The 71,555-nt window shown below is 46.5% G+C and overlaps 4 protein-coding genes across 9 annotated transcripts in view; 2 read left to right on the top strand and 2 right to left on the bottom strand.

The window, feature by feature from the left end:
* Positions 1 to 428, top strand: part of LOC129714568 (uncharacterized) — a 4,546-nt gene extending 4,118 nt beyond the window's left edge. Inside the window, exon 3 of the mRNA XM_055664275.1 lies at positions 1 to 428. This exon is cut by the window's left edge and continues 1,417 nt beyond it. The gene's annotated coding sequence lies outside the window, so the exon portion shown is untranslated.
* Positions 429 to 14,463: 14,035 nt separating this feature from the next.
* Positions 14,464 to 21,421, top strand: LOC129714570 (transmembrane emp24 domain-containing protein 1-like). The gene is given in 5 exon segments (XM_055664277.1): positions 14,464 to 14,511; positions 14,513 to 14,677; positions 18,970 to 19,067; positions 19,550 to 19,718; positions 20,917 to 21,421. Coding segments are annotated over 5 exon segments (684 nt in total). The 5' UTR covers positions 14,464 to 14,478; the 3' UTR covers positions 21,136 to 21,421.
* A 1,080-nt stretch (positions 21,422 to 22,501) lies between these two features.
* dnm2a (dynamin 2a) lies at positions 22,502 to 59,108 on the bottom strand. Of its 6 annotated transcripts, none has more exons than XM_055664280.1 (21): positions 58,856 to 59,108; positions 52,350 to 52,423; positions 50,709 to 50,858; positions 49,103 to 49,306; positions 48,260 to 48,358; positions 45,747 to 45,907; positions 45,130 to 45,272; positions 43,357 to 43,492; positions 43,164 to 43,231; positions 41,073 to 41,211; positions 37,157 to 37,243; positions 36,929 to 36,999; positions 36,007 to 36,058; positions 34,650 to 34,661; positions 32,496 to 32,609; positions 30,348 to 30,457; positions 29,122 to 29,233; positions 28,823 to 28,990; positions 27,546 to 27,781; positions 26,128 to 26,352; positions 22,502 to 24,744 (listed from the first exon to the last, which is right to left on the bottom strand). In XM_055664280.1, the coding sequence occupies exons 1-21, from the start codon at positions 59,011 to 59,013 to the stop codon at positions 24,675 to 24,677; spliced, it is 2,589 nt and encodes an 862-aa protein (XP_055520255.1). In that variant the 5' UTR covers positions 59,014 to 59,108; the 3' UTR covers positions 22,502 to 24,674. The 6 variants fall into 6 exon arrangements, with proteins under 6 accessions (XP_055520255.1, XP_055520258.1, XP_055520256.1 ...); XM_055664283.1 differs by having other exon boundaries at positions 22,502 to 24,741; XM_055664281.1 differs by lacking the exon at positions 41,073 to 41,211 and adding an exon at positions 38,603 to 38,741.
* A 5,784-nt stretch (positions 59,109 to 64,892) lies between these two features.
* The window catches only part of LOC129714569 (uridine-cytidine kinase 2-like), a 9,020-nt gene continuing 2,357 nt past the window's right edge, over positions 64,893 to 71,555 (bottom strand). Inside the window, exons 3-7 of the mRNA XM_055664276.1 lie at positions 70,428 to 70,524; positions 69,276 to 69,418; positions 68,441 to 68,538; positions 68,229 to 68,277; positions 64,893 to 65,346 (exon numbers count right to left, since the gene is read on the bottom strand). Coding sequence (XP_055520251.1) covers positions 65,213 to 65,346; positions 68,229 to 68,277; positions 68,441 to 68,538; positions 69,276 to 69,418; positions 70,428 to 70,524 — 521 coding nt within the window. The 3' untranslated portion in view covers positions 64,893 to 65,212. The remainder of the gene's footprint in view (positions 65,347 to 68,228; positions 68,278 to 68,440; positions 68,539 to 69,275; positions 69,419 to 70,427; positions 70,525 to 71,555) is intronic.

Genomic DNA, 71,555 nt, shown 5'->3' with positions numbered 1-71,555 from the left:
TCTGCTGTTCCTTCCTACATACTTCAAAGGAGCATCTTTGGTCCTCTGGAATAATCTGGGTTGCCATGGATACTCTTGTCATGATGGTGTCATTCATCTCTCTGTGCATGTGTAGGAGTCTGCGATACTCCAGCATTTTGTGTGTCTCTCCTCTCCCTGTGAAGAGGGTTTCAACTTTGTAACTCTCCTGATTTGCAGAAATTAAAAGAATTAAAAAGAGAGCTGGCGACTGGAGCACTATGCAGTCCTCACGTACTTATGAAACATTGTGAGGATCACTGTCTAAATCACTGTGTGGTCCTGGAGTTGTTACCTATTTCCATTGGAATGATGCTATCACTTCACATTTACAGAAAAGTTAATGGAATATTTTCATTTGAATGTAATTTATTTGCACTAATGTTTTGCTTGTGATTATGAGATAAATATAATTTTATTTACAAAATACTCATCTTTTTGGAATATTTATGATATTTATAAAAAACATTTGCTAAATTCGATTTTGTGCTATTATATTTTCCTATATTGGGGTCACAGCGCCAGGGACCCGGGTTCGATCCCGATTATGGTGCTTGTCTGCGCAGAGTTTGTACCTTGTCTCCGTGACCACGTGGGTTTCTCCGAGATCTTCGGATTCCCCACACGCCAAAGACATTCAGGTTTGCAGGTTAATTGGCTTGTAAATTGTACCATGTGAATTGTCCAACCTCATTGAAACATATAAGTTTGTTAAGGGTTTGGACACACTGGATGGAGGCAGGAAACATGTTCCCGATGTTGGGGGAGTCCAGAACCAGGGGCCACACACAGTTTAAAAATAAGGGGTAAGCCATTTAGAACAGAGATGAGGAAACACTTTTTCTCGTGGTGAGTGGTGAGTCTGTGGAATTCTCTGCCTCAGAGGGTGGTGGAGGCAGGTTCTCTGGATGCTTTCAAGAGAGAGCTAGATAGGGCTCTTAAAAATAGCGGAGTCAGGGGATATGGGGAGAAGGCAGGAACGGGGTACTGATTGTGGATGATCAGCCATGATCACATTGAATGGCGGTGCTGGCTCGTAGGGCCAAATGGCCTCTACTCCTGCATCTATTGTCTATAGTGTGTGGGGATCGCTGGTTGGTGTGGACTCAGTGGCCAAAGGGCCTATTTCCACGCTGTATCTAAACTAAACTAAAATACACAATTCTGTGCAAATTATAATGGTATAATATTTCTACTTTTACTGTTCTTATGCTAATTTTAGAATATCTCTCGCCTATTCTTTCCACTTCTCTCTCTCATGTCCTGAATGGTCTGACACATTGGATCCATAGTTTCCCCCATAACCCTTGTGAAACAAGCCTCTTTAAACTTAATTCCAGAAAGAGTATATCAGATTTAGAAGATAGACAAAAAAGCTACACAAACTCAGCGGGTGAGGCAGCATCTATGGAGCGAAGGAATAGGCGACGTTTCGGGTCGAGACCCTTCTTCAGACTTAGATTCAGATTTAGATGAGATCAGTTCTAAGCTCATTCCTTCTGCAGGAGAACCATTCTGGCCTTGTGACATTTTAAAGAAGGTTTAAAACACTGACTGGTTTTCGTTCTAATGCAGTTATGCTGCCTTTTGTCACTGGAAGGACTGAACCTGCAACCTCACAGATTTATAATATGTGTGACTCATTACCAGGCCATGGTTTCAGTTTAGTTTAGTTCATTGTCACGTGTACCGAGGTACAGTGAAAAGCTTTTGTTGCGCGCTAACCAGTCAGCAGAAAGACAATACATGATTACAATCGAGTCATTCGCAGTACAGATACATGATAAGGGAATAACATTTAGTGCAAGGTAAAGCCAGCAAAGTCCAATCAAAGAAGGTCTGGAGATCTTCAACGAGGTAGATAGTAGTTCAGCTTTACTATAGACAATAGACAATAGACAATAGGTGCAGGAGTAGGCCATTCGGCCCTTCGAGCCAGCACCGCCATTCAATGTAATCATGTTTGATCATCCCCAATCAGTACCCATTACATTAACTAAAGCAATAACTCTACTTATCTCTTTCCTGAGATGTTGCCTCACCTGTCAAATAATGCTACAGATATTTGCATCATTCTAATGGGGCCATTATTCATTCACTAACATTTTATTAAACCATCCTCAGTTTGCAAGTCAGCATTTGCTTGTATTCTGTGTCCATGGTACTACCCAATCCATCCTTACATTTACTTTAGCTTGCAATCAATAAAAACGTGGGCAATTTTATGAAGTTTAAAAAAATATATACTCATAGATACATAGACAATAGGTGTAGGAGTAGGCCATTCAGCCCTTCAAGCCAGCGCCGCCATTCAATGTAATCATGGCTGATCACCCACAATCAGTACCCCGTTCCTGCCTTTGCCCCAATACCCCTTGATTCCGCTAGTCCTAAGGGCTCTAACTCTCTTTTGAATGCATCCAGCGAATCGTCCTCCACTGCCTTCTGAGGCCGAGAATTCCACAAATTCACAACTCTCTTTGCGAAAAGGTTTTCCTCATCTCAGTTCTAAATGGCCTGCCCCTTATTCTTAAACTGTGGCCCCTGGTTCTGGACTCCCCCAACATCGGGAACACGTTTCCTGCCTCTAGCGTGACCAATCCCTTAATTATTTTATATGTTTCTATAAGATTCCCTCTCATCCAAAATTCCAGTGAAAATTCTTATTTCAAAATTACAATGCTTTGATCACCCAGTGATTTCCATGCATTTTGATTTAATCTAATCTCTATTTACTCATCCTAAATGTCAATTGAAATCCATGAAAATTCAAATTTAAACAAAGCAATATTCATGGAATACCCAAAGCTGCTATTTCTTTTAAAAAACCCATGTCCTATGAGGACTTTGCCAGGACCTGAGGGTATAGGTTGGGATGGCTAGGATGTCTGCGATCTCCTTTGCCTTCAGACAGGCAACTTTGTTTAGTTTATTGCCACGTTTTTATTTCTGATTTTGAACTTTTGCACTATTTACTTACGAATAATTCAATTGCAGCTTCTAAAATGCAATGTGATCCAGTTTACATCAGTACCAAACTTGTGAGAAACTTTTAAAAATTAATAATTTGGCAAAGAAGTGATGGATTTTGATGATACCATCCTATTGTTCTGTAACCTATACAGCATCAATTAATAGCTGAATAATTCTTGGCCCACCAATTGATGTTTCAGCAGAGGAGACCCAAGAGACCACAGATACTGTAATTTGGAGTGAAAATCTATGGCAGGGACTCAACAAGTCAGGCACAAAATGCTGGAGTAACTGAGTGGGACAGGCAGCATCTCTGGATAGTAGGAATGGGTGATGTTTCGGGTCGAGACCCTTCTTCAAACTGAGAGTCAGGGGAGTGGGAGATACAGAGATATGGAAGGGTAAGGTGTGAAAAGAAGATATCAAAGGGGTTAAAGCCCAAGGAAAATGTAGAATAGATCTTTGTTGGCCAGGGGAAGGTGACAACGAGGCATATAAAGATAAAATATAATCAGGAGGACAGTCAGTGGTCAGAGAACTAGGATGAGGAGGGATGGTGAGAGAGGGAAAGCAAAGGGTTACTTGAAGTTAGAGAAATCAAAATTCAAAATCGATAAACCAGCACCTGCAGTTCCTTCCTCGATGAGTTCCTCCAGCAGTTAGCTTTTTGCTAACAGCAGAAGGGTTGGGAGGAAGAATAGAAAATAGTCTGGCCAAAAAAACTAATGAGTGGTTGAATATTTTCAACTTGCCTGCAAACGGTTAACAGGAAAAATGATCGTTGACCACAAACGCTTGTTTTTATTTGGTGTTAAAGTTGTAAGTAGGTCATTTGCGTTGGGGAGGACAAATTGGCAAAAAGCCTCTGAAAACTAAGATCCGATCTGTTCCATTTTCCATGAAATGGTTATCAGATGTCAGCATCCAATCTCATTCATTAACTTCTTCAAAAGGGGGGAAAATACAAGTAATATAATCTCTCTGTTTCCCTTATTTCCATCAGCATTAGTTGCAATTTGTTTGTTCAAATCGAGTGGACAAATGCTGTTTAGCTAAACGAATCGAAGACAATGAATAACAACATCAAAGCTAATGAGTGCAACATGAGAGAGATGGTGAACAGAAGTGATCATTCCTGCCCTTGTGGTTTTGTACAAGTTGTGTCAACTGTTATTTTTTCGGTAATTTCCACCTACATTATTTTCTTTGTCTTAGTCACACTAATGATGTTGCTGTATGCAACACACATATAACACCTTATGCTTAGTTATATGTTCCATTAAAACATAATAGCTTAGTGGCACAACAGTCTGAAGAAGGGTGCCGGCCCAAAACGTCACCCATTCCTTCTCTCCACAGATACCGTCTGAGTTACTCTGGCTTTTCGTGTCTATCTTCAATTTAAACCACCATCTACAGCTCCTTCCAGCACAGAATAACTTCGACAACCTGAAAGAACGATATTACCTGAATAGATTGCATCTTATTATACCAGTGGATCCTAATGCATCTCACTTAGAAACATAGAAACATAGAAACATAGAAATTAGGTGCAGGAGTAGGCCATTCGGCCCTTCGAGCCTGCACCGCCATTCAATATGATCATGGCTGATCATCCAACTCAGTATCCCGTACCTGCCTTCTCTCCATACCCCCTGATCCCCTTAGCCACAAGGGCCACATCTAACTCCCTCTTAAATATAGCCAATGAACTGGCCTCAACTACCCTCTGTGGCAGAGAGTTCCAGAGATTCACCACTCTCTGTGTGAAAAAAGTTCTTCTCATCTCGGTTTTAAAGGATTTCCCCTTTATCCTTAAGCTGTGACCCCTTGTCCTGGACTTCCCCAACATCGGGAACAATCTTCTTGCATCTAGCCTGTCCAACCCCTTAAGAATTTTGTAAGTTTCTATAAGAGAATTCTACAAGAATTCTCACTTGCTGAGAATTAGTTTTGTAATGTAACTGGTGTTCATATCAATTGGATTTTATTTGCAATGTTCCATTGATTTTTTTAATTCAAGTAATGATTTTAACGAGCTCAGGTTAAGGCACTTATAACTCATTTGCCTCAACTATAAATAAACACTGTGGGAAACTTGAATGTAACCAGCAGGAAACTAAAACAATTAAACTGCTTCTTTCACATATTCTCAATTTTCCTTTCCATTGACTTTAATCAGTGTTTAACAAGCACCAATGATCTGATAACAAGATGTGGACTCTGATACATCAGTGAGATCAAACGTAGACTGGGCGATCATTTCACGGAACACCTTCGCTCCGCCCGCCTGAATCTACCTGACCTCACGGTTGCTGGACACTTTAATTCTCCTTCCCATTCCTACACAGATCTTTCTGTCCTGGGTCTCCTCCATTGTCAGAGTGAGGCCAAACGCAAATTGGAGGAACAGCATCTCATATTTCGCTTGGGCAGTGGTATGAACATTGACTTCTCTAACTTCAAATAACCCCGGCATTCACTCTCTCTCTATCCCTCCCCCAACCAAGTTGCACCAGCTTCTCATTCTCACCCAACAAACAGCTAACAATGGCCCGTTTCCTTTATACTCATTACCTTTTTGACTATCTTTCATTCATTGTTCTTTATCTCTGTACATCATCGTCTATATCTCTCATTTCCCTTATCCCTAACCAGTCTGAAGACGGGTCCCAACCCGAAATGTCACCCATTCCTTCTCCCCAGAGATGCTGCCTGTCCCGCTGAGTTCCTCCAGCATTTTTGTGTCTATCTTCGGTTTAAACCAGCATCTGCAGTTCCTTCTTACAGATCTGATCGTATCAGTTCATGAGATTCATTTGTTTAAAATTAACCTTAGGGTATTTTTACTCCAGTGACTTATGATCCATTTCCCTCTGATTCGGTAATTACTGAAGTTAACAAACCCATCTAGATAGGCACAAAATAAATGGGTGACGTTTCAGGACAAGACCCTTCTGCAGACACCCATTCCTTCCAGAACAAGGGCTCACAGTTTAAGGATACGGGGGAAATCTTTTAGGACTGAGATGAGAAAAACATTTTTCATACAGAGAGTGGTGAATCTGTGGAATTCTCTGCCACAGAAGGTAGTTGAGGCCACACAGTTCATTGGCTATATTTAAGAGGGAGTTAGATGTGGCCCTTGTGGCTAAAGGGATCAGGGGGTATGGAGAGAAGGCAGGGATGGGATACTGAGTTGGATGATCAGCCATGATCATATTGAATGGCGGTGCAGGCTCGAAGGGCCGAATGGCCTCTACTCCTGCACCTATTGTCTATGTTTCTATGTTTCTACCAGCTCCACTTGTGTCTATCTTCAAAATGCTGAACCAGGTTAACAACTACAGGAAATGATATGCGGTCATTTACCAAGGTTGTCAGTCTTTGTCACAAGAGATGGCTTTATTGATGATTGATGAAGTGAATGTGGGCGCTGCATGAAGTTCAATGTGTATTTACCATGGGGTCTCGCCACAAACCCTTTGTGCGGTTACATTCAGTTTTTGATCAAAACTGTACAAGTGTTGTAAAGCTGCAGAATGCCACACGGTGATCCAAACTGTGGTTTGTAAAACTGAGATACTATTGTATGTTTCATTCTGCACCTGTATCATAAGAGAGATGATGCCTAATAAATGGAAAACAAATTGCTGTGTTTTAGTTTGACACAGTCAACTTTCTTTGATACATTTGGGCAGGAAATCTGAATTGCACTATGTTTCTCCATGTTCATTGCACAGTTTAGGTAGACCCAGGAAACATATTTTAAGGTTCTTTGTGGGCCAAATAGGGACTTCCTACAAACAAATGCTTACCTGCAAAGGCATTGCAGAAACAGCAGTAAAATATTGATTTCTCTAACTTCGAATATCCCCGACATCCCCTTCCCCCCACCAGCTTTTTGTTCTCACCCAACAAACAGCTAACAATGGCCTGTTTCCTTTATCATTGTTACTTTTTTGCATATCTTTCGTTCATTTGTTCTATATCTCCCCTACATCATCGTCTATATCTCTCGTTTCCCTTTTCCGTGACTGTCAGTCTGAAGAAACGTCACCCATTCTTTCTCACCAGAGATGCTGCCTGACCCGCTGAGTTACTCCAGCATTTTGTGTCTATCTTCAGTCAATACTCTATACAGATTAAATAGATGAGTCAGTTAAATGTATGACACCAGACTGCTTTAGAAGAAGTAGTTAATAAACAGGAAATATATACATAGTGTTTGTGTTTGCGTGTGTGCATGCGATGATAAGTTCCAGTTACAGCATTTTATTATATGTATATTATAAGTAAATATGTTCATGTGTCTTTATGAAAAGTGAGGTGATGTACATATATTATTTGCTGTTAAAATACATTCATGGCTGGTATGTCATATAAGGTGAGATTTGGCAGATGTGTTGTATACTGTCCTGTGTAGAAAAACATAAGAGTTAATCCTATTGATTGTACAAGGACCAGAGGACATAGAATTAAAGGGCGCTCTTTTAGAAAGGAGGTGAGGAGGAACTTCTTTAGTCAGAGGGTAGTTAATCTGTGGAACTCTGCCACAGAGGGCAATGGAGGACGTCAGTGGATATTTTTAAGGCATAGGTAGACAAATTCTTGATTAGAACGAGTGTCAAGGGTTATGGGGAGAAGGCAGGAAAATGGGATTAGGAGGCAGAGATCAGCCATGATTGAATGGCGGAGTGGACTCGATGGACCGAATGGCCTAATTCTACTCCTATAACTTGTGTAAATTCCTTGCAGGACAGATTTGAGGTGAATGTTTCCCTTAACGAGGTGTCTGTTATCTGGGACACAAGCTCAGGACTGGCTGCCTTACAGCGCCAGAGACCCGGGTTCGATCCTGATTAAGGGCGCTGTCTGTACGGAGTTTGCACGCTCTCCCCATGACCTGCGGGGGTTTTCTCCGAGATCTTCGGTTTCCTCCCACACTCCAAAGACGTGCAGGTGTGTAGGTTAATTCTTGGTTCTTGGTTTCTTGGTCCTCCAAAATATTCCAACTGGAATTTAAACTGGAGGTGGTGAAGGGAGGGCTTAAGCCAGGAAGGGTTATTGGGAAGAAAGAGCTACTTTAAATGTAGTTGCATCTGGTTGGGTAACTATAGTAGGGTGGAGATTATTCCATGCTTTAATTGTGTGTGCGGGGGAAGAACGAATTGCTGTACACATCTGTCTTTGTAGCTGGGATCACAAATTGGATCGAATGCCCTCGTCTGCTCCTAATTGGTTTGGGTTTGGTGTAGGTCTTGTAGTCTATGTCGAGCTGACCATTTAACATTTTGTAAAAACAGGTCAAACGGTGAGTTTCACTGTCTGTCTTGGAGAGAGTTCCTTCCACCCCGACCAGAGAATTCAGAAGTTTGGTGACACTCGCTTCTCTCTCATAGGTGTTAGTAACAAATCGAGCTGCCTGTCTTTGGACACGTTCGATGGAAGAAATGTTTTTATTTGTGTATAGGTCCCATGCTGCAACTGCAATTGGCTTGGTAAATGTAAAATTTGTACCTAGTAAAAATGTAAAAATTGTCCCTAGTGGGTGTAGGATAGTGTTAGTGTGCGGGGATCGCTGGTTGGCACAGACTCGGTGGGCCGAAGGGCCTGTTTCCATGCTGTGTCTCTAAACTAAACTAAACTAAACTGAACTAAACTAAACTAAACTAAACTAAACTAAACTAAACTAAACTAAACTAAACTAAATTAACCTAATCTAAATACAATATAATAAATCTTCCTGTGATATTATTTACAGGAAAAACCATTTCTAACCCGATATACTGGGCATTGGCCATTGAAAAGCTATTTTCTGTTTTAGTAAATGGCACAAAAACCTTTGGTAAACCAGCATCTGCAGTTCCTTGTTTCTATATTTTAGTTTCAATATCCTTTGATGTCACAGAAGTGCCATGTAGATGCTTGCTATCACACCCCCCATGGGTCTTTCCTACCCAGAACAGATTAAAAACTGCTAAGTGTGCTTTTTAAACAAAAAGATATCACCTGCTCATAAAGTCATAGCACTCTTCATTTGCGTGCTCATGATGTCACGAGCCCCGTTGGCTTACTGTGGAAACACTTGCCGTCTTCCTGCATAGACAATGCAAAGTATATTCATAAACCTTGAGAATGGAAACCTCACCACACAGAATGTACCTCCGGTACTCTCGATGGGATTCCACTTGTGGAGTTGGCAGCTGTAAGTGCGATCAACAGTGTTTACCATGGAATAAAATTACAATCTTGAAAGCCTTGCATTTCTATAGTATCTCCCCCCGCCCAGTATATTTCAAAGCACTTAAACCAAATGAAGATTTTGAAACTTCTGAAGAAGGGACTCTGAGGAAGGACATTATTGCCATAGAGGGAGTGCAGAGACGGTTCACCAGACTGATTCCTGGGATGTCTGGACTGTCTTATGAAGAAAGACTGGATAGACTTGGTTTATACTCTCTAGAATTTAGAATTTAAGTTATCTTTAATATTTTACCTTGTATGTATCGTTAGCTTTTAGAAATGTTTGAATGCTGCACTGACTGGCTGACATTTTAAATTTCGTTGTACATGGTTCATGTTACAATGACAATAAAGAAACTATTCTATTCTATTCTATTCTAAGATTGAGAGGGGATCTTATAGAAACTTACAAAATTCTTAAGGGGTTGGACAGGCTAGATGCAGGAAGATTGTTCCCGATGTTAGGGAAGTCCAGGACAAGGGGTCACAGCTTAAGGATAAAGGGGAAATCCTTTAAAACCGAGATGAGAAGAACTTTTTTCACACAGAGAGTGGTGAATCTCTGGAACTCTCTGCCACAGAGGGTAGTTGAGGCCAGTTCATTGGCTATATTTAAGAGGGAGTTAGATGTGGCCCTTGTGGCTAAGGGGATCAGGGGGTATGGAGAGAAGGCAGGTACGGGATACTGAGTTGGATGATCAGCCATGATCATATTGAATGGCGGTGCAGGCTCGAAGGGCCGAATGGCCTACTCCTGCACCTAATTTCTATGTTTCTATGTTTCTAAGGGACTCGACCCGAAATGTTACCTATTCCTTCGCTCCATAGATGCTGCCTCACCCGCTGAGTTTCTCCAGCATTTTTGTCCACCTTCGATTTTTCCAGCATCTGCAGTTCTTTCTTAAACATTTTCAAACTATATTTACTTGTAATACAGGATTTGCTTTAACCAATTAATGCTTTGACCAGCGATCCCCGCACACTAACACTATCCTACACACACTAGGGACAATTTACAATTATACCAAGCCAATTAACCTACAAACCTGTGCATCTTTGGCCAACAATGTTCTTGTTTGGTTATATGGACATGAGGCTGCAAAGTGGACAAAATACAAAAAAATATCGAATGGCAGAACATATACCATTCCGCTGCTTCAACTTTTTAACTTTCGATGTGAAAAGTGAATTTTACAAAGATATTTCTGAAATTGGCCAATTGCCATATTATCTTTTCTGATATCTAGTGACAGGATGCCTAATGTACGCTGAGAAAGGTCTGAAGAAGGGTCTCGACCTGAAACCTCACCTTTTCCTGTTCTCCAGAGATGCTGTTTGGCCCGCTGAGTTACTCCAGCTTGTTTTGTCTATCTTCGGTTTAAACCAGCATCTGCAGTTCCTTCCTGCATGGCATGTGAAATCTAAGGGGGACACGACACTCACACACTAAGAAGAATTACAATAACGAGTACAATAATGGTCCAATTATTACAAGGGAACATCATAGTGTACTGAGGACACCTGGTGGATACAGCATGTGTAGGAAAGAACTGCAGATGCTGGTTTAAACAACCAGCTAACAATGGCCTACATAGCAGAAGTGTCCACGTCGCTGAGCTGGGAACTGGAAGTATCTTGAGCTAATTCTGCTACCACCATCATCTATTGCAACAAGTGATAGCTCCCACTGATTGTCGCTAGAAGCTTGTGTCCTATTCAGGACGGACGATGACAGAGAGGTCAACATTTGTGACATGGAAGATGGACTTTTATCCATACCGTTCATTCATTTGTTCCACCTCTCTCTAAATCACCGTCTATATCTCTTGTCTGCCTTTCCCCTAAATCTCAGTCTGAAGAAGGGTCTCGACCCGAAATATCACCCATTCCTTCTCTCCAGAGATGCTGCCTGTCCCGCTGAGTTACTCCAGCATTTTTGTGTCTATACCTGATGGATATGCAGTTTCCTCAAGACTGAATATGCAAAGTCTGTTACTATCAGATAGCATCAGATTAATCATTAGAGAAGTTATTCAGCACAATAATAAAACAGGCAATCATTTCTCCAGTTAGCTTTTAACACTGGTATAATTAACTGACAATTTATGTTGTAACATGATTACCAAATGCAATTTTAAAATGCTTGATAAAAATATTTAAAATCTAAGGCAGACTTTCAGAAAGTTTTCAAAAGTTTTTCAAATTATTTGAATTGGTATTGTTCAAATAATGTTTTTGAAGTAATATAAAATAATGTCATAAAATAACTGCATCATTTTGCATCCCAGTGGGAGGCTAGTTGTCCAACTGGTTATCTCTATATGTGAGCATGTAGCGAAACATTGTGTCTAAATAATAATTGCAATGATCATTATTTTATTTATTTCCCTTGATATGACAATGTGGAATATGGAATATGGCCTCCACAACCCAGACTTCTATACCCCCATTCCCCACCTCATGCAAGAGAAAGATATTGTCAAGCTTAAAAAGGTTCAGAGAAGATTTACGAAGATGTTGCCAGGACTATAAGATCTGAGCTATGTACAGGGAGAAGTTGAGTAGGCTGGGTCTCTGATCCTTGGAGCGCAGGAGGATGAGGGGTGATCTTATAGAGGTGTATAAAATCATGACAGGAATAGATCGGGTAGATGCATAGAGTCTCTTGCCCAGAGTAAGGGAATCGAGGACCAGAGGACATAGGTTCAAGGTGAAGGGTAAAAGGTTTAATAGGAATCTGAGGGGTAACTTTTTCACACAGTTACAGTGGGTGTATGGAACAAGCTGCCAGAGGAGATAGTTGAGGCTGGGATTATCCCAACGTTTAAGAAACAGTTAGACAAGTATATGGATAGGGCAGGTTTAGAGGGATATGGGCCAAGCGCAGGCAGGTGGGACTAGTGTAGCTGGGACATGTTGGCCGGTGTGGGCAAGTTGGTCCGAAGGGCCTGTTTCCACACTGTATCACTCTATGACTATGTGGTGAGCACCTTTATTAGTGGGAAGTTTGCTACAGGGCTGTTGTTTAATGAAGTACACTCCTCCCTTGCATCAGAAGGGGCTTGATTTGAGCTGTGATCACTCATTCAAACCACAAGCTGCAATCAGGGGAAACTGTAAATGCGAAAATGTGTTTTAGTCAGAGGTGGAACTACCCTAGAGAGGAGCAAACTGGAAAGAATGGAGGGTGAAACTAAAAACAAGTGTCAATGGGAATCTGTACTCAGCAGACCAGGCAACATGTCTCGAGTGAGAAATACAGCTGGGTTTTCAGCCCAATTATTTCAGATTTGCAATATTTTGCTATCATGTTCGGAACAGTGATCGAAACAGAATTAAGCCATTTGGCCCATCAAGTCTATTCTGCCATTCAATCATGGCTGATCTATCTCTCCCTCCTAACCCCATTCTCCTGCCTTCTCCCCATAACCCCTGACGCCCGTACTAATCAAGAATCTGTCAATCTCCGCCTTAAAAATATTCATGACTTGGCCTCCACAACCTTCTGTGGCAAAGAATTCCACAGATTCGCCCCCCTTGCTCCTTGCAAAGGAGGTGTAGAGGTCAGGCAGTAATGAGGTCAAGGCAGAAGATCAGTCATGATATTATTGAGCAGTTTATGTGCAGAATATTTAAATGGATGTATAACTTTCGTGCGTTGAATTAAAATGTCAGAGGGGTGGGGAGGTCACGACATTCAGTGCCACCAGCAGGTGGAACCAGTGAAGGGAAGGTTTGCTTGAGAATAGTATCTGTCAAATTCAAATGAGAACATTGGAGTTCCCTTCTCCAGTAGTGGATGATGTGGGAAAAGAGGTACTGGCAGCAGAAGGCTCTAAAAGCCCAGGCCAGCTAATGAAAGAGAGGATAAAGGAGAGGTGGGAAAAGAGAGGGAAAATATAAATGAAAGGCACTTTGTCCTTGCCCAGGTTCTCATAGAAACATAGACAATAGGTGCAGGAAGAGGCCATTCGGCCCTTCAAGCCAGCACCGCCATTCATTGTGATCATGGCTGATCGTCCCCTATCAATAGCCCGTGCCTGCCTTCTCCCCATATCCCTTGATTCCACTAGCCCCTAGAGCTCTATCCAACTCTCTCTTAAATCCATCCAATGACTTGGCTTCCACTGCCCTCTGTGGCAGGGAATTCCACAAATTCACAACTCTCTGGGTGAAAAACTTTATTCTAAGACTGTGGCCCCTGGTTCTGGACTCACCCGACATTGGGAACATTTTTTCCTGCATCTAGCCTGTCCAGTCCTTTTATAATTTTATATGTTTCTATAAGATCTCCCGCTCATCCTTCTAAACTCCAGTGAATACAAGCCTAGTCTTTGTCTCCTGAGATGCTACCTGACCCACTGAGTTACTCCATCACTTTGTACCTGTCCACATTCTCCACAGAGATGCTGCCTAACCCACTGAGTTACTCCAGAACTTTGTATATGTGTGTTATGATTGTGTTTATAATTTGTTTGGTTGTTTTGTTGTTTGTCTTTTGCACAAAAGTCCGCGAGCATTGCCACTTTCATTTCACTGCACATCTCGTATGTGTATGTGACAAATAAACTTGACTTGACTTGACGTCCAAGTTCTCCAGAGATGTTAGCTGACCCACTGAGTTACTCCAGCACTTTGTACCTGTGCAAGTTCTCCAGAGATGCTGCCTGACCCACTGAGTTACTCCAGAACTTTGTACCTGCCCAAGTTCTCCAGAGATGTTAGCTGACCCACTGAGTAACTCCAGCATTTTGTACCTGCCCAAGTTCTCCAGAGAGATGCTGCCTGACCCACTGAGTTACTCCAGAACTTTGTACCTATCCACATTCTCCACAGAGATGCTGCCTGACATTTTTCCTGCATCTTGCTTGTCCAGTCCTTTTATAATTGTATATGTTTCTATAAGATCACCCGCTCATAATTCTAAACTCCAGTGAATACAAGCCTAGTCTTTGTCTCCTGAGATGTTAGCTGACCCACTGAGTTACTCCAGAACTTTGTACCTGTCCACATTCTCCACAGAGATGCTGCCTGACCACTGAGTAATTCCAGCATTTGGTGTCTATCTTCTGTGTAAACCAGTTCTGAGCATGAATGACAGTTGAGGGAGGAGTGCGGCTGTCGATACACTGCCTGCTTGTCCATTGGTGTGTGTGTGTGTGTGTGTGGGAACCAATGAAGTTTGTGCGGAAGCGAGAAGTTTTGCTGAAGTAGCGGCCGGGGACGGGACGGGGACGGGACATGGAGGTCGGGGCTGGACGGGCAGCAGCAGGTTTGCTGGAGCCGACTACTCCTCGCCCTGCTCGCCTTCACCTCTGCCACCTCCGCCACCTTCAGCCAACCCTCCGACTCGGAGTTCACCTTCGTCTTGCCGCCGGGCAGGGAAGAATGTTTCTACCAGAGCGCGGACCACAACAACAGCATGGAGTTGGAGTATCAGGTAGGGCTGGGGCTGTGGCTGTGGCTGTAAGGGAGCACCACCCTTTAGCACAGGAACATCGACCTCTGCTTTAAATTAACTCCCCGACCCACTAACACTAACCCTCCCCGGGCCCCCACAGTGGCAGGAATTTGTCTCAATGAATTCCATAGGAGCGAAATTTGTCTCAATTCCAAATGTGTCACTTCAGCTGAACCCAAGATCTCTGCTTCTCACTTCTACAGATAAAGTAGAGTCTCCACCAGGAATGCCACCCATTCCTTCTCTCCAGAGATGCTGCCCTGTCCCACTGAGTGACTCCAGCATTTTGTGCCTGTCCTGGTTCTGGTGGAGTGGAGGCGGGGGCGAGCAGGCGAGTGCATCCGGTATACCCAGGCCAGCATGTCGCCGGGCGAGGCCTGCACTTATTTAGCTCTCCAGACAAGACCGGTTCCTGTTCTCTCTTCTGAAGGCCCACGAATACTCAACTCAGTCCTAACTTTGCCAACCTCTGCTCACAGGGAAAACTGCCACCCCTGAGACCAGATTTATGAATCTGAGTTACACTGCAACCATATCCTTTTAAAAATGGAGTCAGAAACTGTGTACAATACTCCAATGCTCTAAGTAATTTTAGCTTGACATGTTTACCCCTGATTTTAATCCTTTTGTAATAAATGTTAATGCATCGTTTGCTTTGCTTTTCACTTTACACAGATACTTTTGCCTGCATAACATTTCCTCAATCAGTCACTATGGCTGATCATCCCCAATCAATAACCCGTGCCTGCCTTCTCCCCATATCTGTTTACTGTTTCATGTTCCAGTTTCTGGGACATGAAACAGTAAACAGATATGGGGAGAAGGCAGGCACGGGTTACTGATTGGGGATGATCAGCCATGATCACAATGAATGGCGGTGCTGGCTCGAAGGGGCCGAACGACCTCCTGCTGCACCTATTTTCTATGTTTCTGTAACTTCACATTCCTTGTGTTCTATTCCAGCTGTCATGCTCTTGTTCATTTACTTAACCTATCCCCTTGAGGCTTCTTTACAATCTCCCTTTTTACAATCCATTCTAGATTGGTATCGGCATGAAATTATGAAATTGCATCCCATCAATCAAGTTATTAACATGGGTTGTGGATACCTGCGGTGTCAGCACTGTGACCTGCCAAATCCTGAGAGGGCAGACACAAAAATGCTGGAGTAACTCAGCGGGACAGGCAGCATCTCTGGAGAGAAGGAATGGGTGACGTTTCGGGTCGAGACCCTTCTTCAGACTGAGAGTCAGGGGAGTGGGGAACGAGAGATTTAGACGGTGATGTTGAGAGATACAGAACAAATGAATGAAAAGTAACAATGATAAAGGAGATAGGGCTTTGTTAGCTGTGATCTGGTTGAGAACGAGTTACAGATAATGGTTCTCCACAGTCTGAAGAAGGGTCTCGACCCGAAACGTCACCTATTCATTCGCTCCATAGATGCTGCCTCACCCGCTGAGTTTCTCCAGCATTTTTGTCTATCATGGATCTCAACAAGATGAGTTTTGAAGCTAATACAACAACTTGGGTGGGGGGAGGGATGGAGAGAGAGGGGAAGCAAGGGTTACTTGAAGTTAGAGAAATCAATATTCATAGCACTGGGCTGATAGCTGTCCAAGCGAAATATGAGGTGCTTTTCCTCTGAGAAGCCATGTTCAGTTGCACTCTTTGTGTTATCTCACATTATATTGCCTCCAATTCTGTGTGTTGCAACTTCATTAACCAGCCTCCCAGCTGTAGCCATATCAGAATCCTTCTGAAAATATCAATACACGACATCCAGTGTTCTCCCCATCTCGCTTGTATTTGCCACATCCTCAAAGGGGTCTCTATCTAAAAGTGGTAGGTCGCCTGTTGAAAGGTGAAGTGACTCTTGCCCAGAGAGCTGTGATCAGTTGCTATTCTCTTCCTCAGACTTCAGTGAAAACAGGATGTGTGCATGCTTTTAAGGTAGAGGTGGATTCAGACTTGGTAAGCAGTAAGGGGGGGTGCTAGGTTGGACGAATGTGTGGAGGGGTGACTGCAGATAGTCAGGCATGGAGAATGAAGATAGCTTTGAATCAATAGACAATAGGTGCTGGAGTAGGCCATTTGGCCCTTCGAGCCAACACCGCCATGCAATGTGATCATGGCTGATCATCCACAATCATGCATCTTATAAAATGATGGAGCAGCTCGAGATCTAGTATAGACACAAAATGCTGGAGTAACTCAGTGGGACAGGCAGCATCTCTGGAGAGAAGGAATGGGTGATGTTTCAGTCGAGACCCTTCTTCAGAGAGCTGCAGATGATCAATCATTGTATATATCAATATTTGACTGCATAGGCGTGGACACTGAGTAATGTTTGTTTTAGTTCTGAGCCAAGATCTGTGTGCTTTGGTTGAGGAAGGACTGCTCCTTTTCCACTGCTTTTCAGAATGAAACATGGATGAACTACAGACCCTTAGTTTGAACTGAAACATGATAACCAGATTCTGAAGTAGGCTTTATGCCCCATGTACCTGCATCGCCTTTCAATAAGATCATGGCTGGAGAAACTCAGCGGGTATAGCAGCATCTATGGTAGACTGAAGTCTGAAGAAGGGTTTCGGCCCGAAACGTCGCCTATTTCCTTCGCTCTATAGATGCTGCTGCACCCGCTGAGTTTCTCCAGCACCTTTGTCTACCTTCGATTTTCCAGCATCTGTAGTTCCATCTTAAACAATAAGATCATGGCTGATCTGTTATGTTGGAATTATTTCCTTGCACTAATATTTCGTCATTATCTAAAAGCGTTCGATCTTCTTTCAAAAATACTCAATGACTGAGCCTTCACATCCCCCTTGAGCAGAGAATTCCAAAGATTCATCAAGTCAAGAGAATTTATTGTCATGTGTCCCAGATAGGACAATGACATTCTTGCTTGCTGCAGCACAACAGAATATTGTAGGCATAAATACAGAACAGATCAGTGTGTCCATATAGCATAGAATATATATATACACCCATAAATAAACAGATAAAGTGCAATAGGCTGTTATAGTTCAGAGTTTTTTTGAAGTAGTGTTTAATAGTCTGATGGCTGTGGGGAGGAATCTTCACTACCCTCTGTGGGGAAGTATTTCTTTCTCCCCACATTCTATCCTGAGTGGTCAACCCCTTATTTTGCGATTGTAAGCTCGATTCTAACCACCTCAATCCTGAGGCACTGCTTCACGCTTATCCTGCCCATGTCTTGTAAGAACTTTGAATATTTCATTGATGGTGCAAGTCTCATTATTGTAAAATAGATTACTGCATCAATCTCCTTTACCTGATGTATATCCTCCTTTGTATCGTAGAGACAGATGCGTAGGCAATATTCCAGCTATGGTTTCACCACCGCCCTATATAATTAGAGAACTGCTTTAGGCAAATCGATTTGCAATAAAGACCAATATACCAATTAGCTTCTAAATGACGCTGTAAGTGTATTAACTTCCAGTAATTCATGCACATCTGTCACAGCCCCATTGAAAACCAACACCGTTCATCCCTTCAATCTTTAAAAACAAACCTCCGCCTTCCTGTTTGTCTACCAAAGTGATAGAAAGATGAACAGACCAGAGCCTTAGAAACGTTCCCAGATGAGTAGCAAACACAGCAGGCAGTGGTGTGGAAACTATGCAGCATCGTCCTAAGAGCAGAGATTGTCCACTCTCATCGCCTGGCAGAAGCAATGGCCTTGGTGCATCCATCCCACCTGGCACTGAGCAAAGACCATGTAACTCTGGAGTACAATATCAGTTTGAGCTGTAGATAGACACAAAATGCTGGAGTAACTCAGCGGGACAGGCAACATCCCTGGAGAGAAGGAATAGGTGACTTTTCGGGACGAGACCCTTCTTCTTCAAAGACACAAAATGCTGGAGTAACTCAGCGGGTCAGGCAGCCCCTTCTTTGAAGAAGGGTCGCGGCCTGAAACGTCACCCATTCCATCTCTCCAGAGATGCTGCCTGTCCCGCTGAGTTACTCCAGGGTTTTGTGTCTATCTTTGGCTTAAACCAGCATCTGCAGTTCCTTCCTGCACATAATCAGTTTGAGCTGTGGTTTGAGAATGTCATTTCATTCGGTGTAACTTCTTGAGTCCTTGTTTCATCTTTTAATTCCTGTTCACCTTTGGTGTTTGCTTTAAGGATACTGAAACGGTCATTGGAATATAGTCTTGGTTTGCTGCCAAGCTATTCGGATGAGGATGAAGCATTGGCGTTGGGTATCTCTGAAACTGGGCTGTGGTTTTGTTGCAGGTGATTGGAGGTGCAGGCATGGACGTCAATTTCAATGTGTTTGGACCAAATGGTGGAAACCTGATCTCAGAATCCAGAAGGTCCGATGGTGTCCATACGTGAGTTTAAGGAGAGTTGAAGAAGGGTCTCGACCCGAAACGTCGCCTATTTAACTTCGCTCCATAGATGCTGCCTCACTCGCTGAGTTTCTCCAGCATTTTTGTCTATCAATGGTGTCTTCAGCTGTTAATTGAAATTCCTTCCCTTAACTTTGTTTGAACTTCTCCAAATAACTTCTCATGCCTATGTGGAATGTTTGTTCTGGTGTTGCCCGTGAAAAACACTTTCAAAAATGTTAGAAGCCGTGTATCAGTGCTTTAGTTTAAGAAGTAACGGCAGATGCTGGAAAATTGAAGGTAGACAAAAATGCTGGAGAAACTCAGTGGGTGAGGCAACATCTACGGAGTGACGGAAATAGGCAACGTTTCGGGCGGATGCGTGGATCTCCACAGTTTTTCCAGCATTTTTATCAATGTTTTCGATATGTTTCAACAGACCAGCCCTTGGATCTTTTACTCAGGATATTTCTATTGTTCCACAGAATTGAGCCTACAATGAATGGGGATTACAAAATCTGCTTTGATAATTCCTTCAGCACCATTTCTGAGAAGCTCATCTTCTTTGAGGTGATTTTTGATGATGCTCAGGAGGACTGGTCAGAGATTGTGCAACCCGAGGAGCTGCTGGATATTAAGATTGATGATATCAAGGTGAGTTGGAGTCAGTGTCACACCCTACCTAACAAGGTAAGCTTTAGAATCTCTGCACATCGTTGAAGATCATAAATGATAGGAGCAGATGGGAGTGATCGGAGTCATTCGGCACATCATGTCTACTCCACCATTCAATCATGGCTGATCTATCTCTCCCTCCCAACCCCATTCTCCTGCCATCTCCCCATAACCCCCGACTCCTGTACTAATCAAGAATCTACCTATCTCTGCCTTAAATATAACCATTGACTGCCTCCACAGCCTTCCGTGCAAAGAATTCCACAGATTCACCACCCTCTGTCTAAAGAAATTCCTCCTCATCTCCTTCCTAAAAGAACGTCCTTTAATTCTGAGATTGTGACCTCTGTTCTGAAACTAATCTAATGCTGTTTTTGTACAAGAGTCAGAAAACTCTTCGGACCATCACGTCCATGCTGTCTGAAGAAGGGTTTCGGCCCGAAACGTTGCCTATTTCCTTTGCTCCATAGATGCTGCTGCACCCGCTGAGTTTCTCCAGCATTTTTGTTTACCTTCGATTTTCCAGCATCTGCAGTTCCTTCTTAAACACATCCATGCTGTCTTCTGGTTCAGTAATCCAATCAGTTAAATGCTCTTGTTTTCCCCCTAATGTTTTCCCCCAAATTATTCCACATGCCTTTCCAAATCCCATTGGGAAAACCCAGCCTTGCAAGCAGCGAGATTCAGATCACATCTACTCTTATTAACAAGAAAATATTTTCCTTGCACGTCTCTTGAATGTTATAGTTGCTGCTCCTTGTACAATTTGATAACGGAAACACTGTCCCTCTATTTACTGTATCTAAACCTGCCACAAATGTATACTCTTAACAAATTTTCACCCAAGATAGACACAAAATGCTGGAGTAACTCAGCAGGACAGACAGCATCGCTGAAGAGAAGGAATGGGTGACGTTTCGCCTCGACCCGAAACGTCACCCATTCCTTCTCTTCAGCGATGCTGCCTGTCCTGCTGAGTTACTCCAGCATTTTGTGTCTATCTTCGGTTTAGTTCCTCCTACACAACAATCCGTTAATCCTAGGATCCCATGTATGTAGTTCTCCTCAGAGTTTTCCAAATGGGAAGAAGTAAAATGGAATAGACTGATTGCTGCCTGTGTTTTTTCCCCTCTCCCAATCTCGTATTCACCCTGCCTGTCCATCCATCATTTCTCAGGAGGCGATCGGGAACATGAACCACAAGCTGAGCAAGAGCGTGCAGATCCAGGCTATTCTCCGAGCCTATGAGGCCCGGGACCGCAATCTACTGGAGGGAAATTTGGGGCGAGTGAATTTTTGGTCTGCATTCAATCTTGCCGTGATGTTGGTGGTGTCATTTGTCCAGGTCTATATGTTGAAAAGTCTCTTTGATGATCGGAGGAAAGTTCAAACTTAACTTAAGAAAATGTAAAAAGTAGAGGTGTCTGGAAACTGGCAGTGGCCGACTGGTCACAGGCTATTCCTGGGTTTGGGGTAGGCATGCTGGATTTTTGGGGTTAGTTGGGATTTTGGAGGAGGTTGAGATTGAAGTGAATTGTATCGAAAGTGCTGCACAATGATACTTTAACAGAATACTCCCATGAAAGTATATTGATATCTGCATGTTTGTTATTGTTAAATAACTGGAAGTTCGTCCCATTTGAAATGCGGAGTGGCATTAAATAAAGAGTCAATTTATGGAATGGATTGAATGACGTTTTTAATTATCGAGGTGGAGGACCTGTCTGGGCCAGGAGGGGGAGTAAAGCAAGGCTGCAGTTCAGTGGAAGGAGTTGATCTGATGGGGAATGCAAAGAAATATTTAAAAGTTAATGTTTAGTTTAGAGATACAGCACGGAAACAGGCCCTCCTGCCCATCGAGTCCGCACCGACCAGCGATCCCCGCACACTAACACTATCCTACACACACTAAGGACAATTTACAATTTTACTAAAGCCCATTAACCTGCAGACCTGCACGTCTTTGGAGTGTGGGAGGAAACTGAAGATCTTGGAGGAATGACGAACGGCAGCGCAAAGACAATACATGATTACAATTGAGCTTGCAATCAATGTTATAGAAATAATGCTGTAGTAGATATTTGAGAGTGTGGAGCGATTGTAATATGTGATTGTAGACCTGCTTTGTAGCCAGCACACGGCAAATAGTCTCTTGGGTTGGGCAGCATCTTGGAAGCTATGCAAAAGTCCCAAGATCACAAGCTAGTAACAAGATCAAACCCCATTTTCGATCCTCTCAGTATATCTCTCTCTATCAGTTTCTCGTCACGTAAATATCCCAACTCAGACCCAAGCACTCCACAAAAGCAGAAAACCCTTAAAAACAAAACAAACGCTGGCTCCTAGCCGCAGATGTTAACTTTTGCCTCCGGCAAATGCTGCATGTACCTGCTGATTGTTTCGGTTTTCATTTTTATTTCACATTTCTATCATATAAGGTCATGTCATAAGTCATAGAAGCAGAATTTGGCCATTCGGCCCATCAAGTCTACCCCGCCAATCAATCATGGCTGATCTATCTCTCCCTCCTAACCCCATTCTCCCGACACACGTACTAATCGAGAATCTATCTATCTCTGCCTTAAAAATATCCATCAACTTGGCCTCCAACGCCTTCTGTGGCAAAGAATTCACCATCGGTATTATTTTAATTCACCAGCCCCTCCACCATTGCCAGGTTGATGCAAGATTACTCCCCCCTCCCCCTCAAGAAACCAAAGCCAGGCAAAAAAAGAAAACAGAACAGAGAGACACGAGGAAAGCTCCTTCTACTGTCGATCCCTTTATTTCAATTAATTACCGTACAGAATGCAGGCACTTCATTTCAAATCAGTTAACAGTCAATAGAATCACACAGCAGCAGAAGAGGAAACATTCTTGGGTTTCTGTGAAATGAAACAAAACCCCGATCCGAACATTTGATGAAATAATCACCGGAAAAGATCTGTCACTATTTTGTAAAACAGTTAATTAATTCAGTTATTTTTTTCTTCTAGAAATTAGAATAGAAAGGTCGCTGATCAGATTTTGCCATTTATATTACAAAAACCATCAGGAGTTTGGTGCTAAAACTCCCGGAAACGTTGTGGAACCCCTTGCTCCACACTCCAGTGGCATTCTCTTTATTGCAAAAGTGATAAAGTTTCAAGGATTAGACCCAGCAAATTCTCCCTCTAAAAGTGAGAGAAATTAGTTTTGATTCAATAACTAATATATATATTTTATATAAAACTGCTCCCACCAAGTCAGGACTGCAGGACATCTGAAAAAACAATTTCTAGGGTAGGATTAGGTGAACCTTGCTTTGAACCCACTCCCATCGAATGCACAGAGGACTCTCAAATGCTATTCCATTCTGCTTTGGATAACCTTACCATGGACTTTGAGTTTGAGGGTGTTCGGGTGGTGAGTGGGGAGGATAAGGAGAGAGAGAAAATCCGATTACAGTCTCGAGGAAGCTCTAATCTTACACGGTTCCTGATTTTTGTTTGTGGCCTATTTCGATGACTTGTACTTTGTAACGACCAGAGTAAACTTCCTTTGCACAGAGAATGTCGTAGGTTAGAAGTTAATGCCCAGTTTGTAATAGGGGAATAGGTTTTGTGTAGCAGTAGCTGATGGGACAGACAACCGACAACACTGCCCCCTTAGCTGAATATTGTCACAATCAATGAACGGGTTATTTACAACAAGAATTTATACGTGAAAATACTCAGCAAAATGGATTCCAACTGGGACAAAGCTCAGATATAGAGCAGGTTAATTAGTATTAAGGGTCTAACCAGTCCCACCTAGAGTGTGGACATCTTATTCCAGCATGATATTCAGCTCAAGTAAAGCTGACATGAACTCTACTTGAAACAGCTAAAAGGAGCGTTACGGGATGGGTTTAACATGAGGCATCAGGGCCATCCGTCAAGCCCTTTCTCAGCTAGTAGTTAACTAGAAATAAATGAGGCACAAAGGTAGATCCCGGAGGAAGTAGGAGGACAACTCCACACTCATCCACATGACCTTGGGTCCATGAACCTTGGCTCCTTCAAACCCTGGAATCTGAGATTAAATTGGAAGTTAGATGGCACTGACTGATTCTCTGCCAAGAGAACACAGCAACCAGCCACTGGTGGACCTCTGCTTGCAGCAGTCTGTGCACGGACTCTCAGCATTGCTGCCGGCACAACCCCCTCTAGCATCATCCTCAGTCAGAGATCTCACTCATTGATACATTACCTGCACCGCTTCACACACCGTCCCTTCAACCCACCTCCCACCCCCCTCCCGTGTCCAAGGGGTAGGTTACTGCTGTATCCCCTCAATTCATCTTGCACAATTCCCACTTGCTGACTGCTCAAATGTCATGGCATTCACGATCCCAAATCCGTTTTTGCGGGATCATTAAACGCCACAAATCTCAAGTCAGGATGCTGGAACAGTGGAAGCTCCCATTACTCCAGGCAGCAGTGGAATGGAGCAAGGTTCCTGGGCTACTGGCTTGAAGTTTGGGAGGCAGTAGCAACACAAAAGATGCCCAGACACCAGACGTTGTGTGGTTACAACCCATTCACATACAGTGGCACCGTCAACCAGGAAGCGGGAAAAGGCATAAAACAATTTAGCTGCTTATTTGGCAAGTGCAAAGTTTCTCAACAGGGCAGATCAGTGGAGCAACGAGCAAGAGATATCGTGTCCGAGAGTCTGGTGTTCAGGGAAACAAAACCAAGAGGTAAATCTTTGTTTAAATAAAGTTCAGTTAAGATCTTCTTAGTGCTTCCAGCTTGAGTGAAAAGGCAAGATGTCGGGATTACACTTGGGAAAACGCAGCCCTGTGGTTCCTGTGCTTCACACCGCTAATGCCCCTCAGCGGTCAAATAGGCAAAGGTAGGGCTAATCAACTATAGCCTACAAGAAAATGCTTCACAGGATAAATCCCACTGTTTAATCCAGTAGGGATTGCTCAGATGCCCGGATAATAGTGGGCCGGTTCGGAGCAGCTGGCGGTCTTCTGCTGAAGGAAACAAAACAAAACAGGGGTCAATATAATGGGGTCAAGTAACGGGAGCAAATCAGGATTCATTTCAACAGCCACTGTAAAGTCAGAAGCAGGGTCATGACCCGAAACGTCACCCTTTCCTTCTCTCCCAAGATGCTGCTTGTCCCGCTGAGTTACTCCAGCATTTTGTGCACATCTTTGATTTAAACCAGCATCTGCAGTTCCTTTCAACGCCGATTCATTACAACGGCACTTGGGCACAGCCAGAGCACAGAGTGCTTTTCTCAGTCACACACACCGTTCCAGAATTTACATCCAGGGATAAGCAATGAGGAGCAGATGGGAGGATTAACATTGAGACAAGTGGGAGTGAGGCAGAGTTACTCCAGGAGTTATGATGGGTGCGAATGAATGAATGAATGAATGAAAGGAAGGAAGTGGTACTGGTGGGGAAAGTTGCACGTGGTTGAGAAAGAGAGTATCATTTAGCTGGGCGTTAGTGTAGGTCTGTGAGCACAGGCTTGGGTGGGGGGTATACATGGTGCGAGTCAGAACAAGGATAGCCTTATTATTTTGGGGGTGGGGGTGGATAGAAGCCAGGGAACCTGGCTAGGGTGTCGGACACAATAGCATGCATCAACACAAGTTGAGCTGAGTAGGGCCCAAAATCAGATTTTAGTTGAGTTTAATTTAGAGATACAGCGCGGAAACAGACCCTTCGGCCCTTGTTGATGTGGCCCTTGTGGCTAAAGGGATCAGGGGGTATGGAGAGAAGGCAGGAATGGGATACGGAGTTGGATGATCAGCCATGATCATATTGAATGGCGGTGCAGGCTTGAAGGGCCGAATGGCCTCTACTCTTGCACCTGTTTTCTATGTTTCTATCCCTGGGACACAGGCAGATGGACATCATGGGGGGAAGTTCTGAGACACAGACAGATAGATGCCCCAGACCAGACCGGTAGATGTGTGGAGGTGCCCCTCTCAGCCCTGAGACGGGTATCTTCCCTGATACATGGATAGGAACCCAGCCGAGACACAGGCGGATGGGCATCATGGGGAGATCTCCATGAGACTAGCAGTTGGAGGCCTGAGACCATGCAGGTAGCAAAGTGAATGAGCCTCCATCAGCCCTGAGACGGGCATCTTCCCCCATAAACTGGAAGACAGATAGGAACCCGTCCCAGACACAGGCAGACAATAGACAATAGGTGCAGGAGTAGGCCATTTGGCCCTTCGAGCCAGCACCGCCATTCAATGTGATCATGGCTGATCATCCCCATTGAGTACCCCTCTCCTTCGCAGCTGCTAAAAGAGATAAACACCTCTCCTTCGCAGCTGCAGCTTCTCCGGGTGCATCCACACAAAGCTGGATCGGAGGGAAGGGTTTCCACTTACCTGGGCAGCCCCGGTGGTCCGGGTGGAATCCGTGCTGGCCGGGAGGGGATCTGGGGAGGGGCCCCAAAGGCATCGTTGGTGGGCATAGGTCTTGACGGGATGGGAGGAGCTCCAAACGGCTGCGCTGGGACGGCAATCAATGGGGGTCCCGGAGTTGGTCCTCGTACCCCTGGAGGTCGGCTGGGCGGTCCCATCGCAGAGTGCGGCCGGCGTTGGGGTCTCGGGCTGAGGGAGGAACGAAAAGCACAGGTACAATCCCAATCCCAGCACTACAAGCTGCATCAACCCCACACACCCTTCTCCCCCAAGGTGGACTTTGCCCCAAGCCCTACCTGCACCTCATCTACCAGCCTGGAGCATAGCCGTGCCAACACCCTCCCATCCCTGCATGGATACCTCCATCATATAGAAACATAGAAAACAGGTGCAGGAGTAGAGGCCATTCGGCCCTTCGAGCCTGCACCATTCGCCATTCAATACGATCATGGCTGATCATCCAACTCAGTATCCTGTACCTGCCTTCTCTCCATACCCCCTGATCCCTTTAGCCACAAGGGCCACATCTAACTCCCTCTTAAATATAGCCAATGAACTGTGGCCTCAACTACCCTCTGTGGCAGAGAGTTCCACAGATTCACCACTCTCTGTGTGAAAAAACATTTTCTCATCTCAGTCCTAAAAGACTTCCCCCTTATCCTCAAACTGTGACCCCTTGTTCTGGACTTCCCCAACATCGTGAACAATCTTCCTGCATCTAGCCTGTCCAACCCCTTAAGAATTTTGTAAGTTTCTATAAGATCCCCCCTCAATCTCCTCACCTCTCACATCAACGTGGCACCCAACTTCTCGTTGCCAGCTCAATGACCCTCTCCCATTATGGGTGCCAACATCACCCTGCCAACCCACGATGCCAACACCCCTCCCCATAGGTATAGCGTATAACCACCCAACACACGGTGGGTGAAAGTTGCACTCAGCTGCCCCCCAGTGGAACGAAGGAATTTGCTCCTAGCCACCAAATGTCAGGTCGTACTCCCCTCCCGTCATCAGCTCATGAGTGATAAGAGCAGAATAAGGCCATTCAGCCCATCCAGTCTACTCTGCCATTCAATCATGTCTGATCCATCTCTCCCTCCTAAACCCATTCTCCTGCCGTCTTTCCCATAAACCCAGACACCCGCACCAAACAAGAATCTATTTCTGCTTTAAAGAATACCCACTGACTTGACCTGCACAGCCTTCCGTGACTATGAATCGCACAGATTCACCGCCCTCTGACTAAAGAAATTCCTTCTCATCTCCTTCCTAAAGGAAGGTCCTTTTATTCTGAGGCTGTGACCTCTCGTCGTGGACTCTTCCGCTAGTGGAGACATCCTCCCCAACATCCAAGCCGCGGATACACCTGTGGGCTGGCCTACCTGTGTCCCCCAGACTGAGTGGCCAGCCAGGAATCGTCCACGGGCGGGGGCAAGGGGGCACTGATGGTGCTGGTGCTGATGTCCCCGATGATGTGCAGGGCCTCTTTGATGGCGTGATACATTCGCAGCATCTCGTCCCGTCGCTGAGCCTGCTCCGCCGATTCCTCCATTAAGCTGTTTTGGTCCGTAGACGAGTACAGGTAAGCCAGCAGCTCCGCCAGGATAAAGTCCTTGGTCTGAAACAAGAAAGGACACGCTCTCACATGGTGCCCAAAGACTCGCCCACCCGAACCGTCACCCACCCAGTGGTGAGTCTGTGGAATTCTCTGCCTCAGAGGGCGGTGGAAGCAGGCTCTCTGGATGCTTTCTTGGTTCTTGGTTCTCCAAAATATTCCAAATGGAATTTAAACTGGAGGTGGTGAAGGGAGGGCTTAAGCCAGAAAGGGTTATTGAGAAGAAGGAGCTACTTTAAATTTAGTTGCATTTCAAGAGAGAGCTAGATATAGGGCTCTTAAAAATAGGGGAGTCAGGGGATATGGGGAGAAGGCAGGAACGGGGTACTGATTGGGGATGATCAGCCATGATCACATTGAATGGTGGTGCTGGCTCGAAGGGCCAAATGGCCTACTCCTGCACCTATTGTCTATTGTCCATCCACCAGTGATACCCAAAATATTTTTACTCCCGAGGATTCTTACCGGATCAATGCTATAAATGTAAAAAGATTGTCCCCTACTTGTGTAGGGTAGTGTGGACTCAGTGGGCCAAAGAGACTGTTTCTGTACTGTATCTCTAAACTAAACCACCATCACGATCCTCCCTTCTCCCCTCCACCCCGCCTTTCGTAGGTACTCGGGGCTCCCATGGACATTTTTCACACTGTTGAAAAATCTTCACGAGCTTACCGCGTTTCCCGAGTACCTGCCGTTAGCGTTACGAGCTGCTAAGAGACGTCCCGAGCTCCGACGTACATTCTACATAGTTTTTTTTAAAACTCGGGAGAGCTCTTGGGCTCGTATAGTGGGACAGGCCCTTAATTGGGGTGGTATAAATGTAAAATTTGTCCCATGTGTGCGTAGGGCAATGTTAAAGTGCAGTGATCGTGTTGGTGTGGACTCGGAGGGCCGAAAGGACTATTTCTGCATTCTACCTAAGCTAAGCACACGTTGTCTATCCCTGCAGATATATCAATGCCCCTCTGCCACATACTCAACCACTCCCCACACTGGCTTCCCCCTCACTCCACATACACACACACACACTCCCGGTCAAATTACATTGTTGATCATGAGGTGCATGATGGTCTTTGGCATCAGGTCCCGGACCGACTTATTGACAATGCCCATGTAGGAATCCACCAGGTTGCGAATCGTCTCCACCTGTCGCTCCAGCTGCGGGTCCATCGAAAACGAATCTGAGGTGCTTCCAGTCTCCTCGCTCTCTGCCTGTGGACCATTACCAGCAGTTAGTTACAGTTCAGGTTAGTTTATTGTCACGTGTACCGAGGGACAGTGAAAAACTTTAGCTGCGTGCTAACCAGTCAGCAGAAAGACACATACACCAAGCTGAACCTTACATTCTCCCTCTCTGGGTAGACACCAGCCCTCAGGAAAGAAGCTTTCCAACTGTCCACATCCTCCTGGGACTCGCAGGCCAGCTCGATCTGCCGGTAGTCTTTATAAACATTCCTAAAGAGAAGAGAAAAGACCTTTAATCTTCAGCACTTGTCACCAAGTACCCGTGCTGCACCCAACAAATGGTCTGTTACACTGGGCCAACAAGAAGCAGAGCATTAGTCCACACGGCACAGTGGCAGAGTTGCTGCCTTACAGCACCAGTTTCCATCCCAACTACGGGTACTGTCTGTACGGAGTTTGTACGTTCTCCCCGTGACCACATGTGTTTTCTCCTAGATCTTCAGTTCCATCCCAACTATAGACATACAGATTTATAGGTTAATTGGCTTGGATTTGTATACATGGTCTAAGCATAAGTTGTCCATAGTATGTGTAGGCTTGTGTTAATGTGCGGGGATCGCTGGTCGGTGCCGGGACTTGGTGGGCTGAAGTCAAGTCAAGTATATTCGTCACATACACATACGAGATGTGCAGTGCAATGAAAAGTGGCAATGCTCGCGAATTTGCAAAAAAAACAAACTACAAACAGAATGGAACAGAATCACACATTCACGAACAGAATCACACATCTCCGACCTCTCTGTCCTGGGTCTCCTCCATGGCCACAGCGAGCAGCACCGGAAATTGGAGGAACAGCACCTCATATTCCGTTTGGGGAGTCTGCATCCCGGGGGCATGAACATCGAATTCTCCCAATTTTGTTAGTCCTTGCTGCCTCCTCCCCTTCCTCAGCCCCCCTGCTGTCTCCTCCCATCCCCCAGCCTTCGGGCTCCTCCTCCTTTTCCCTTTCTTGTCCCCGCCCCCGATCAATCTGAAGAAGGGTTTCGGCCTGAAACGTTGCCTATTTCCTTCGCTCCATAGATGCTGCTGCACCCGCTGAGTTTCTCCAGCTTTTTTGTGTAACCTTCGATTCTTCAGCATCTGCAGTTCCCTCTTAAACACACATTCACGTATTTGTGGGAGGGAAGAGAAAGGACAAAAACAGCAATTTTAAAAAGACACCACACACCAGTAAAATGGTACAGTGAAGGGCCCGTTTCCGCTCTGTATCGCTAAACTATAGAGCACGGGTCTCAGGTCACATTTTGTTGGTGTTGGGCCAAAACCCGCTGTGCTAATATTCCACTGCCCACACAGGGTAACAGCGGGGACTGCAGACACTGACCTGTGCTCTGTGTTGAAGAGTGCAAAGATGTGCTTGGTGGACATGAACCCCTTCTCCACATCCTTCAGCTTCAGGTTGTCGAGCGGCAACATGTACTTCTTCTCTTTCTCCTGTAACAATCACACCATCATTAGCAAACTGGCACCACCCTAGTCTCGGAGCATGACTAAGGGCTGCGTGAATGGCTCTTTTCAGGAGATGGCCAACCAGCAGTCCAAGTATGAGCAGTCAGAGGGGGGGCCAGTGACTGACAGCAGGACAGACGGGACCTTCAGGCAGCCAGTGCAGAAATCCCAAGTGCATCCTGCTCTCAAATTGCTATTTGGTGGTGCCTACATGAGGGCAACAATGCTGGCTATACTCACCAGAGGAATCAGGTCCATTACACCATGGATGGGTCGGCTGCATAGGGTGAAGATGAGGAATATCAGGAAAGACAGCACAGTACAGGTAGGTGGGATATTGATTAAATAAACAGGATGTGAACAAGTAGGGAACTAAAGAATATTCACAGCATCATGCACAAGTGTGACAGACACAAAAAGATTATACAGACAACTGGTTAAAGAGATGGGGGTGGCAGAGTGGTGCAGCGGTAGAGTTGCTGCCTTACAGCACTAGAGACCCGGGTTCCATCCTGACTGCTGGTGATGTCTGTATGGAGTTTGTATGCTCTCCCCGACACGCGAGTGGGTTTGCTCCACATTCCAAAGACGTTTGTCGGGTCATTGACTTTGGTAAAATTGTTACATTTCCATTGTGTGTAGGATTGTGTTAGCGCACGGTGTGATCACTGATCATGGCAGACTCTGTGGGCCAAAGAGCCGCTTTCTGCGCTATAACTTGGGTGCTGGTGGAAACGCTCTTCCTGGGACCGAAAACACATTCTGAAAGGTGTTATCCAAACCAGCATTTCACCAGAACACCATCAAAATTCTGGCAGCCAGTCTGGTCATTTAATAAATTATCCAAAACAAAAAGAAAGCTGGAGTTTTAAATAAAACTAGGCAAAGTCAATAGGCAATAGGTGCAGGAGTAGGCCATTCGGCCCTTCGAGCCAGCACCTCCATTCAATGTGATCATGCTGATCATCCGCAATCAGTACCCCGTTCCTGCCTTCTCCCCATATCCCCTGACTCCGCTATTTTTAAGAGCCCTATCTAGCTCTCTCTTGACAGACAACAGGCAAATTCTAAAAGAGATAAACACCTCTCCTTCGCAGCTGCAGCTTCTCCGGGTGCATCCACACAAAGCTGGATCGGAGGGAAGGGTTTCCACCTACCTGGGCAGCCCCGGTGGTCCGGGTGGAATCCGTGCCGGCCGGGAGGGGATCTGGGGAGGGGCCCCAAAGGCATCGTTGGTGGGCATAGGTCTTGACGGGATGGGAGGAGCTCCAAACGGCTGCGCTGGGACGGCAATCAATGGGGGTCCCGGAGTTGGTCCTCGTACCCCTGGAGGTCGGCTCATTCAATCATGGCTGATCTATCTCTCCCTCCTAACACACTCTTTCCTGCCTTCTCCCCATAACCTCTGCCATCTGTACTAATCAAGAATCTATCTGTCTCTGCCATGTTTGACAAATCTGTTGGAATATTTGTAACTAGCATAACATGCACGGAGAAAAAGGAAATCAGCTGATGTGGTCTATGTGGGATCTAAGTCACCACACCACCAAGATGCCACACAAGAGATTATTAATATAGAATAATAATCAGATAGAAACTAATATTAGAGCATGCAGTATGAGGAATATTACACTGATAAACAGTGAAGATTGGTTAACAAGAAGACAAGAGAAATAAAGAATTCACTTTTAGGTGGGAGACAGAGAGACCAGTGGGTGTTGCAGGAAACAGCGACGAGGGTCAGGTACTCGGTGCTCACAAAGATGAAGGAGGCAATAATGCTCAACACACTGGATAAACAGTTGCGGCCTTTGTCAACATTATAATGGACAACGTTTCCACAATTGGCAGAGACATGATGGGCTAAATGGCCTTCAGGTGAAGATTTGTGACCAAAATAAAGAGTGAATCTGAGGTCTTCTCATTACGAAAGGACGTCTTGCCCGGGATCACCCCTGCATCGAAAAGCAACAGTGACCCATCATCAAACTGAAAACGACGAAAACTGACGCAAACAGCTCACCTCATCGTCCTTGTACCAGGAGAGTGACTCTGCGGTCAGAACAAACCAGTACTCTTTCGAGCCGCCCTTCATGAGGCTGATGTTGCTGATGGTGATCCAGCCCCTGCGGATAACCTGGAAACAATCAGGGGGATGATCAACGCCTGCCATGCCTCGCACAGCGGCCCAGCCCTCCCCACTTCAAACACAGTCCTCCACCTCACCCCCAGAACTATTTCCACCTTCATAATCATCTCCCAATCTAATGGGCCTGACCCCATTGTGAATACATACACCCCCCCCCCCTGCATCAATCCCAAAGTAGATCCCAAACCAGCCTGCCCACCATTGCCACAGCTCCAGCCACCACCCTCCACACTACCCTAGAATCAACATGCATCTTAGAGCCTGATATTGAGTTATAGGAAGAATGGAAACTGCTTTTCGTCCACAAAGACCACGCTGGTCGTGAAGCACCAATGTGTACGCAAGTCAATAGACAATAGGTCCAGGAGTAGGCCATTCGGCCCTTCGAGCCAGCACCGCCATTCAATGTGAACATGGCTGATCATTCCCCAATCAGTACCCCGTTCCTGTCTTCTCCCCATATCTCCTGACACCGCTATCTTTAAGAGCCCCATCTAGCTCTCTCTTGAAAGCATCCAGGGAACCGGCCTCCACCGTCCTCTGAGGCAGAGAATTCCACTCAAACCCATGCTATTCCCCCACCTGGCCATCAATGAGCTCTGCTCCCAGTCTACCACTGATCTACACATTAGGGGCAACTGATAGCGGCCAATCTACCCTCAACCCCCTGACGCACGAGCACAAACCATGACACAGGAAATACCTCCACCCACTTGGCTTAACGCGAGGGTGGGGAGGTGGGGAGGTAGGTAGAGGAGATCTGAACGGTAAACCCGGCTTCAACCCGGAACAACATCTCAGCAACTTCACAGTGGTTAGAAAGCATCAAAACAACACCGTTAATCAGACTTGGACTAAACGGTGCAAATAGCCGCATGGTCACAATGGCAACCAGCCCGGGTCCAGCCAGATGATCATTGCCCGTCAATTTTACGGAGACATGTTATACAAAACAGATGTGTTAATCCAACGCACATTAGGTTAGTCCGCTACCTTGGTACAATCAGAGGAGGGCCAGGGCCAAAGACATTACCAGTACCAGAGCTATTTGCCAACTTGGACTCTGACCTGACATCCAATCTCTCAGGGTCTTGCTTGCGTCTCACACAGCCCCATCCCGCTATCTACAGAACTTCAGAACCACCGCTTTCCTCTCTCAGATTACGCCCACTCTTATCAACCTTTCCCTCCCCAATTGGTAGAATTTCTTTCTCACCTCTTCACCCAAAAAACACAGATGGGAGGGGAGGTGGTGGGCGACAGTGAACCACTGGGAAAGAAAGACTATCGATTGGGGGGGGGGGGGGGGGGGGGGGGGGGGGGGAGAGATGATGGAGAAATCGGAGATAGGGTATCATCGAGAACAAACGTGTGGTTCTGAAAAGCTGACTGAGGAAGGGAGTGAGGTCGGGAGAAGCAGAGGGACAGTTCCTGAGTGCGTGGATGTCAGGTCAAGGGGCAAAGTGATCCAAAGAAGATTCCAAATATAGTGGAGGAGGGTAAACAGGATTAGTGGATGGGATAAAGTGTGAAGCATTGCCACTCTCTGTACTGTTGTTGGGTTTGCTCACAGTTACGCCATTTTCAGGAGTAAATTAATTTATCTGGACCAAAGCCTTGCAGGGGCAACAGGTCCTGGAGCAGTGTCTGTATCACCTACAAAGTCAGAGAGTGGAACAAGCTGGTAGCATTCCAACTCCACCAAGGAACTAGACGTCAGATGGACTGGGAAGTAGCGGGAGCAGATTCCACAATCCAGTGGCTGCTGTTGATGGAGTCTCGGCTTGCTATCCCACCATCAGTTGCCAATTTAGCAAAGTTACAGCCTTGCATTTAACCGGAGAACGAATTTGAGAGCTTGGATTATTGGATGATCTGATGTCAAGAGCAGCAAAAGAAACCCAAACCTAGAAGGCAATCAGCTGATGATGGTCAGTGGGACAGCACGGAATCTAAACGTCCTCTCACCACGAGACAGGCTGGATTAACATCTAAGCTACAGCAACACACAACACAAACGGTACTCACCAAGATCTCACCCTTTAGCAGTGTTACAGTTTAAAAGAGTTGGAATATCAGAGGAAAGTGCGTGAGTTGGGAGGGGGCAAGAGTGAAAAGGGGGGCAAAGAGAGAAGTGAAGAGTTGCAGCAGCAGTCAGTAAGGAGAGAAAACAAAAGGACATGCTGTTATTATACCATCCAGGCCCCAAACATGTGAAATATCCCAGCCATGATAACCAGTGGTCACACCAGGCACATTCTCCCAACAACCTCTGCAATAGCATGGCGACTGACAGGGTGGGGGATGGGGGGAAGCAAGTGATGCAATAGTCTGGGAGGAAAGGTGTGGGCAAGGGGAGAAGTGGCTGGGAAGGGAGGGGGTGCACAGTTTGAGAAGGGAGGGGGTGCGCGAGGCAAAGGTATGCTCAGAGGCAGAGGAGACAGAGGTGGGCGATTGTCGGGAAGTGCGAGGCTGAGCTCTACAGTTCCAGGACATGGGCAGTGTTGTTTAACAAGGAGTGGGCATAGTTGGGGGTCAAGAGTATAATGCAAGAGTGACGAGGGAAGAGAGAGGGCAATATTTTCACGGGGTCCAAGGATCAAGGGCCTGCTGTGAGTGTGCAGGGCTGGAGGAGGTGGTGATGCGACACCATCAATCTGGCAGTGGATTGGGGAGGAGGTGGAGAGGGCGATAACCTGCCCTCGTTTCCACATCCACAGGTGCTCCAGCGAGGCTGACAGGAAGTGTTGCTTCCCCATGGCTTTTCCAAGCAGCGCCTCACACTCTCAAACTGGAGCAGGCCCGGAGAGCCCGGGGCAGGAGGGGAAACGGGAGATATGTGCGAGTGGCAGTGGCCTGCTGTACCCAATCTCACACGTCCCACAGTAACTGAATGCAGCCACCTATAAAGCTCAGTTTAAATGATTCACACACGTTCCTCCACGGTGGTGTTGGGACCTCATGGCGGCGGCGAAGCCTCGCAGGTCAACCCACGGCTGGCGGTCGATGAGAGCGCGGGTGATTGATTGATGAGGGGGGGGGGGGTGAGGTGATTGCCATGGGGGGGGGGGGGGGGGGGGGGGAGAGAGCAATGGAGACGCAGCATTGGGGGGGGGGGGGGGGGGGGAAAACAAAGGAGGAGCCGGTGTACTTTGTAATGCACTGTAGGTGGCCTCTATTTGCACACCTTGGGTACACAAGCAAAGAATTTCACTGTGCCTTGTCACATGTGACAATAAAGCATTCCAGTCCACCAGTGAAGCACAGGCATTCAATCCAGATGTTACGCATTTACTCACTCATCAGAGCATTCCCAAATCAGCTATAACATGCAATGGTCCTGGTGACCTGTGTGTGGCCTGACGCTAGGACTCCTTAATCTTACCTGATTGGGAACGGCCCGTTTCTTTGTTAACTGACTGCTCCTTTGTTGTGCACTGGAGAAAGAAACAAACCAAATCTGTAAACACATTCTACACAAATTCACTCCACACTGTTATTTAGACATCTGGGCTTCTCACCCTGGGGGGGGGGGGGGGGAAGGAAAAAAGGAGGAGGAGGAGGCCGAGGGCTGAGGGAGAACTGAGAAGGAGACAGCAAGGGCTATCAGAAATTGGTGAATTCAATGTTTGTGCCACTAGGGTGCAGACTTCAGCCATGATCATTAAACAGCAGACAAGGCGAGTAGGATGGAACTCCAGATGCTGGTCTACACCAAAGATAGACACAGAATGCTGGAGCGACTCAGCGGGACAAGCAGCAGGAGAGCAGGAATGGGTGGCGATTCAAATCGAGACTTTTCTTCAGACTGAGAGTCAGTGGAGAGGGAAACAAGAGATATGAAAACTAGAGATCAAAGGGGCCACAGTTCAAGGAAAATTTAAAATGGATCATTGTTAACTCGGGGAAGGTGACAACGAGGCATGCAATGTAAAATTTAATCAGGAAGACAGCCGGACTGGTTGTAGAACTAGGATGGGGGAAGGATAGAGAGAGGGAAAGCAAGGGTTACTTGAAGTTATATGAAGTTCAGTCTGAAGGGTCTCGACCCAAAACATCGCCTATTCCTTTACTCCGTAAATGCTGCCGCATCCGCTGAGTTTCTCCAGCTTTTTTTATCTACCTTTGAAGTTCATACTGCTGAGTTGTCAGCTGCCCAAGTGAAATCTGAGGTGCAGTTCCTCCAATTTGCCCTGGGCCTAACCCTGACAATGGAGGCCCAGGATAGAAAGGTCAGTATGGGAATGGGAGGGGACGTTGAAGCGTTTAGCAGCCGTAGTGGCCTACTGCATTCTTTGGGCACTTACTTGGCAAATCCGATAAAGTCCTCATGGTTTGTGTTGATGTAGGACAGTTCGATGTCAATCAACAGAAGTATCTGGGAAAGAACAGGGCTATTACTTTGTGTTCATACTCACAATCAACAAAATCTAAATCAGTTAGCAGCTCTTAACTGTTTGCAGTAATAACACAGGCAATGTGTTCAAGTCATGCCTCCCCAATCCACAGCCCCGACCACAGAAACACTCACTCACCTGCTCCTTGGTTTTCCCATCCCGGTCTCGGACATGAGTGGTTACAATTCTTTCCGTCTCTTCTCGCAACCTGGGAAAGGAGTTGAGCTGCAAGGAGAGGAGAGCAGACAGCACTGCAGTTTGCCGGGGTCTAACTCAAACCAACAGTCACAAACAGTGCACCACAAACAGATCAGTTATAGTGAGCAGAAGGAATCTGGTCTGGGCTGGTGCAGATCAGATCCAGTGTGAAACACAGCAAGCTCATGGCCAGCACACATCAGCTAACAAGAATTAGCAGGTCCAGGAGAAAGCTTTGATTGAAATACACGCCACCTTATAAATCAATCTGGGACAATTGAGAGCAAATTTTACATTTAAAATGTCTGCTATAGGTGATCGTGCAGCTTTATTCAAAGCTTCATCGTAAGCCAAGGAATCAAACAACAGCCAAGACAAGACAGGGTGATGCAGAGAGATGAATGAGTACCAAGGACAGTATGTGTGGACTGACCAGGGACACCCTGCAGGGCAAAGACTATGGTGCAAAGGAGCAGTAGCAACCTTCACAATCTTTGTTAGCACTAAGGTATAAGTGTGGCCAAAATGGGAACAGCAGGTAAGAAATGGGAGTAGAAAGATGCAGCCACATTCATGGATGCGTTACTGGCAGCACCAAGTACTCCAGCCACTGAAGAGAATGAGGGTACTGTTTGATGCCCACTGTATCAGACTGGTCAATTGGAAAGGCCAATAATGGATATGAATCTACCTAGAATTAAAAATAACACAGTGGGATGGTTCGCTCTTCAGTGAGGGTTCCTCAATACCTGAACGAGCAGATTTGGTAATGCAGGACAATATAGACTGTAAACTTGGGGGACCCTCTATGGCTTTACTGTGCCAAACTGCTCCCAACCCAAACCCCGAGGTCCATCACATCTCCACTAACATCTCAAGATCAACGTTTGGGGAAAAGCAACATGGGGATAGTGGATATTTAAAAATAGGGGGTTTTACAAATCTCATAGTTGAGATAACTGTCTGTGGCAGAGAGAAGGACATGGAACTGCAAGCTCACTGTATCGAACCCTCATCTCACCAGGGACAAAGACAGCACAGACAAACTGGCCGATGGGCCTCGTCTCCTGCACATTCTAGGATATCTGACTGTGGCTCCAGACACATTCTGTGTTACTGTATACATTCTGTGTTGGTGCTCTCTGCTGCCTTTGGGGGGGAGTCAGCTGCTGTGTTATAGCTGCTCTGTTCCGGGGATGCAGGGACATGGGAGAGAACACCACCAGGCATTGCTCTAGCTGCCTGTTGGCCTCAGTAATCTCGTGACCTCCTGAACCACTGCAGGTGGTTGGAGGCTGAAGAAATGAAATGAATCCCCGAGGACATCCTCACTTAAACCACTGGGTAATTCACGAACAGTCCCACGTAAGTTTGTGATTTCTTTACCTTGTCACTACACTTCCTGATGACAGTAGCTAGTTCGGAGACCACCATATCAATGCACTTCAGGCACGGCTCCTTCAACTTGTGCACCTGCTTTTTCACTATGGCTTCGAACGCCATGTCTGGGGTGAACAGCCCTGTCCTACACATAGCAAGCACAGAGCAGAGAGAACAGGGGGCAGGGGCAACGTGGAAACAGCAAGACCAAGAGAGCCAGCAAGAGAGGCATAGAAGGGAGAAAGAAAACAAAATAGACAGAATGCAAGAGAGTTAGCATGTCCATCATCAAGATCAGCAAACTGAGCTGGCGGGGCGCAGTGATGAGCGTTATGGGGTTTGTGAGGAGTCACTGCCCAGGCTCAGGAACACAGATCAGTCCTGGAGTTAAACACCAGGCTTAATTCCCACAGTAAACATCTGTCTAGTGCTCGTATACCCGATGGAAGGTGCACAACCGCCACAAACTGTGCCCCTGGAGTGCAGGAGGCAAAACAATCAGGGAGAGGTATAGTCTTTATAACCTAACATCTAAGAGTGGCCACCTACTGCTGCCTTCTTCCCAAACATTGGAGCGATGAGAGAGAATGGGCCGTTGTGACAGTCTTGGTTATTCCACTGACATTATAGGTGATTGCATCAAACACTCTGGATAATGGAGCACTCCCAGTGATCCACAGCACTCACACAGCAGCCTACCTGCTCAGTTTGCCTCTCCCTGCTAAGTAATGCATGCACCATCATTTATGACAACCCACTGCACCCATTGTGTGTTCCTTCAGCTGTTTTGGAAGGGCAGCGGTGAGCTCTCTTTAGAAACAGTTCCAGGAATCATCGGCAGCTCAGCCCACACAACTACAAATGTTCTCCCAATGGCAATCCTCCCAAGAATGCAAAAAGACAAGACTGGGCCACATCCTTTCAATGGAGGAAGTAGAAGAGATGAGTTGCACAACTCTGCAGGGTTTGGTCACGCCCAGAAGCCACGATGCATCATTGCACTGGACACATTCCGCAGGAAGAGAACCTTCACCCAAAGCAGGAAGCAGTACCCACACTTAACGTGTAGTTCCCTAGCCTTTCACTCCGCACTCACACCGAGACACTGGGAACAAATTAATGAATCCAGACACATCATCAAAATAAAGAAACCTTTTCCTAAGCTGGGATACAGAGAATGAACTGGTTACAGCAGCCAGAGTAATTGCGTGCAGCAAATATAGCCAAGGCAACAGAAAATTAAACAGATGAGACACAAAAAGCTGGAGTAACTCAGCAGGTCAGACAATATCTCTGTAGAAAAATAATTGGTGATGCTTCAGGTCGAGGCCCTTCTTCAGTCGGAGTCTAAAGAAGGATCTCGACCCAAAATGTCACGCATTCATTCCTTCTCTACAGAGATGCTGTCTGTCCCGCTGTGTTACCCCAGCTTTTTCTGTCTATCTTTGGTTTAAACCAGCATCTGCAGTTCCTTCCCACACACCAGAACATGGCACGGGTTTGTTTTGAACAGGTTTAAACAGTAAATAACGAATCATAAAATGATCGCAGTTAGACATGGCTGAGGAGGGACACGTGCCTTTGAATCGCAGGAGAATGGGGGAGCGATGACAAAGGTGAACGGCCATCTGCTATCTCATCCATGTTGTCTCCCCAAATATAATGCTTGCCAATTGAATCCATTCACTTCAACATTATTTAAACAGTGTCTCAGTCTTCACCCATTCCTGCAGAGGGGAAGGATCCCATGGGGCATAGAACATGGTACAGCACAGGAACAGGCCCTTCGGTCCACACTGTTTGTGCCGTACATGACGCAAGGTTAAAAAGGAACCCTAGATCCCCAGGACAGATGAAGGAACACAGCAGCAAGTCTAATGCATTACTGTTTGTGCGACAATTCGGATACCTACACCAGGGCATAAATTACTTGGGAGGGGCAGAGCAGTAAATGTATCAAATCAGCGGCACCTCCACACACAGAAACACAGTGGCCATCACCAGTCAGGAAGTTTACCCCTCTCTCCCCCCCCCCCCCCATATTCTCCATCAACACTAAATCATACTTCAATTATTTTAGGTCTCCAGATACATAAAGCACAGGGTTCCAGGAAACTGATGAGAGCCATCTGCATTGCCCCAATCATTCATTTAAGGCAAGTAAAGCAGGCATGAAAATGCATAAGAGCAATGTACGTTGAGAGTGGCCACATCTCCCTGCACTTTAGTTGCTATCACACAGTAAGGCACCAGTATCATGCTGCAAGCATTGCTCTTTGATGTATGCAATCAGCAGGAGGTTGCTTCCACCCAAATAAAGTGCAGTAAAAAGTGTTTTTGCAGAGGTCGGGAGTCTCTGCAGCCACAGTCTGCGGCCCCTTGCTGCTCATGCACAGCCCTGTTCACGTTAGTTCATGCACACAACTACATAGGGCAAGGTGCTGGTGTACGTGGGAGCCACCAGGGCGGGAGATACCTTCAGCGTGCACTGTCTGACTGTGTTAACCAACTCTTGGATAACCATGTCCACACACTTCAAACACGGAGATTTCAGCTTCACCACCTGCTTTTTCACAATGGCTTCAAACGCCAAGTCCGGGGTGAAGAGCCCCGTTCTACAGCCGGAGAGGGGAAAAGGAGAGAAAACAGAACAAAAAAAAAAAGAATAATCAAAGACAATGCCGAACATTGGGAATCCAGCTCAGTGACAGAGCAGGATTGATGATGAGGCGACGTGGTCCCAAAGCCACACAGAGCAGTTTCCACCAGGGGTGGGAGCTCCTTGTCCCAGCACCTGTCTCTTCAGGAGACCGTCTAGCCAACAAGCTGTTTGTGGAAGGGTCTTGACCCGAAACATCAGCCATTCCTTCTCTCCAGAGATGCTGCTTGACCCGCTGAGTTACTCCAGCATCTTGTGTCTACCTTCGATTTAAACCAGCAACTGCAGTTCCTTCCTACACAAGCTGTTCTAAGATATAGGAGCACAGCAATCCTACAATATGCCACTGCAATGGGCCTCTGCACACAAGCAGACTCCCAGTTCTGTGCCACCAATGTACCCTAGCTGTAGCTCATCCAGTATTGGTCTACAGACCTAGCAACTACCTATGCTCATGCCCATTGGGGCAACATTCAATCCGACACAACTGTAGAGCCACTGCCTCACAGCGCCTGAGACCCGGGTACGATCCTGACCTCGAGTGCCGTCTGCGTGGAGTTTTTACGTTCTCCCTGTGACTACGTGGGTTTCCTCCGGGTGCTTTGGATAACTCCCACATCCCAAAGACGTGCGCGTTTGTAGATGAATTGGCCTCTGTAAATTGCCCCCTAGTGTGTCGGGAGTGGATGGGAAAGTGGGATAACACAGAACTGGTGTGGACTCAGTAGGCCGAAGGGTCTATTTCCATGGTGTGTCTCCAAACTAAAAACTTAAGTCCATGTTTCGGCAACCTTCATCATTGCTGATGACAGCCACTGACTTAAACCATGACGACTTTATCTTGCACTAAATGTTATTCCTTTTATCATGTAGCTGTACACTGTGGATGGCTGGATTGTAATCATGTATTGCCTTTCCACTGACTGGTTAGCACGCAACAAAAGCTATTCACTGCACCTTGACGCACGTGACAATAAACTAAACTCATCATCTTTGGCTTTTTCGTTGGCTTACTTGCTGAATGTTTCCAGTATTTTCTGATTTTATTCCAGAGTTCCAGTACCTACAACTTTGCTTTTTAAAGGTTCATTTCCCACCGCTTGTTGAGTTTATGGAAGATCTATCTGCCAAGTACAAGACCCACTTACATGGGTTCAGTGGAGTGGTGCACTATCACGTTTATTAATGAAGATTTGATCTGAAGGATTCAGTAGGGTTTGCCAATAACAAACACGTGACTCGTTTCACCACAGGCATTTCCTCCCCCACCCCGAATCTGATGCTTGAAAGGGCATGTTGGGTTTAAACAGCGACACTCGCACAATAGACGAGCAGCCAGGGCACAGTAGCGCTGACTGGGCAAAGAGCACATTATCCGGAATGCAATACTACTTACTGTGAAAATATAATCCATAACACAGCACCGTTTACTGAGCAAACAGTGCATGGTCAAGGACACAGTACCGTTCACTGTGCAAACATTACACAATCCAAGATACTGTGCACTCACACCATAAATACATTGTGATCCTATACTGCACATTGCCCAAACAGTACACATACCTAGATGTGGCACCACCCTCTGACTAAGGAGAATATGTTCCAAGATAATGCAATACTAACTGTGCATACAGTGTACAAAACAACCTACTGCATAGACACTACACAATCCAAAAACACTGCATCACTCACAACATATAATCCAAACCACAGTAGTCACTCACTGTGCAAACCATGTCCGATGAAGGACATTATGAATGAATGAATGACAACAGCGCAGTGTCTGGCTGGTTTGGGTTTCAGTATAGCGTCTAGTTCTTTCACTCTCTCTCCCAATGCCACAATGAAGCCCTTGGTTTCGTCAGAGCTCCTCTCTCGGTTGGAGGTCACGTGGCCAACTATACTTGCCTAACACCATGGATGTTTTTGATTGCATAGCTAATCTCTCTTCTCAGCTCCTTCTCATCGAACTCCATCTGCACAGAGAACACAGATTGCGTTTACAAGCGTTGAGCAACTTTAACGAGCGCGGCTTCACAGTCAGACCAATGTCGGCGGAGGATGCATGAAGGAATAATCACTCCCCAACGGCACCTCTTACCTTCACGAGCTCGAATGGGAACCGCTCATGGAAAATGCGATTAATCCTCGCACCACCAGACAGCTCGACTGTGTCCACCTGGTCCCCAGAGCCCTCAATTCTCTTCTCAAAATCTACCCCAAACTGTTGCACCATCCTGAAAGGAGAAAAGTAGCAGTGAGAGAGGCCCAGGTTCCCATTAGTGCCATTTTACATTTGGAAGTGCAGTCATTTATTTGCATAAACAAAGCAGTCATGTTGCAACAGCACAAACCTAGAACCAGCTCAAAAACCCGTTTCACCACCTTGGTACCGAGAGAGGAATGTTGGCCAAGACACACACTGGCTTTCCCATCGCTTAATCTTTACCTTCAACCCAAAAAAGGGAGAAGTGGCTTCAGTTCTAGATACAATTTAATTTAATTTGTTAGCTTAGTTTAGAGATACAGCGCGGAAACAGGCCCTTCAGCCCCCCGATTCCGCATAGACCAGCGATATCCGCACATTATCACGTAGGGACAATTTTACATTTATACCAAGCCAATTAACCTACAAACCTGTACATCTTTGGAGTGTGGAAGGAAACCAATCTCGGAGAAAGCCCACGCAGGTCACGGGGAGAACGTACAAACTCTGTACAGACAGCGACCGTAGTCAGGATCGAACCTGGGTCTCGGGCGCTGCAAGGCAGTAGCTCTACCGCTGCGCCACCGTGCTGCATTGATCAGTGCTTACAGGAGGGGATGAATAGCGGCATTAACCAGCACATTGAGAATTGTTTGATTTATAAAAGAACACTACATGGAAACAGTAGAAGTGATATGATGACAATCAACTGCAGTATAATGTGGATAAATGTGAGGTTATCCATTTTGGTGGCAAAAACGGGAAAGCAGACTATTATCTAAATGGTGGCCGATTGGGAAAGGGGGAGATGCAACGAGACCTGGGTGTCATGGTACACCAGTCATTGAAGGTAGGCATGCAGGTGCAGCAAGCAGTAAAGAAAGCGAATGGTATGTTAGCTTTCATTGCAAAAGGATTTGAGTATAGGAGCAGGGAGGTTCTACTGCAGTTGTACAGGGTCTTGGTGAGACCACACCTGGAGTATTGCGTACAGTTTTGGTCTCCAAATCTGAGGAAGGACATTATTGCCATAGAGGGAGTGCAGAGACGGTTCACCAGACTGATTCCTGGGATGTCAGGACTGTCTTATGAAGAAAGACTGGATAGACTTGGTTTATACTCTCTAGAATTTAGAAGATTGAGAGGGGATCTTATAGGAACTTACAAAATTCTTAAGGGGTTGGACAGGCTAGATGCAGGAAGATTGTTCCCGATGTTGGGGAAGTCCAGGACAAGGGGTCACAGCTTAAGGATAAGGGGGAAATCCTTTAAAACCTTAGATGAGAAGAACTTTTTTCACACAGAGAGTGGTGAATCTCTGGAACTCTCTGCCACAGAGGGCAGTTGAGGCCACAGTTCATTGGCTATATTTAAGAGGGAGTTAGATGTGGCCCTTGTGGCTAAGGGGATCAGGGGGTATGGAGAGAAGGCAGGTACGGGATACCGAGTTGGATGATCAGCCATGATCATATTGAATGGCGGTGCAGGCTCGAAGGGCCGAATGGCCTCTACTCCTGCACCTAATTTCTATGTTTCTATCAAAGTGAGATCTGCATCATTCTGCTCTGGGCTGAATGCATCCTAGGCAGAAGTCTCAACACTTGCAATGGGCTATGGCACATAAGCCTCGGGACCAACAGACCCACAGAGCCCAATGATCCCACTTACTGGAGGAGTGCTTTGGTTTTCCTTGTGGGATCATCTGGCCGGAAGTTTTTGTACTCTTCTACCTCCTTCTCCAGGGACAGCATCTGGCTCTGCAGCTTGTTCCGTAAGGCGGGCAAGGTTTCACGGATGTGGTTTGTCAGTTGCTGTGAGAGAGAGAGAGAGAGAGAGAGTATAAACAGACGGAATCAAACAGAAAACTACAGGTAGCAGGACCATTAGCCCCACTAGACAACCCAGTCCCATCTGAATCTCACATCTCAGCCAGACTCCCATCTCCTCTTTGCCCAGTAAACACTGAGATGAGGGCTTACCCAAGACTTATCCCCCACAATGTTGCTCCCCAATTCATTAAGCCACATCTTTCCTTTACGGTTCTGATTGTAGCCTTCAGCCCAAAACCACCCATTGCCATCTTGGCTTTCAGAAAAACCTGTTGCCTTTTGTTGCAATTCCAAGTCCAGACATCAATATCCGTCTGCAATTTGGCAATTCAAATAATTAGGCCACAAACTAAAATTATGAAGACAACACAATCTTATTTCAGAAATAATTGGCCATCAAGCGGCTACTACTCATATCAAAATGTGATGGGGAGAAATGTGCTGTGGGCTGGTCACCTGGTTCAATATCTTCTGCAAATGCGGAGTTCCCATGCGATCAGCCATATGCCTGTATGAGGGGTGTGATAGGAAAAACTTCCTCTCAGCTGCAAGGGCTGCACGAATATCTTTCTTCCCATCAATGTCTTTCTGGCTTCTGTTTACCACACCAATGTAACCTGTAGATAATGGAACCAGGAATATAGTTAGGAGACAGAAACAGATGTATTGTGTCACTTTGGATAAAACACCTTCATCCACCAGAGTTGCTGCCTTCCAGCGCCAGAGACCCAGGTTTGAATCGGTTTATGATTGCTTGTCTGTACAGTTTGTACGTTCTCCCCGTGACTTGCACGGGTTTTCTCCGGGTGCTCCGGTTTCCTCCCACACTCCAAAGACACACAGGTTTGTAGGTTAATTGGCTTGGTATAAATGCAAGTTGTCCCTAGTGTGTGTAGGATACTATTAGTGTGCTGGGATCGCTGGTCGGCGCGGACTTGGTGGGCTGAAGGGCCTATTTCCGCGCTGTATCTCTAAACCTTTCAGTCTTTGATTTTAGTAATCATTGTTTGCCAGCTCTTGGTCCTGAGGCTTGAAACACTTCCTATTTCTACCAACCCTATGTCACCAACAAATGTTTCCCAGGAAACTATACAAGAGGCCAGGGTTTGCAAACCAAAGGGAGAAGTGAATGGACAAATTATTTCAAGTGTGCCTCATTTCAAAGCACAAGTCCCAAACATTGGAGAACTCCTGCTGTTATTGTACTGTGCATGTTTTGATGCAGGGCTCTTCATATAGCATATGGGAAGCATCAACGTTCTGTTGTCCTCCAGCAGAAATTAGAGGGAAATCAAGGTTGGATGGCGAGTTTCAGGTAACTTAACAGTTCAAAACAAGAATAAATAGTTGACTTATATTTTTGTGTTATCTGGTGATATCCTAAGCCGTTTATTAAACGTTACTTTAAAAAAAACGAGATTTGATTTGAATATTTTCAGCATTTTCAACTAAGAAAATGTTTTGGCAGTCTACAAGCCTGGGGAATATGACTTTACGAGCTGTCAAATTTTTTTCCAGGGGTGGAAGTTGCTTTTTCGATGGGAATGCCTGTACACAGATTCACTGAACAAGAAGAGTCTACCTAGAGATGCCCACATGTCCAGGCGCTGGGCAAATTTGCAATCTCAACATACCGTATGTGCTAAAGAATCAACTGCCTCCCAACTGATTCATCGTATATTTTGTCTCTTTGCTTTGTATTGATGGAGAAACACCCCATTTGTTGGTAGGTGCAGTGAAGGAGCAGCAAGGGAGGATGGCCTGTTGCCCTCTGGCTGGCACCAAACTGACCTACCTTAGGGGCAAATATTATGCACCATTTTGAAGTGGGATAGGACAAGACCTCCCGATGAAGTCATTATTCTCCCGCGGAGAACTAGGAAAGGGCGGACTCTGTAAAGAGCTGCCAGCACACGCAGTCATTTTTGAATCTCTGAATTCCCAAGGCGGCCCCATTTGTGGGGTTTATCCAGCTCCTTTTACAGCAGGCAAGGAATTCAGTGGCAGAGTGATCTTTTGTACAGTGCAATTTGAGAACAAATTAGAAGTATTTGATATTCATAATTTGGGACGACACAGTTGCTGCCCCACAGCGCCAGAGACCCGAGTTTAATCCGGACTATGGATGCCGTCTGCAAGGAATTCCTACATTCTCCCTGTCACCGTGTGGGTTTTCTCCGGGTGCTCCAGTTTCTACCCACATTCTGAACAGATATGGTCTGCGGGTTAATTGGCTTCTGTAAATTGTCCTAGTGTGTAGGATGGAACTAGTGCATGGTCTGTGGGCCGAAGGGCCTGTTTCTACACTGTGTCGCTCAAGACTAAAGATAAGAAGCTTTGGCGTTGGGTGATGGGACAGACCGGATGAAGGAGTCAGCCCATATCAATATCTTTGTTATTGCACATTATGTTCCCAAGTGTCAAATACCTGCGGAGTGACACTCAAGACAAAATAACCCTCAGGAATGTTTGACCTGGTATCTCTTTTCTCTCCCTTTAAGGATGCAAATAGTTTTGGCATGACAGGGGGGCGGGGGGTTTCATTTGCAAGTAGAGAAACTTTACTCAGAGAATGCCAATTCACTATCTCACACAGAGTGACTGACAATAGACAATGGGTGCAGGAATAGGCCATTCGGTCCTTCGAGCCAGCACCGCCATTCAATGTGAACATGGCTGATCATCCCCAATCAGTACCCCGTTCCTGCCTTCTCCCCATATCCCCTGACTCCGCTATCTTTAAGAGCCCTATCTAGCTCTCTCTTGAAAGCATCCAGAGAACCGGCCTCCACCGCCAACTGAGGGATAAGCATTTATAGGACAGTTAGACAGACGACAGAGAAAGGAAAAGATCAGCTCACAATGACAAGATAGGATAAAGAGAGGTGGGTTAGTGCAAGAATCAACACAGCGTGGAGTGTAAACACAGGGCAGTTGCTTCAATCGGCCAGGGCTGGGGCTCGACTCACCCCTCCGGAGAGGCAGCAGTCGGTTTTCTAGGATGTCCTTTGCGTCTGTCCCCTCATCCATCAGATCCAGCTTGGTGATCACACCGATGATCCTCAAACCTGTGACAGAGAGAGAACGTTAGACTGTGCATTATCTGGGCAGTTTGCAACAAGAGTTCAGTCTCCTCCGATTAAAAATGCAAACCTAGAAGCTGTGGTGTAATAATGCGCCTCTAAGTTTTAATCTGAGCACTACTCTCACTTCTCCAATCACTAACCACAGACAGAGTTGAATTTGAAGGCAACGATACTGGGAACATTATGGTCACACAGACATCGTGAGTCAGCACAACCCAGAGATACGCGAGTCTCAAAATGTTGGTCAATGGATAGACACAAGATGCTGGAGTAACTCGGTGGGACAGGCAGCATCTGTGGAGAGAAGGAATGGGTGACGTTTCCTTCTGCTCTGCTCCCCCTGGTCTCCAGCTCTATGTCTCCTCCTCTCTCTAACGCAGCCATGGGCCAGGTAGACAAGTTCCTGGATATTCAAAGGTAGACAAAAGTGCTGGAGAAACTCAGCGGGTGCAGCAGCATCTATGGAGCAAAGGAAATAGGCAACTTTTCAGGCCGAAACCCTTCTTCATACTGATGTGTTCCTGGATACACTCATCACATGGATCCATACATTAAGGCAACCCTCTTCTCTCACAAGTAAGGATTTCTCATAGCATGAGGTGCACATCCTAACATGATGCACTAGTTTGCCTGGGTTATTATTTCATGTTTTTTCCAGCAATGACTACCATCCGTCCATCTCCTTTACCTCCACTGTAGGTGGCCAGGTGAAGAGCAGGCTCTTACCTTGAGGATCCACGTCCTTTGCAATCTTCAGCGCATCGGAATTGGCAAGGTCAGAGTTGGCTGGCGTGACGGCCAAGATGAGGCAGTTCTCCTTGCTGATGAACTGCATGATCATTTCCTTGATCTGATTCTCGATATCGGCCGGCTGGTCACCTACTGGCACCTTGGTGATACCCGGTAAATCGATCAACGTCAAGTTCAAAACTAGCAACACAAGAGGGCAAGTGGAAGTGTTACGACCACCATTTACTCAACAAGCCACCCACTAGAAGCCCACACTATTACAGACCCAGCCACCCCCATTTGGAGCCCCATACCTACTCAATACACGCACCTGCCTTGATAACGGCCAATGCACCTCACCTGACACCAAACAATCACCACCTACCCACCCACCCATCATCCCCATTCTGGAGATTATGGCCTTTGCACAAATCAGTCACCCACAGTTGTCTCTGACATAGTAATCAGAGGGTTAAACAACCAATGCAATCCAGAATTGAAAATTATTTTAGTTAGAAGCAACGCTTAGAGGTTGCCACATATAAAGATGATTAATGGTCAAGGAGGTTTGCTGAGAATGCTAAGAAAACATCAGCAAGAACATATAATTGAATGTGCGAATGGACACAAAATGCCAGGGTAACTCAGCAGGACAGGCAGCATCTCTTGAGAAAAGGAATAGGTGACGTTTCGGGCCGAGGCCCTTCTTCAGACTGAGAGTCAGAGGAGAGGGAAACTAGAAGGCATGAAAAGAAACATAGAAAGTTTATGAATGGTGTTTCTTTAACATAGTTGTGTTTTAGGCACAACACTGGGAATCTCTGTGCCACTGTACTTGGATGGGTGGTGTTGGTCTGGTCTCCAGCATGGATGTTGAAGAAGGAATTGCAGATGCTGGAAAATCGAAGGTGGACAAAAATGCTGGAGAAACTCAGCGGGAGAGGCAGCATCTACGGAGCAAAGGTAATAGGCAACGTTTCGGGCCAAAACCCTTCTTCAGACTGATACAGGGTGGAGGGGGGGGCGGGAAGAAGAAAGGAAGAGGAGCCAGAGGGCTGAGGGAGAGCTGAGAAGGGGAGGAGACAGCAAGGGCTACCAGAAATTGGAGAAGTCAATGTTTATGCCGCTAGGGTGCAGACTGCCCTAGCGGAATATGAGGTGCTGCTCCTCCAGTTTCTGGTGGTGCTCACTCTGGCAATGTAGGAGGCCCAGGACAGAAAGGTCGGATTCGGAATGGGAGGGGGAATGCGTGGATGTGATGCCTAATTGAAGTCACTAGGACTTTAGACTGCAACTCGGGCACCACAGCCAATTCCTGTGGTCACTTAATCTGCAGGGTAACAATTACTTCTCTTTTACTTGCCGAGTCATCAACTACATAATACATAAAAACTATTAGTTTCTCAACACTGCTTCCATTCAAAGTCTTTAATACCCGTTGTCATTTATCTGGTTTATGCCTGAAACAGATGGCAGTGCTACTCCACGGAAGCAGAAACTTGTAGTCAATGCTCTCCCCACAGACAGCTCAGAAGTCAGGAATAGTTCACAACAGTTTCTAAAGGGCCTGTACTGTAGCAAACAGCTTGAAGACCCCACTCACCATTTGGCGAATACACCCTCAAGTTAATGGGAACTGCCGAGATCCCTTTATTGCTCCCGGTGATCCTGTCCGTCTCAATTTCGATTTCTTGTCGAACCTCATCGAAGTCTGTAAACTTCTTCCCCTTCAAGTGCAGGAACTCAGCATGTTCTGTGATGAAAGTGAACCGTCATTCAACTGCAGAAACAGAGCCAGTGTACTCATACACGAGACAAGCTTCAACAAAGATGCCAGTGCATAGGGGGCCAAAGGTCAATGTTGAGCTGGAGGGAGCCATGTTGGGCACATACTGCTGCTTCACAACAGCACAATGAACAGTGTGAGCTTCAGCTCTCCGTTAATGAACAGTCACATAGAGCGTTGTCCCAACATCATTCCTTTGATGACAGAATATTGTTTAAATGGAGAGAGACTACAGAAGGCTGGAGTACAGGGGACCTCAGTGTCCTCAAAGTTATCATGTAAAATGTCAAGTAATTAGGAAACCACACGGAATGTTGGCCCTCGGTGCAAGTGTAGGGCAATCCTGCTCCATTGTACAGGGTGGCATTAACCAGGGAGTACCTTGTATCGGACTGGCTTCAAGGCCACAAATGGGCCCCGACCTCGGGTGTTTCACAGAGGAAGAGGACTTAACTTTCTGGTGCCTTTCCCCACAGTGGACATTTTTGATTCTGCTGTGGGGGGACGTTTGTGTTGAACTCTATAATGTGTTGTGTCCATTTCCTTTATTTTTTTTAACCTTTTTTCTATGGATTGTATGGAAACGTATTATCTATTTTATGTAAAGCACTTTGGTGTCAATGCGAGTTGACTTAAACGTGCTATATAAATAAAACTTACTTACTTGTATTGTTTTGTTTAGAGAGACAGCATGGAAACAGGCCCTTCGGCCCAAGCCGACCATTGATCAACGCTTTCTGTACTATCCCACTTTCTCATCCACTCCCTCCACACTAAGGGCAATTTACCGAGGCCAATTAACCTCCAAACCCGCAAGTCTTTGCGTCGTGAGATAAAGCTGGCGCGTGGTCACAGGGAGAACGCGCAAACTCCACATGGACAGCATCCAAGGTCAGGATCGAACGCAGGTGTCTGGGACTGAGAGGCAGCAGCTCCATCAGCTGCCCTTCGTAATTAAAGAGAGCTATGCTTGCTCTGGGGGGCAGTTCAGACCGGGTTGTCCAGGTGGTCCAGGGAGGAAGGAGTTCTCCTAGGAATATACAAGTAGGCGAGGACGATGGAGGCTAGAAGAATGCACGGGGATGTTGTTGAAGCATATAAATCCATTGGGGAGTGGGGGTAGTCACTGAAATGTCCTCTCCTGGGATAACCAAGTAGGGGGCATGGTTTCAATTAACAGAACGTCTGTTTTAGGTGGAGTTTGCAAGGGAGCAGAAACAACATCACAACTATTTAAAATTCTCCAGCCACGGGATGTGCAGGGTACATCACTGAATATAATCCAAGCCAGGGTGGATGGATTTTGGACTGTTAAGGGTTGTGGGGATCAGGCAAGGAAGTAGGGATCAGCCCAGCCCCGGCCTCAGTGATCAGCTGATCGGGCTGCAGGGGCCACAGGACCAACCACTGCTCCCACTCCTTCAGCCCTGAAACTCATACACAGAATCACACACCTACCTGTTTTTGCATTGATCAGCTGCAGAATGAGTGGTCGGCGGGTGACAATCCCTGAGCCACGAGGAAGGAAATCCCTGAGAGCAGAAGAGAACAGTCAGCCTTTCCTCCCATCGATAGTGATCACATTGTCATTCAAAGCAACCAGTCACACATCGAGATCAGAGAGACGGGAAAACTCTCTGCAGAGTTCATAATAGCGCAAACGTGATATTTTTCTGTGTTGTTCATTGTTCATGCACGCACACATGCAGTCTCCAATGCAGAAGTACAGTATTTACACCACAGGCTGTCCAGGAGGTGAGGCAACAGACCAGGCTGCCATTTATTGTCACATCGCCCAAAACTCACAAGCCTCCTCTCATTGAGCCTGAAGACTCACAATAGTTACACTGACTCCACAGGTAATCTATAACTACTATGTTTGCAAACCTGGAGAAAAGGAATAGGTGACGTTTTGGGTTGAGACCCTTCTTCAGACCAGAAGAAGGGTCTCAACCCAAAACGTTACCCATTCCTTCTCTCCAGAGATGCTGCCTGACCCACTGAGTTACTCCAGCTTTTTGTGTCATCTTCGGTTTCAACCAGCATCTGCCGTTCCTTCCTACACACGTTTGCAAACCTGTTGCGCAGCTGCAAGTAAGAATTTCATTGTTCAGTTTCTGTACATAGGTCAATAAAACACTGACTCATTCCACTTGTGGCTCTTGCTGCGTACAAGACTCGAACAGAACATATCGCTGTAGATAGACACAAGAAGCTGGAGTAACTCAGTGGGACAGGCAGCATCACTGGAGAGAAGGAATGGGTGACGTTTCGGGTCGATACCTTTCTTCAGACTGGTTAGGGATAAGGGAAACGAGAGATATAGACGATGATGTGGAGAGAGAAAGAAAAATTAATAAAAGACATACAAAAAAAGTTACAATGAAAAAAGAAACAGGCCATTGTTAGTTTTTTTTAAAGTGTGAAAAAGAGAAGCTAGAGTGACTTGGGTGGCCCATACCCTGCTTCTTATTCAAAATTACACCGCAGCCTGCATGCATGCAAATGCTCAAGGTAGCTGCGTGCATGCACACACACACATGCAGTCGACAATGCGGAAATACAGTATTTACACCACAGGCTGCCAGGAGGTGAGGCAACAGACGGCCGCCATGGATTGCCACATCTCACAAAACCCACAAGCCTCCTCTCATTGAGCCTGAAGACTCACAATAGTTACACAGGCTCCACAGGTAACATGACAATTAGGTAACCCATACAACCCCTCGTCCCACGAGTAAACGCCTCACGAGTTTCTTCCCAGCTGTTATCAAGCAATTGAATCATCCTACCACAACCAGAGAACAGTGCTGAACTACTATCTACCTCTTTGATGTTCCAAGTCCTTGACTGGCTTTACCTTGTACTAAACATCATTCCCTTATCATGTTTAAGAAGGAACTGCAGATGCTGGAAAATCGAAAGTACACAAAAATGCTGGAGAAGCCATTCCTTCGCTCCATAGATACTGCTGCACCCGCTGAGTTTCTCCAGCATTTTTATGTACATTCCCTTATCATGTATCTGTACACTTTAAATGGATTGATTGTAATCTTGTATTGTCTTTCTGCTGACTGGTTAGCAGGCAACAAAAGCTTTTCACTGTACCTCGGTACACGTGACAATAAACTAAACTGAACTGAAACAGCATGTCTGCCCTGCTCGTTCTCACACTGCCACCCACCCCATTGCACAGAAACATCTCACAGGAGCTACTGCGCCACACCTGCTGTTACCAAATCTACTCCCTTAGGCTACGAGTTGGAGTCAACATTCACAAGGCAGGCTGCTCTGGTGAACAAACAATCCGTGCCACACTCCAATTGCTGCTGCAACACTTCCACGGAGTTTGGGTCAGCACTCGTGCTCCTGTACAAGCGGCAAGCGGCAAGCCTCCACAGTCATTCTTTCCCCTCAACTTCAACATTGTTGTTAGCAAGGAACTCGCTGAAGTTTTGATGTGTAGGAAGGAACGGCAGATGCTGGTTTAAACCGAAGATAGACACAAAAAGCTGGAGTAACTCAGCGGGACAGGCAGCATCTCTGGAGAGGAGGAGCGGGTGATGTTTCGGGTCGTGCCCCCTCTTCAGATTTTTGTGTCTATCTTCGCTGAAGTTGGGTGCAGCCAACACCAAGACTGTGTGGGAGAGGACCACGGTCGAGGGTCCTTCCACGGCGAACACTGGGCAGCACAGTGGCGCAGCGGCAGAGACCCGCACATGATCCTGACTGGGCACTGTCGGTACCGAGTATCATGATTTGGGTTTAATAGCAGCAAAGCATGGGAATGGGTTACAGCATTAGAGATCCAACAACATGAGCCACCACCAAGTCCCCATGCAGTTAGTAAATTTCTAAATTCTGCTTTTATCTCATATGTTCAATTTATGTTCTCACCAAGCAGTGGAAGTGGCTTTCCTGTTCCCCTTTACAAAACTATTCCTCATTTCAGCCTCATCTTGTATTGTAAATTAGCTTTTCATCATCCAAGCCTCCAATACCTGGGGTGATTTTATTGAATATCTTCTACCTCCTCACCAAAGGACATAAACACTTCCCAAAAAACTTGCTCTGCTAATCCTTTTAAAGTTTCAACGTTTAGTAAATACTTCATTAGCCCAGATAAAAATTACATCAGTCATCTGTTACCTGCTCCCCCATTGTATTTGATACACTTGCTACTCTTGTCTCCTCTGCAAAACTGCAAATTCCTCCTTAGAGACAGTTAACATGGAATGATTCCTGTTGTGGCTACGGTTAGTAGATATCAGATTTAGTTTAGAGATAATAGATCCTACGGCCCACCGAGTCCGCATCGACCAGCGATCCCCGCACACACACTTAGGACAATTTACATTTATATTAAGCCAGTTAACCTATGAACCGGTACGTCTTTGGAGTGTGGGAGGAAACTAAAGATCTCAAAGAAAATCTACGTGGTCACGGGGAGAAGGCACAAACTCCGTACAGACAGCACCCGTAGTCAGGATCGAACCCGGGTCTCTGGCGCTGCAAGGCAACTCCCCGCTGCACCACCATGCCGGCTCGACTTGCACAGATCAAACTGGGCAGAACTCTGACAAGACGCATATGCATTTACACTCACAAACCCTGCTTTGTGACAATATGACACGATCAGATGGTTCTGCAGCCACATGTGAAGATAGGACACCTTTTCTTAAAGGAAGAATATTGACCTACAAAGTGATATTTTCATTAGGAGCACAAAACAAAGGGGAAGGCCCAGGTAGCTGACAAGAAACCCAAGCTTCAAGCACACCATGATAAGAATGTGAAACCTGCCCCATAATGACTGCCCAAGGCAAATGGAGTATTATGGTGATTCAGGCTATGAACAAGGAAGTAAAGACAGGAAGAATTATGGTGAAGCAGCTATTGTTCTATTGCCTCACAGCTCCAGGGGCCCAGGTTCAATCAGACGTCTGGTGCTGCTTATGTGGAGTATTTGTAGGAAGGAACTGCAGATACTGGTTTGAACCTCAGATAGACACAACAAGCTGGAGTAGCTCAGTGGGACAGGCAGCCTCTGGAGAAAATAATTGGGTGACATTTCGGGTCGAGCCCCTTCTTCAGACACAAATCATCACCAATCCTTTTTCTCCAGAGATGCTGCCTGTCCCGCTGAGTCCATCCAACTTTTAGGGTCTATCTTATGTGGAGTATGCACGTCCTCTGTGAGTAGGTGGGATTTTGCCAGGTGCTTCGATTTCCACCCACGACCCAAAGACAAGCTGGTTAGTTAATTTGCTGCTGTATGTCACTATGTAGTGTAGGTGGGCAAGAGAAAATAGGTTGCAAAACTACAGGGGAATGAGATTGTTGAATTGGAAGCTGCAATGGGCTTGTTGGGTTGAGTGGCCTAGGTCTGTGTCATAATATATATTTAAGTAAGTATGTGCTTAGGGTGAGATAAAGGAGGGTGAAAGAATGCTCACCACGAACATAAAGCCACAACATTTGTTCTGCATCAAATATAGGATAATAAGCAACATCTATTTTTTTTAAATAGGGTGGACCATTCCTATTACCACATCAGAGCAATTACAGAGTGAGACAGGGGGAGTGGGGAGGGGAGGGGGATGGTTTCAAGAGAGCAAACAGACCAGCATCCTCTTCCATCCGAGCCAAAATTGAGGCCCAAACAACACTCAGTCAGTTCACATGCTCAACACCAGACTCCCAAAACAAACTCTGTCATGAAACGAGCTTTGTCATGAAAGAAAATGACCAGACAGACAGAAGAAAATGATTAGAGGTTGCTCTAAAAACTTCATAGAAGAAGTGCAAGAGCCCCACAGGCACTGGTCCTCAATCGCTCTAGAGGTGGAGCATGTCGGGATTGTACTGAAAGCCTCATGTCTCCTCTATCAGGAGCACACAGAGCCCTGATTAGGAACAAAAGGAACACGCTGCCTCACAGCTATCCACCCAGTCACCCTATCAGCCACGTCCTGCCCAATCTGTAGAGGCTACCACTCCAGCTACAAGAACTGACCCTGATTATTCCACATCGTTCCTTGCCTCCAGCCCCTCACCATTCCTCTACCCCTTACTTTCAATCTGAAGAAGGGTCCCAAGCCAAAACATCACCCATCCTTTTTCTCCAGAGGTGCTGCCTGACCCGCCGAGTTACTCCAGCACTTTGTGTCTATCTTTGCTATAAATCAGCTTTGTTTGTATAACCCACAAAATCTGGACACTCTCTATTCTGATAGGTTATCCACAAAGATAATAATTCCTGGATAAAGGTGGCATGAAGTGGGTGGAGAGGCTAGAATTGGGTAAACCCTAACACAAGAAAGAGAAGAATTTCCACCATGGTCCAATTTTCCTGTCCTACCCCCATAATTCAATGACTAACCCTTCACAACACTGCTGCAGTACTGAATGCCACAGGTGTACCTCCTTTGTGAAGAAATATCTCCTACTTTCAATCACAAACAGCCAACAGATTATGAGATAAGCACATGCTTGGAATGAAAAGGCTGGAGAACAAGGAGGCAGGGATTGGGGAGAGGGTGTGTGGGTGCGCACGAAAGGAATGGGGTTAGTGGGGTTGAGTGAGTGTGTTGGGGGGGCTGCAGGCAGGATCTGTAAGTGTGTGTGTGTTCATTTGCCTGGGGTGATTGTGGGGTGCAGGTGGTGGGGAAGGGTCGGTGTGGGATGGGAGGGTGTGGGACAAGTGTTCAATTGCTATTGGTAGGGTGTGGCAGCGTGTGGAGTGTTCATTTGGCAAAGGTGTGGGATGCAAGGGGAAAGGTGCAGCAGGTGTTCAGGGGAGGGGAGGGGTGCAGGTGGAATGGGTGGTGTAATGTTTGAGACCACGTAAGGTGGTAATGTGTGGGTGTGAGGGGGGTAATGGTGTGAGTGGGGGGTGCAGTGGGAGAGTACAGGGGGAGTTAATAAGTGGGTGGGGTGCTAGTGCAGGGAGGGGGTGAGTGAGTGAGTGGGGGTGCAGTGGGAGTTGGGCAGGGGGTGAGGGGTGGGTACAGGGGGAGTTAATGGAGTGGGTGGGGTGCTAGTACAGGGAGTGGGGGGTGCAGTGAGAGTGAGTGGGTTGGTGCAGGGGGTGGGGAGCAGGGGGAGTTAATGGGGTGGGTGGGGTGCTAGTGCAGGGGGAGTGGGTGACAATGGAGTAGGGAGGGGGGAGTAGTGGGAGGGGCTGCGTAGTGGGAAGGGGCTGCAGGGGGAGTGAATGGGGTGGGGGAGCAGGGGGAGTTAATGGAGGGGTGGGGTGCTAGTGCAGGGAGTGGGTGGGGGGTGGGGGGTGCAGGGGGTGAGAGTGAGTGTGGGGTGCAGTGAGAGTGGAGTGAGTGGGGGGTGCAGTGGGAGTTTGAGCAGGGGGTGAGGGGTGGGGAGCAGGGGGAGTTAATGGAGTGGGTGGGGTGCTAGTGCAGGGAGTGGGTGCAGGGAGTATGGGGGGCAGTGGGAGTTTGAGCGGGGGGTGAGGGGGGGGGAGCAGGGGGGGTGAGTGGAGGGGGTGGGGTGCTAGTGCAGGGGGAGTGGGTGACAATGGGGAGGCAGGGGGGGGAGAGTTGGAGGAGGGAGGGGGTGTAATGGAGGGTGGGGGGGGGGAGTAAGGGAGTGGGGGTGCAGGGGGAGTTAATGGAGTGGGGGGAGTAAGGGAGTAGTGCGGGGGTTAGGATGTCGGGGTGACAATGGAGTACTGCGGCTCCAGACCTCCGGGGGAGTAAGGGAGTGGGTGCGGCGGGGCCCCGGGCCTGTTAGGATGCTCGGGCCTGGGGCCTCGGAAGTTTAAGTTAATTCCGGGCGGCCTTCCCCCCACCCAACCCCCTGCGGCCCCCCCCCCCAACCCCCAGACCTCCCGGGCCTCGGCCTCTCCCCGCCTCTCCCCCACCCCAACCCCCTCGGCCTCTCCCCCCACCCCACTCTCCCCCCCCACGGCCTCGGCCTCTCCCCCCACCCCAACCCCCGGCCTCGGCCTTCTCCAGTTCTCCAGCACCGAGCTCTTGCCGGCGCTCTGGCCGCCCACTACGGCGATCTGCGGCAGGTCGAGGTTGCAGCTCTGGCCGATGGAGCTGAAGGCATCCTGTAGCTTGTTGACGAGCGGGATCAGGTCCTCCATGCCCCGGTTCCCCATGGCGCCGATGTGCGGGTCCCGATCCCGGCCGCGGGCCCCGGACTCACTCACTCACTCACTCCCAGCGCCTGCGGCCTGCGCTTCCGCTCCCGCCCAGACCCTCCCATTGGCCAGCGCCGCCGTCACTCACCCCGGACATCCAATGACACCTACGGTCTGAGAAAGGGGGCGGGATTCAGCCGGTGCAACTCTGATTGGGCAAGACCACCGTCAATCGCGAGGGACAACCAATCAAACCGCATCTCTGGAAACGGGGCGGGCAATATTGGCGTCTTTATTGTGCAGCTCAACTCTGATTGGGCCGGACCGCCATCAATCACCTAGTACAGCCAATCACCCATCGGTTCCGGCAGAGAGGGCGGGTTTTAGGCTACGTCACACGCGCATCTCTAACCTGATTGGGTTAGGCCACAGTCAATGTCGTACGAGCTCAGCCCCAATTGGTCTATTCCTATGGCGGGTTTTGCATAACACCCGCCCACCACCGTCTCCATTGGTTGGTACAGACGCCAATTAGTCGGACGCCGGCGGTGATTGGCCTACGCGTCTTGGTCCCGCCCACTCCCCCACGGCCATGACATCATATCCCCGGGGCTCCGGCTCCCATTGGCCGCTGATGATGTCACCCGGGCCCGGGGTGTTTACCGTTGTCATGGAGACGCAGAGGGCTGGAGTCACCCAGTGGGTCACAGGTCACAGGCAGCATCTCTGGAGAGAAGAGTCAAGAGAGTTTATTGTCATGTACCCCTGATAGGACAATGGACATTCTTGCTTTGCTTCAGCACAACAGAACATAGTAGGCATGAATACAGAACAGATCAGTGGGTCCATATACCATTATATGGCCTTTGTAGACCAGTGAGGTGTTGAATTGTTTATTAACTTTATTTGCTTGGTTTTGCTGCGTTGTTCGTACTTGTGTTTTATGTTTTTTTTAATTTATTGTTTGGATTTTTGTATGTAATTTATGCGCCTCGTGTTAGTTGTATGTTCTGTTGTTCTGCCTGTTTTATGATGTCTTGCTTGTTTTCTTTTTTCTGTACAGCACTTTGGTCAGCTTTGGTTGTTTTTAAGGTGCTTAACAAATAAAGTTATTATTATTATTATTATTATATAAATATATACACACGTTTATTTATTTATTTATTTATTAGTTATTTATTTCGGACAGAACAAAAGAATAAAAAGCAAATGTGAAACAGCATACAAAAAACAAAACACAAATATTTATAAAGTGTCATAAACAATATCTAAAAATAAATGAAATCATATGTGTCCGAAAAGGAGCAGGAAGAAGCCAAAGCTTATTAATTCCCACCCCTTATTCAACTGCTTGTAATTATCTCATACAAATTTAGCAGCTATATGTACACCATATGTACACCAGCCACTATATGTACACCAAATTATTTACATTTGAACACTAATCAAATATTTACAAAGCCATACAAAAAAAGAAAAAAAGAAAAAGAAAATAAAAAACCCGCATATACTATACAGTATCTTAGTCATATTTACAACCCATCACTCTATAATCACCCTTCTCAATACATGAAAAAATAAACTGATAAAGTGCAAATAAACAGATAATGGGCTATTAGTGTTCAGAAGGTACACAAAAATGCTGGAGAAAAGTGAAGGACATAGGCAACGTTTCGGGCCGAAACCCTTCTACAGACTGAAGAAGGGTTTCGGCCCGAAACGTTGCCTATTTCCTTCGCTCCATAGATGCTGCTGCACCCACTGAGTTTCTCCAGCACTTTTGTGTACCTTCGATTTTCCAGCATCTGCACTTCCTTCTTAAACATATTAATGTTCAGAGTTTTGTTTGAGTTGAGTTCAATAGCCTGATGGCTGTGGGGAAGTAGCTATTTCTGAACCTGGACGTTGCAGTCTTCAGGCTCCTGTGCCTTCTACCTGAAGGCAGCGGGGAGATGAGTGTATGGCCAGGGTGGTGTGGGTCCTTGATGATGCTGCTGGCCTTTTTGAGGCAGACACTGCGATAGATCCCCTCGATGGTAGGGAGGTCAGAGCCGATGATGGACTGGGCAGTGCTTACTACTTTTTGTAGTCCTTTCCACTCCTGGGCGCTCAAGTTGCCGAACCAAGCCACGATGCAACCGGTCAGCATGCTCTCTACTGTGCACCTGTAGAAGGAATGGGTGAGCAGCCACTCACTCCCAATGCATAGTCTCAGTAGGACCAGAGGCCACAGCCTCAGGATAAAAGAGTGTACCTTTAGAAAGATGTGGAGGCATTTATTTAGCCAGAGGGTGGTGAATTTAGTTTAGTTTTGAGATACAGCACGGAAACAGGCCCTTTGGCTCAACGAGTCCGCACCAACCAGCGATCACGACACTGGGGACAATTTACACTTTTGCCAAGCCATTTATCCTTCAAACCCGCACGTCTTTGGGGCGTGGGAGGAAACCGAAGAACTCCAGAGAAAACCCACGCAGGTCACGGGGAGAACGTAAACTCGGTACAGACAGCACCCGTGGTCGGGATCAAAGCCGAGTCTCTGGCACGGCAAGCGCTGTAAGGCAGCAACTCTACCGCTGCGCCACCATGCCGCCTAGCTGCGGCAATCTGCGGATCTCAATGTTGCAGACGACTGTGGAGGCCAAGACAAAACGGGTGAGGGAAGGAAGTGCAGATGCTGGTTTACACCAGAGACAAACACAGAATGCTGGAGTAACTCAGCAGGACGAGCAGCATCTCGGAAGAGAAGGAATGGGCGAGCACGGAGGCAACCTCGGTGAGCAGTCGCTCAAGAGTTTAGGTTCAGTTCAGTTTCTCCGAGATCTTCGGTTTCTTCTCACACTCCATAGGTTTGTAGGTTAATTGGCTTTGGTTTGCATACCTGGTGTAAGTGTAAATTGTCCCTAGTGTGTGTAAGATAGTGTTGATGTGCGGGGATCGCTAGTCGGTGTGGACTCGGTGGGCCGAAAGGCCTGTATCCGCATTTCTAAACTAAATTAAACATCGCAATTTGGAAACGCATAATTGTCAGGTTTAAATCACATTATTCCCAAAGCAACAGCTTGAGATCTGGGCAGGAAGTGAAACTAAAAAGCATAATCTCACCACTCACCCCTGAGAATTACTGTCATTCTTCCCACTGGAGTAAATTATGACTTGACCAGGTCTGGAACAGTGGCAGAGACACACCATAGGGATATTCTTGACTTTTTAATTCATTATTTTAAATTTGATTCAATATTGCCTGAAGCAGAAGCAACAAGCTCAGCTCAATACCTTTGTGTTTCCAGCTAAGGTGGCTGGAATGCAGAGCTGGTTGGTTTGTTATTTACGTCCAGGCACAGCCAATGTGAAGGATAGCTGAACCCCAATGACATTCCATACCAGCCGACCCCCAGTTCAAAGGAAGTTGTGATACTCACTGGGAAGACTTGTCAGCTTCCTTTTCCTACTTGAATTCTTAATAGTCAACAGTGCCTTAGTTGGCTCAATATTTAGAGAGAATCAATCAACGGGAAGACGTTAGCAGTGTTGCAAGCCTTAGTCTTTTATTGATCTTTATAAATTCCTTTTCAGTTATTTACATATACTAAAAATAAACATCTGATGTAAATGAACACAAATTTCAGTTCATCCCTCTCTGCGAGTAGCAGTGAACAAACAGACTATGAAAACCAAGCCACGTAAATCACAAAAAATCACCAGACCTTGGTCTTTTCAGCTTGTTGCTCAATGATACTCACCACTCACCCACATCATTAAACATCAATTTAATTCAACAGACTTCAAGTAATAGGCATTAAGTGCAAGACAGCTGTTCATGGTCAGGCAGCAGAATGGTGAACAGAGAAATAAGCAAATAGCTGTTGGGAACAAACATCCTGCAATATTGCCACAGGTCAGCTGTGCACACCTCATCCCCTCCTCCTTCCTCCCCCAATCCCACACTGACGAGGAACCGCTCCATTACAGAAAGTGCGGTTGGAATCGCGGCAAATGGTGGATCCCAGCTGTCGGCAAAACAAAGAGTGATGTTCACACACTACACTTCATCCATGCCAATGCTGCATGTAGATTGTGGAGCATTGGAGTCAGACAGGACAATTCAGAAATGTCTTTCAACCACAGGAAAACAAAAACCAAGGAAGGAATGAATCAGCAGCCGAGAGTGGATAAGCTTGGGTTAGTGCCGCTTCAGTCTGAGCACAATGCCTCAAATCGCACACGACATTTACTTCAAACACAAAACACTGTCAGGACACAGCGATCCCAACTCCCCTCAGAGGAGGGGAGGGGGTCTCCGTCGCTGTTAAATACTGTAACCTCATGAAATGAACTTGGCAGTTTTTCTCAAATCATTCCAGTTTGATTGTTAATTATGACATCCTTGCCCCCCCCCCCCCCCCCCCCCCCCCCCAAACATGAAATAATACAACGATGCCACGAGCGGGATATCCAATGGCAGTTCCTCAGCAAGTTGCTGAACTGTTCTCCCAGTCCCACTCCTCATGGCCATTTCAGGGCAATAGGACAGATTCCAGTGATGAGCGTGAGACCCAGTCAAAGTGCAATTCCTGTCAAACCTAAAGTTTAAATTTTTACATATCTTCACAATCTCAATAATTAAACATAACACACTGTGTCTGACATGGTGCAGCACCCTAGATTGCTCTGGGTACCTGTCCATCAGTGATAAGTACCACATTAATACAGTTCTTCTCATGCTATGTAAATCCCACCGAGCTTCTTGATGGTCAGACTATAACAAAGGCCATAATGGAAAGTGGTTGGTAACGAATTAAAAGGCTGTAACTCAGCGGGTACAGGCAGCATCTTTGGATAGAAAGAATGGGTGACGTTTCGAGTCAAGACCCTTCTTCAGGCTTAAAGAGGAGTCTGAAGAAGGGTCACGACCAGAAACGTCACCCATTCCTTCTCTCAAGAGATGCTGCCTGTCCCGCTGAATTACACCAGCATTTTGTGTCCATCTGCAGTCCCTTCCTACGCTGCAACCATTCCCATGAATTGAATTATGGAAGAATCTTAACTTGCTGCGAAAATCTCGCACATTAAACCATCAAGAACAGCCATTTATGGATCGGCAGCAGCGTGGATTTATCCAGAGAGCGCTGACACAAATCTGCCAGAACACTCTCTAACCATCTGGTAGAAACCAAATGGGCAAGAGCTGGACGTTAGATGTAACAGTACCTGGAATAAGCCCTATATTAACTCATCCAAGAGACAAGGGAAACATGCACCAGCAGAATTCAACACCTCCAGGAACCAGTGGAGAGACAAAACACGGCTAGGGTGGGATAATGAATGTCAGTTCACGTCAGATTTTACTCAGCAGCTCATTTACCAACAGGTGAAAAGCCAGAGCTGAAGCCAGCTACACAAGCCTCAGGGTAAAGTGTACATTTCTGGGCATCGCATTTTAGAAAGGATACCTTTAAATAGGTGTGAATGAGGGGAAGGAAATGATTGCATCTTGCACCAGTGATAGAAAACACTGCTGGGATGCAAGTGTGTCTCAATAGACTCACAAAAGTGTGTGCAAATCTCAACTATAGCACTAGAAGCACTTTACTACACTGAATCCATACAAGGGTAGTTTATGTGGCACAATTCTTTCATGGCACAATCGAACCACTGTGCAATGTCTATTTAATGGTCTCCTTGAGACTTGCTTCAAGCAAGTTGTTACCTGTTCCGGTCTATTCACTGAGTGCAGCCGTCTTATACAGACAGGGTAGAGGGGTGATGGTTCAAATCCCACAGTACAGATAATCACTTGCCCACACACAGAACAGGTTGTTTCACCTCATATTAGGTCAGAATTCAACATGGCACATCCTTAGGTGGAATCTCCAAATCAAGGAGGAGGTGGGGGGGGGGGGTGGGGGGGGGGGGGGGGGGGGGCTACACACCACAAGTGCTCCATCCCACTCCCCAAAGTGAACATGTGGCTCTGGGGTCAATACCCCCTTTGACAGATACACAGCCCAATCAATAATTCCAGATGCATTGAACCACTCCTGTGCACTCGCTCCCCACTGCTAACACAGGGAAGCCCGTGGACACAGTGAAATTAGACCTTGTAATGAGGAAAGGGGGGGGGGGGTTGGGGGGGGGAGCCCAGCTATCCTCACGGCGAGACTCTCGACAGTGAAGAAGGTGGATGGTGATGGTGCTCCCAGGCCGTGGTCCGGGGTCAGTGTGGCCGGGTGCTGGACTCGGAGCTGTGACGGGTGCGCAGTATGGAGTGTCCGTTCACAAAGCCATTGCGTTTGGTCAGGCCACCTGCCAGGATATCCTGAATATGCTGCACAATCAGGTTGATGGCAACTGGAATGAGAAAAGAAAGATTTCAAATGCATGCCACAATTAAACCTGTCAACTGCTCATTCCACTTTCCAACCTCCCCCCCCCTTTTAAGTTTCCACACCTTCATGGATTAGGTTCACAAGTTACAGGAGTAGAATTAGGCCATTCGGCCCATCGAGTCACCCCTCCATTCAATCATGGCTGATCTCTGGCCCACAATCCCGATTTCCTGCCTTCTCCCCATAATCCTTGTCACCCGTTCTAATCAATAATTTGTCTATCTCTGCCTTTGTCTTCCACTGCCCTCTGTGGCAATGAGTTCCACAGATTAACTACCCTCTAAAGAAGTTCCTCCTCATCTCCTTTCTAAAAGAGCGCCCTTTGATTCTGACTACGCCTGATAGAGCCACAGCATTCCATCTCTGTTTTTTACATTCCAGTCATCTTGAAAGAAATGCTAGCATTGAATTTGCCTTCCTTACTACCGATTCGACTTGCAAATTAACTTTATGGGAGTCCTGCACCAGCATTCCGAATTTTGGATTCTCTCCCCTTTTAGAATATAAGGACATAGCAAAAGTGCCAAGGGGTGAGGCTGGGCTTGTGACAGAAGTACTGTGCACCACAGAACCTCCGGACGATTTACAAGATAAGAGGGTTGTAATGAATAATAAAGGAGAAACACAAAATTCCACTGGTGAGTCAATCAACTGATGATTGTCTTGGCCAAAGTCCAAAATGTATGAGAGGCAGAATTGTTTTCTGTTCTATGTAAAGGAAATGGGAATAGATTCCATCAATTAACTTTATTGAGGATTATTACACTCATGTTCCAGGAATACAACATTTCCTGAACACACTTAACAAATTCCACTCCATCCACGCCCTTAGAGCTATGGCAATCCATTTGCAAAGTTAAAATCCCCCACCATTCTGTGCCACAGATGGCTGTGGAGGCCAAGCCAAGGGATAATTTTAAGGCAGGGATAGATAGGTTCTTGATTAGTACGGGTGTCATGGGTTTTGGGGAGAAGGCAGGAGAATGGGATTAGGAGGGAGAGATAGATCAGCCATGATTGAATGGCGAAGTAGAAGATGGGCCGAATGGCCTAATTCTGCTCCTACCACTTATGAGAACACCTAATATTTGATTGAAGTAAAAGATACAGCATGGACCAGTGTCCACGCCAACCACTGATCACCTGTTCAAACCGGTTCCACATTATCCCACTTTTTCATCCACTCTTTACTTTGATCAACTGGACTCTAACAACTTGCTTTCGCTTTCTAGGCTCACTTTATTTACTTTGCACAAGGAGAGAGGCACAGTGCCAGTTACCGAGCAACTCGAAAATTCTGCTCGGAAGCCAACTTTTATACAGACTTTGATCAATTGAAATCTCTTAATTCCTTATCACCAACCATAATACATTCTTAAAAGCATTAATATATAATAAAAACAACATGCCCCTGTTTATATTTAATCTTACAAGATAACTCTCAAGGTCCTTGTACTGTATAGTTTCAGCTAACTGCATGTCAAAGGACGTCTATCAAATGTCAGCTAACTGCATGTCAAAGGACGTCTTTGAAATGCTGCATGTCAAAAGATGTTCAAATGTCCTCATGCTGTACAGCTATCCCGACCTTTGACATACTGCAGCTTCCACAGCTCCCCACACACTCCAAGCATTTTTTATAGAGGCCAATTAACCTACAAACCTGGAGGAAAGAACTGCGTATGCTGGTATAAACCAAAAATGACACAAAATGCTTGAGTAACTCAGCGGGTCAGGCAGCCTCTCTGGAGAAAAGGGAACAGGTGATGTTTCGGATTGAGACCCTTTTCAGACTTAAGGAGGATTCTGAAGAAGGATTGTGACATCTGCAGGAACTATACATCAGGAGGTGCAACTCCAGAGCCAATAAAATCATGGGAGACCCCTTCCACCCCTGCAACGGACTGTTCCAGCTGCTACGGTCAGGCAAACGCCTCCGTTGCCAAGCTGTGAGAACGGAGAGGTTGGGAAGGAGTTTCTTCCCAGAGGCCATTCGGACTGTAAACTCCTATCTCACCAGGGACTGACTTTACTGAACGTTTTTCCTTCCAATATTTAATATGTAAAAGAATATGTGTGTGTTTATGATTGTGTTTATAGTTTGTTTGGTTGTTTGGTTATTTGTCTTTTTGCACAAAGTCCGCGAGCATTGCCACTTTCATTTCACTGCACATCTCGTATGTGTATGTGACGAATAAACTTGACTTGACTTGACCTGAAACGTCACCTATTCCTTTTCTCCAGAGTGGCTGCCTGTCCCGCTGGGTTACTCCAGCATTTTGTGCCGATCTTCAACCAACAAACCTGCACGTCTTGGGATGTGGAAGGAAAACGGAGCACCCGGTGGAAACCCACACAGTCTCAGGGAGAACATGTAAACTCCACACAGACAGCACCCAAGGTCAGGATCGAACCCGGGTTCTCTGAACACTGCTCCACCAGCTGTGCTACTATGCTGCCAAATTCTACAACCCTACAATTGTCTGGTCCAACTCTTTTACATCTGGTACAACATGTTATGGAACAACTGGGCAACATGTGTAGGAAGGAACTGCAGATGCTGCTTTACACCGAAGGTAGACACAAAATGCTGGAGTAACTCAGCGGGACAGGCAGCATCTCTGGAGAGAAGGAATGGGTGACGTTTTGGGTCAAGTCTCAACAACTTGCTGCTGGGTCTGGAGTCACACAGGCTAGATTTTCTCCCTTGATCAACATTACAACCCACTAATTCTTGTAATTAGTTTTTTTTTAAATATCAAACTCTTCTAACCAAGGCATTGTGTGGTGAGGTGCCTTTTAATCACCATACTGACAAAGCCAACCTGCTGGGTGTGAACTCACCTAGATTTTCGACTCCCCGGGGGATAATAACATCAGCATATTTCTTGGTCTGCGGATGAGAATGACAATCAATTAATCAATTAAGCCCTCACTCAGCAGGTGAGAGACTGACTGCCCTCTGGTCCCTGTAGGGCTGATAGTCAATGACAGCAATGAGAGCGGTGACCTGAGCAGACCCTTCCCAGTACCCCAAGCACAGTGTCCCCGCTCACCGGAAGGCAGAACTCCTCGAAGGCAGGCTTGACGAACGTCGTGTACTGCGTCAGGATCTGCTCCAAGTCACGGCCCCGCTCGTTGATGTCCCGCAAAACTGAGATGTGAGGAGAAATAAATTTAACACCTTGAAGAGGCACGGTGGCGCAGCGGTAGAGTTGCTACCTTACAGCGTCGGACACTTGGGTTCAATCCCGACTACGGGTGCTGCCTGTCCAAAATAGTTTGGAGGACATATTCCCCCAGGGAAAGGTGTGGGGATGAGGAGACGGCTTTGGAGAAACGCTCTGGGGTGGGTTTCAAGATGAGAAGGCAACAGGTAAGGAAGGGAATCCCAGGAATTGGTGTAGGATTGGGAATGAATCCTCACATCTTGATCCTCCAAACTATTTTGGCCCCTGTGTCAGGGCAAGGATCAATGTGAGTGAAGTGCTGAATCTCGACCTGTGTTTGGAGCAGGGCGGATGGCAACTCAAGAGACTGCAGATGCTGGAACCTTGAGCAAAAACAATGCTGGAGGAACTCAGCGGGTCAGGCAGCACCTGTGGATGACACTTTGGGTTGGGACCCTTCTGCAGGACATGGCGCGAGGCTGCAGCATGGTTTGGGTCTTGAGGCAATTTTTCCTGCTCTCATCTCCACCCCTGGTCCTTGCATGCTCTTTCCAATCTCAGCATCTATCCGAGTGCGGAGTTTGTGTAGCAAACGTTCAAGCCGTTCTGAAGAAGGGTCTCGACCTGAAATGTCTCAATCCCAGCCCACAGATGTCCTTCGCCGACCACCCGGTGAATTCCTCCCGACCGCTCGCCCGCCGGCCTAGCGCAGAGCCCTCACCTCTGCGAGAGAGACGTGTGTCGGCATCTGTATCAACGAAGAGCTTCATGTGGAACATATCCCTGATCTCCTGCGAATAGAAAACCAGAATGCCCTCGAAAAGAACCACATCTGCGGGATAAACCGGCAACATCTCCGGCTTCCTGCAAGAAGAAACCTCGTCATATCTGCTCTTCATCACAGGACCATAACACAGGCAAGGACTATCTTTATCCAGACCCATCTTCCTCCATTCAACCCACTCCTTCTGTTTGTATTCATGATGCATAAGTTCATGCTCTTAAGTTCTAGGAGCAGAAGTAGGCCATTCGGCCATCGTATCTACTCTGCCATTCCATCATAGCTGATCTATCTCTCCCTCCTAACCCCATTCTCCGGCCTTCTCATCGTTACCCATGACCCGTACTAGTGGAGAATCTGTCAATCTCTGCCTACTGTCTTGGCCTCCACAGCCGTCTGTGGCAATGAATTCCACAAATCCACCACCCTCTGACTAAAGAAATTCCTCCTCATCTCCTCCTCAAATCCTTTTATTCGGAGGCTATGGCCTCTGGTTCGAGGCTCGCCCATTAGTGGAAACATCCTCTCCACATCCAGTCTATGCAGGCTTTTCACTATTTGGTAAGATTCTATGAGGTCTCCCCTCATCCTCCTAAACTCCAGCGAGCACAGGCCCAGTGTCATCAAATGCTCATCTTATGTTAAACTCACACTTCTCTCTTCTTTTTAAAACCCTTCCTTGGTTTGCAAAACATTGGGTTTTGCAGAGTATAATTTGATTCTGCCCAAGGCACTGTTTTGACCTCATTTCCTATGTTCCCCACGGCAATCTATCTTAAGCCTGGACAATTTCCACAGACAAGATGAAAGATGCTACCACACTACCTCACGCTGTGGAGAGGGCTATTGGTGTGCTGGCCAATCCATCCCACCTCAAGCTTCACAGGAATCCTATGAAGTGGCACCAGACCCACTCTCCCTCTGTGAAGCAAGGTATCGAATAGTGAAAGGCTTGGATACATATCCACTCTATCCAGTCCTTTCACTCTTTTGTAAGTTTCAATGTCCCCCTCATCCTTCTAAACTCCAGCGAGTAGAGGCCCAGCGCCGTAATTTGAGGGCTTATCTAATAGCAGTTGTTCTATTACAAACCGTGAATGATTAACAAAGTCATAGACTGGAATCAGCACCGTCCTCCCGTTGATGATATCCTTGAGGGTGCGGAGAATCAGCTCGTTGTCAAATGCATCTGTGGATGGCAGAAAGGCACAGTCGTCAGTGGGCTGAGTCTGCAGACATCAGCAGGAGCCAAAACCCAGTCACGATGCACCCATGTAACACAAAGTCTCCCCCAGACAGGGAATCTCCTCTGCACCTCATATTTCGCTTGGGTAGTTTACACCCCAGCGGTACGAACATTGACTTCTCTAACTTCAGATAGCCCTTGCTTTCTCTCTCCATCCCCTTCCCAGTTCTCTCACTCGTCTTACTGTCTCCGACTACATCCTATCTCGGTCCCACACACTCTCCTGACATCAGTCTGGAGAAGGGTCTCGACCCGAAACGTCGCCCATTCCTTCTCTCCAGAGATGCTGCCTCACCCAGTGAGTTACTCCAGCATTTTATGTCTCCTTTGATTTAAACCAGCATCTGCAGTTCTTTCTTACACAAATATCCTTCACCTACCCAACCCTTTGCTTCATCCTGCAATGCTGCCTCCGTCTCCATCCACAATGTCCCTGCCCCTAAGGGCGGCACAGTGGTTGAGTTGCTGCCTCACAGCGGCAGAGACCCAGGCTGACTATGGCTGCTATTTGTACTGAGTTTGCATGTTCTCCCTGTGAACGTGTGGGTTTCCTCTGGGTGCTCTGGTTTCCTCCCACACTCCAAAGACGCGCAGGATTATAGGTAAATTGAATTCTGTAAATTGTCCCTAGTGCGTGGGATAGAACCCGTTGACTGGCAATCACCTGTACACGTGGACTCAGTGGGATGAAAGGCCTGTTTCCCTGCTGTATCTCTAAACTAAACTAATTCAGCTCCCCCCTCACAACTCTCAGTGATCCTCCCACGGGCACTTATGCTCCTCAACCCTCTAATCCCGTTGTTTTAGCTCCTTTTCAAACCATTCCTCCAATTCGACGACCTTGAAAAACACCTTGATTACTGCAACTCCCTATACACTCGTCACTTTAATTTCATGTATCTTGTGTTTTAATACTGTTGGCAGATCAATTTCCCTCCTGGGACAAATAAAGTTCAATCGAATCGTATATTGAA

The sequence above is a fragment of the Leucoraja erinacea genome, chromosome 39, assembly GCF_028641065.1.
Source record: "Leucoraja erinacea ecotype New England chromosome 39, Leri_hhj_1, whole genome shotgun sequence".
In the NCBI taxonomy this organism is placed as follows: Eukaryota; Metazoa; Chordata; class Chondrichthyes; order Rajiformes; family Rajidae; genus Leucoraja; species Leucoraja erinaceus.
This window is presented reverse-complemented; position numbering and strand designations above follow the sequence as displayed.

What these genes read in the sequence shown, in the direction of transcription:
- dnm2a (XM_055664280.1), bottom strand. Translation starts at nt 59,013, where the DNA reads ATGGGGAACCGGGGCATGGAGGACCTGATCCCGCTCGTCAACAAGCTA. An exon ending in TGCACCTCATGATCAACAAT is followed by an intron (nt 27,782 to 28,822) that starts GTAATTTGACCG and finishes TTCTTGTTTCAG; the next exon opens with ACCAAGGACTTTATCCTGGC. An exon ending in ACTCAGTCTGGGGGACACAG is followed by an intron (nt 26,353 to 27,545) that starts GTAGGCCAGCCC and finishes TTCCTCCCTCAG; the next exon opens with CCCGAGACCCCAACGCCGGC.